Source organism: Capra hircus, chromosome 9, assembly GCF_001704415.2.
Source record: "Capra hircus breed San Clemente chromosome 9, ASM170441v1, whole genome shotgun sequence".
In the NCBI taxonomy this organism is placed as follows: Eukaryota; Metazoa; Chordata; class Mammalia; order Artiodactyla; family Bovidae; genus Capra; species Capra hircus.
Window position 1 is genome coordinate 77,798,840 of NC_030816.1, and position 72,089 is coordinate 77,870,928.

Sequence of the window (72,089 nt, forward strand, 5' to 3'; positions counted from 1 at the left end):
TTAGAAGCAGCTTCATTCATTCTTAAAAAAAAAAATAAGAAAGAAAGAAAATTAAAATACTAGCAGTGTCTGTTACTTGGTATTTAACTGCTATCTGGCTGAATTCTTCACCCTCCCCCCACTGTAAACAAGAAAAGTAATTTACACTGTTATGTGAGATCAGGGGATTAAAAGTAGATCTAATGCCCACACTAATTAAAGCTCATCCTCCCCCTGCTAAGGCAAGCATGCATATCTCTAGACTGATGAACCAGATTTTGGTTACTTTACACAACAAGATATAACATCATCTGAATTAAATTCATCCATTCCATTTCATTTTAGTTCACTGATTCCAAAAATGTCGACGTTCACTCTTGCCATCTCCTGCTTGACGATTTCTAATTTACCTTGATTCATGAATCAACAATTCATGTTCCAATGCAATACTGCATCAGACTTTACTTCCATCACTAGTCACATCCACTACTGGGCATTGTTTTTGCTTTCACTCTGTCTCTTCATTCTTTCTGGAGTTATTTCTCCACTCTTCTCCAATAGCGTATTGGGCACCTACTGACCTGTGGAGTTCATCTTTCAGTGTTTTAGAACTAACACCCAACAAAGATGTCCTTTTCATCATAGAGAACTGGAATGCAAAAGTAGGATGTCAAGAGATACCTGGAATAACAGGAAAGTTTGGCTTTGGAGTATTAAATGAAGCAGAGAAGGCTAAGAGAGTTTTGCCAAGAGAACACACTGGTCATAGCAAACACTCTCTTCCAACAACACAAGAGAAGACTCTACACATGGTCATCACCAGACGGTCAATACTGAAATCAAATTGACTATATTCTTTGCAGCCAAAGATGGAGAAGCTCTATACAGTTAGCAAAAACAAGACCAGGAGCTGACAGTGACTCAGATCGTGAACTCCTCATTGCCAAATTCAGAATTAAATTGAAGAAAGTGGGGAAAACCACTAGACCATTCAGGAATGACCTAAATCAAATCCCTTATGATTATACAGTGGAAGTGACAAATAGATTCAAGGGATTGAATCTGATAGAGTGCCTGAAGAACTATGGACAGAGGTTCGTGACATTATACAGGAGGCAGTGATCAAGAACACCCCCAAGAAAAAGAAATGCAAAAGGCAAAATTGTTATCTGAGGAGGCCTTACAAATAGCTGAGAAAAGAAGAGAAGCTAAAGACAAAGGAGAAAAGGAAAGATATACCCATTTGAATGCAGAGTTCCAAAGACTAGCAAGAAGCGATGAGAAAGCCTTCCTCAGTGATCAATGCAAAGAAATAGAGAGAAATAATAGAATGGGAAAGACTAGAGATCTCTTCAAGAAAATTAGAGATAACTAGGGAATATTTCATGCAAAGATGAGCACAATAAAGGACAGAAATAGTACGGACTTAACAGAAGCAAAGATAATTAAGAAGAGGTGGCAAGAATACACAGAACTATACAAAAAAGATCTTCATGACCCAGATAACAACGATGGTATGATCACTCACCTAGAGCCAGACATCCTGGAATGTGAAGTAAAGTGGGCCTTAGGATGCATCACTATAAGCAAAGCTAGTTGAGGTGATAGAATTCCAGTTCAGCTATTTCAAATCCTAAAAGATGATGCTGTGAAAGTGCTGCCAGGAAATTTGGAAAACTCAGCAGTGGCCACAGGACTGGAAAAGGTCAGTTTTCATTCCAATCCCAAAGAAAGGCAATGCCAAAGAATGCTCAAACTACCACACTGCTGCTACTGCTGCTGCTAAGTTGCTTCAGTCGTGTCCGACTCTGTGCGACCCCACAGATGGCAGCCCACCAGGTTCCCCCGTCCCTGGGATTCTCCAGGCAAGAACACTGGAGTGGGTTGCCATTTCCTTCTCCAATGCATGAAAGTGAAAAGGGAAAGTGAAGTCACTTAGTCATGTCCGACTCTCAGCAACCCCATGGACTGTAGCCCACCAGGCTCTTCTGTCCATGGGATTTTCCAGGCAAGAGTACTGGAGTGGGGTGCCATTGCCTTCTCCTCAAACTAGCGCACAATTGCACTCATCTCACGCGCTAGTCAAGTAATGCTCAAAATTCTCCAAGCCAGGCTTCAACAGTACATGAACCATGAACTTCCAGATGTTCAAGCTGGGCTTAGAAAAGGTAGAAGGACCAGAGATCAAATTACCAACATCCGCTGGATCATGGAAAAAGCAAGAGAGTTCCAGAAATACATCTACTTCTGCTTTGTTAACTATGCCAAAGCCTTTGACTGTGTGAAAACCTTTGACTTTGAAGTCACTTAGTCGTGTCTGACTCTTTGCGACCCTACGGAGTGTAGCCCTTCAGCCCACCAGGCTCCTCCATCCATGGGATTTTCCAGGCAAGAACACTAGAGTGGGTTGCTATTTTCCTCTCCAGGGGATCTTCCTGATTGACTGTGTAGTTCACAACAAACTGGAAAATTCTTAAAGAGTTGGGAAACTAGACTTCCTTACCTGCCTCCTGGGAAATCTGTATGCAAATCAAGAATAAACAGTTGGAACTGGACATGGAACAACAGACTGGTTCCAAATTGGGAAAGGAGTACATCAAGGCTCTTTGTTTTCTCCCTGCTTATTTAACTGCTATGCAAAATATATCATGAGAAATGCTGGGCTGGATGAAGCACAAGCTGGAATCAAGATTGCTGAGAGAAATTTCAATAACCTCAGATATGCAGATGACACCACCTTTATGGCAGAAAGAGTGAAGAACTAAAGAGCCTCTTGATGAAAGTGAAACAGGAGAGTGAAAAAGTTGGCTTAAAGCACAACATTCAGAACACTAAAATCATGACATCTGGTCCCATCACTTCATGGCATATAGATGGGGAAAGGATGGAAACAATGAGAGATTTTATTTTCTTCGGCTCCAAAATCACTGCAGATTGTGACTCCAGACATGAAATTAAAAGACACTTGCTCCTTGGAAGAAAGCTATGACCAAAATAGACAGCATATTACAAAGCAGAGACATTATTTTGTCCAACAAAAGTCCGTCTAGTCAAAGCTATGGTTTTTCCAGTCGTAATATTTGGATGTGAGAGTGGGACTATAAAGAATGCTGAGCGCTGAAGAATTGATGCTTTTGAACTGTGGTGTTGGAGAAGACTCTTGAGAGTCCCTTGGACTGCAAGGAGATCCAACCAGTCAATCCCAAAGGAAATGAGTCCTGAATATTCACTAGAAGGGCTGATGCTGAATTTGAAGTTCCAATACTTGGCCACATGATGCGAAGAACTGACTCATTGGAAAAGACCCTGATGCTGGGAAAGATTGAATGCAGGAGAAGGGGATGACAGAGGATGAGATGGTTGGGTGGCATCACTGTCTTGATGGACATGAATTTGAGCAAGCTCTGGGTGTTGGTGATGGACAGGGAAGCCTGGCATGCTGCCATTCATGCGGTTGCAAAGAGTAGGACACAAGTGAGCGACTGCACTGAACTTATCTGACATAACAAGACTAAATGCTTTCTGCATGTAACTTTTTGATTGTATTTCTAGAATCTAGACCACATCCAGTGTTTGATTGAAAAATGTGAACAAACAAGATAAACAATAATTTGTGTTCGCTTGTATTTTTCTGGTATATTAGATGATATTTTCATTTTACTTTTATTTTATTTCAGCTTTACTGAAACATAATTCACATATAATACAATTTAGCCATTTAAAGTAGTCAGTTTATTTGGTTTAGTATATTCACATGATATGTGCAGCCAACACCACCATTAATCTTAGGACATTTTCATTACCTAAAAAGAAACCCCGTAGATTTTAGCTATCACCACCCTACCTTGTTTGTCTACCACTAAGCCGTCACTAACGTATTTTCTGTCTCTATAGAATTCTTTCTTCTGTACTTTCATATAATGAAATCACATAATATGTGGAATTCTCTGACTGTTTCAAGGTTCATCCAAGTTGTAGCATGTATCACAACCATATATCTTTTTAAGGATAAATACTATTCCACTGAATGGATAGACCATTTTGTTAATTCATTCACCCACTGATTATATCCACTTTTTAACTGTTATGAATAATACTGCTGTAAATAATTGTATAGGAGTTTTGTGTGGAAATTGGGTCCTCTTGTCGTTTCTTTGTAATATTTTTAAAATGCAAAATAAAAACCATATAGTTAATGATACTGGAGAAGGCAATGGCAACCCACTCCAGTACTCTTGCCTGGAAAATCCCATGGGAGGAGCTTGGTAGGCTGTAGTCCATGGGGTCGCTAAGAGTGGGACACGACTGAGCGACTTCACTTTCACTTTTCTCTTTCATGCATTGGAGAAGGAAATGGCAACCCACTCCAGTGTTCTTGCCTGGAGAATCCCAGAGATGGGAGAGCCTGGTGGGCTGCTGTCTATGGGGTCGCACAGAGTCAGACATGACTGAAGCGACTTAGCAGCAGCAGCAGTTAATGATGCCCTTCCTCAATGGTATGCCGTTAGGAGCTCTCTGCTCTTATTTGTGACTGCCTCTGTCTTGTGTCACCCAATGACTTGTCCTTTTAATTCAGCATTCTCCTAGAAGAATTTTTGACATATTATTTATTAATAAATATTTACATAACACTTATTGTGTACCAGGGTATTTTAGTCTTTTAAGAAATATTAATTTCTTATAACAAGATTACAGTTTAATTATTATTACTATTCTCAAATTCCAGAGAATAGAAAATAGAAAAAGAAATCAGGAATATTCCTAGTACCATAGGTGTTAAGAAGTAGATTTTCTTCACTTAACCATTATGCTCAGCAGAAATTGTCTCTAGTAGGCTTTTTTTCTTTCTTTGGTAAATAATCTCTTCATTTTAGAACAGCTTTAGATTTATATAAAAATGAGTTACCACATATCCACCTCCAGTTTCCCCTTTCGTTAACATCTCAGATTAGTATGGTATTTTTGTTACTATTAGTGAACCAAAAGTATTATATTAAGTCCATACTTAGGCTTTCTTGATTTTTACCTAACATCCATTTATGTTCAAGGAGATCACCCAGGGATATCATGTTATATTTACTTTTCACCTCTTCTTTATTTTTTTCTCCTTATTTTTCGTTTCACCAAGAAACTGATTTCTTTTAATATGACAATACTATATTATTTTAGTTACTATAGTTTTGTAATAGGTTTGAAATCAAGATGTGATACGCTTTCTTTTAACATTAAAAAAAAAGCATTTTAGCAACTTACTATGCAATGTTACCCACTCTTTGTCATATAAAAACCCATATATACACTTGTCCTTCAGTTTATTTATAAGAAAAAGTTTGTCTCTGTCGAAGATCATGCATGCATTTATCCCATTCCTGTTGAAAACTATGCAACATAGCAGTTTATGTGTTTTTATCTTCCAAGAAATTCAGAGTCAGGAGAAGTTTCTAACTATGCTAATTATTTCAGCACAACTGCCCAGAAATTCCTAATCTCATTGGTTCTTTTCCATGATCATTTTCGGTATTTTCTGACTATTGTTATATACATAGTCTATCTTACATTTCATGTTGTATGATATCCAAAACATTTTCAAAGTGTGTGTGGGAAAATGCATGACTATAATGTTGTGACCACTATTTTGGGGCTGTTTGCTAGCATTCATTTATAATTCCTCTCAAATAAAAACTAACCACATTTAGTTCATCACAAGTTAAGCAAGTTTACTCTGATTAAAGTATGCAAACCTGGCTTCATAATGACTGTGACAGGACTAACTTTTCTAATGTCTATTTCTTAGATTTTATATTCAATATCAAAATGTGTTCCAGCACTAATTTTTTTTATCAAAAACTACTAAAAAAGGATGCCCTAGGTAGCATGAAGTATGTAGATAATGAGGTTGTTCTTTAAATTGATCTCCCCAAGATTTATCTTCCCGTTAGTTGCTTTCCTCCAACTAGAATGTGTAGTTAAGACATGGACAATGGGAGCTTCCTTGGCACTGTAATTTCCAAGGTATCATCAGTGGTAGAAAGAAATGAAATATCTCTTGCTGATCAATCATCCAAGTATTATTAAGGACATTACATTTTCGATAATGGCACTTAATTCTCCAGTACATTATGAGACAGAATAATGAAATAAAAAATAAATGTGTAAGTCTAAAATTATGACTTGCAGTAAATGTTCCCAACAAATGCAGTTGGACTGTAGAATGATTACTTTTTTATACTTTTGAGTTATAAAGTCCCCAGAGAATAAAAAAGTTAATGGAAATGAAAGGAAATTGCTCTTCAGACTGAAGAAAACGTCAGTGTGCTTTATGCTCTAGCTGTTATTCTGGTGATACATTCAAACAGGGAGCCCATGTAATGGAGTAGATATGATACTTATTCCTAAGCAAAAGAGCAGATATAATCTTGAGAATCTAATATTTTTAAATTAGTTCAATGCTTCCTTGTATAGAATAAGAATCATTTTCGGTATTATGCAAGTAATGATTTCACAGTATTTTTTGTACCATCAGCTACTCTAAATTTCTAACTCCCTTTCTTGTGAAACAAAATTTAAAATGCTTTAGAGCTTTCAGACAGACTGTTAGTCTACTTCAAGGTTCTTCAAGATGGTGTATGAAAATGTAGAAAGAGAAAAGTAGAAGTTCCTAATAAAAGTTTATTCTGAAGTTGTTAATATTTTAACTTGACTTTACTCCCCCTACCTGCCCCATGCAAAGTATGGCCACTTACTCTTAAATGGAATTCACATAGTAACTCAGATTGGAAACTAGCAACTTTGGGTAGGCAACCAAATTTCTTTGGGCGTGATTATTTTTCACATACAAAAGATGTGAAATTGGTGTGGTTATCAATCTCAACAAGTCAAGATGAAGATGATATATGGTTATAGATGCAAGATAACGATAACAAGTTACTATTATTTCTCTTACCTCAAAAAATCTAAAAGCATATGCCCTTCTCAGAATATATTAATAATAATTATTTTGAATAATTTTGAAATTCTGTAGTCTTTTCTTACATACTTCAATTTATGAAAAATCTTTAAGGTAAGTAAAATAAGCAATCTTTTTTCCAGGTAGAGAAAAAAACACATTTTAAAGATAAAAGTAGATGCCTAAGAGTTTAAGTTATTTGTCTTGGGCCAATGAATGACACACTTTAGCTTCTAATACTGGTCTTATAGTTCTAAATTAAGTGTTCTTTCTACTGTATTATTTTATCTAACTTTTATAGAGCTAGTGATACAGATATAGGACACACTGACACTTTTGATCACTTAGGAACTCTTGCTCTGTGCCTTATGACTCAAACTGGTTTTTTGGGGGGGTAGGGTAGGAAGGTAGGGGTAATAAAAGATAGAAAACCTGTCACTCTCAGTGTTCAAGCTATCAGAATCTAATTATGCAAGAATTTGAATAAAAACTGATAAATTTTGATCATCTGTTTCTTTTGTAATCTGTATTACAAATGAAATAATCAAAATCCTATGAATGAAAGCTTGATAGCCATATAGAAAAAAAGAAAAAGCATTTGGTATGGTCTGTCCAAAACCAGTGACTGGACAACTGGAGAAATGGCTATGAACTAAAAGATCAGAGACAATTATTCACAAAGTAAAGGACAGTTTGTTCATGGATGTTTGGCATAAGGAGAGGAAAGAGAAAGAGACAATACAATAGTTGAAGTTCATTTTCCCAGTTCTTTTTTTCTATCTCACTTCAATCCCATTTTGTGCCATTTCATGTGACCATTTTCTGAGAAGGCAAATGGATTTAAAATACTTCTGGAAAGTAGTTTTAAAAATAGGGATGCTTTGTGTTTTTGAATACTTGGGAATACTTTTGTTGTAACCAACCTATTAAATATATTTAGTACCTATCACATGCCTACACTGTCTTACCACCTCCCTCAGTGAGATGTGGATATATTGCCCTCATAAGCATAGGACATGTTTCTGTGAATGCAGATCACAAAGGGAGAATAAGCCAGTCTATCAAGTCATGGATGTTGTTGAAGTTTGAATGAAAAAAAATACATTTTGATTTGTCATTTGTTATTTATGCATTGGGGCTTCCCTGGTGGCTCAGATGGTGAAGGATCTGCCCACAATGTGGGAGACCTGGGTTCAATCCCTGGATTGCGAAGATTCCGTGGAGAAGGTAAATGGATACCCACTCCAGTATTCTTGCCTGGAGAATTCCATGGACAGAAGAGACTGATGGGCTACAGTTTATGGAATCACAGAGTCAGAGATGACTGAGTGACTAGCACTTTCTCTTTCATTTATGCAAAAGACATAATGTATCCTATGCAATTAATTTTAATTCTCATGCTAGATAGTAAAAAATTTGAGCCATTCCTACTAAAAATTACTATGGCTATTACTCATAGGGGAAATTAGCCACACATGAGCATGGGTGGGGAGAATTCAAGTCTAGTTAAAAACAACAACAACAAAAATCATTTTAGGATAAGCATTTATTGGGCACTTCTGCATTTCCATATACCGTTATTGCATGAACTATGTTTAACTGGGTTCCAGGTGCCCCATTTCCTTATGCTACATTCCACTCCCTGCAGCCCACATCACACTGCATTAACAAGCCTGCCCTCCGTTTCACCCACTGCTCTGAATTACTTCTTTTTATACATCATCTTGCCACAGACCCTCTCAGGTGGCACTTGTGGTAAAGAATCCACCTGCAATGCCAGCGGCACAAGAGACCCAGGTTCAATCCCTGGGTCGGGAAGATGCCCTGGAGGAGGAAATGGACACCCACTCCAATATTCTTGCCTGAAAAATTCCATGGACAGAGGACCCTGGCGGGCTGCAGTCCATGGGGTCGTAAAAGTATTGGACACAACTGAGCACGTGTGCACACGTATGCACATCTTCTTGCCACAAATCTCCCAACCATTAGTAAGAATCCATTTATCTAAAACCCTACTGGATTCTAACAATGGTTCTGAAAACATACTGCTATTAACAGAAAGAATTCTTAAAAAGATGCTGTCTTTAAACCATTGTTCCCTACAATTTAACAGATTTCTTTGCTATCCATTTCAATAATATTAACATCACCCTTAGTGAACTTGCATTTCTGTCCCTCCAAACTGCAAAGCACTCTGCCTCTTTACCCTTTTTTCTTTTGTTTCAATTTGGCATCAGAAGTTAAAGTATACTTGTCTTAGTTTGGGCTTTTCAGAATCAGACTCTAAGATGAATCATTTCTGCACAGGATTTCTTAAAGTGGTCTCAGGAGGGACCAATAAGGATCTGGAGGAAGGAGAAAAGAAAAGGGAAAGAAACTAAGCAAAGGAACAAAGTCAGGTGCAGTTGCAGCCTCAAATGGTCTTCTGGAGAATAAATTACACCTTGAAATGGGTCCTTTCTGGAGCAGTGGGAAATGAGTTCTTTTATTTTCAGCGGGCTACTTCCAGCTCCAATCACTAAAGATTATCCTCTGAAGATCACAGATGGGAATCATTAGCAGTAAAAGCAGCAAAGGATTCAGAGCATGAGGGATAGTTCTCAGAGCTGATCTGGGTGTGGTACCAACCATGTTTGCTATAGTACCTTATCCTTTCCCAGCATTAACACTTGGTCACGGTTATATATTATTTGCATTATCTCCTCCCCTTAATGGGCTCTTTTCCTCATGTCGAAGGACATGCTTATGTATTCTAAAAATAATTTCTTGTAGGCATTATCCTATCTTTTTAATGGCTTAACTTCACAGACATATTCTGACTTGACTTCTTTACTAATTCTTTAAATGAAAATAATTTGGTCTGCAGATTTCTGATAAGTGAGAATAGTAAGATATCGAAATATAAGGAAGGAAAAACTGAAGTTTTCATCTTGTCCTTCAGGTTCTTTAATCTGTACAGTAGAAGTAATGATTGATTCTGTCTGTGTTTAAGGCTGGCCCTGTTTTATAATAGAAGAGAAAATGGGTATTTTTCTATATAATCAAATGTATGTTGAATCCTGGTAAATTTCAAATATGTCTCAGTAGAATGTGGTTCTTCCAAACAACATTCGTGACCACTCTTTCACTTCAGTAGTAAAATGCTTGGGAAACTTGAGTACATTTCTTGAAGAGTCAATGTTTTAAAATCTTAGTAAAATGAGAACCAAATGATTTGATGACAGACAAAGCTATCATAAAAACATTATTACTTGAATGTTTTGCCTTATGTCTAAAGAAAGAGGTTCCTTTGACCCTTACAAATGTTTCCAGTGCTATAGTTCAGTGTTATGGTTATTACAGAGCAGATAATTTATCTGACAGGGCAGCCTGAATCACTAAATGGTATTTGCCAAAAAGTGAAAGGGACAAAGAACAAAATTCTCACAGTTTGGCTTTACTTAGCCTATAATAGAATATACTTACTCTATTTTAAAATCAGAAGATGTTGATTAAATTGAATATTATAATATCAAGGGGATATTCACCTTCATCACAAATGAAAGTAAGTACTGTGTGAGAACAGTGTTTGCTTACTTTGATCTTCTAATAATTACAATTGAATAGAAGAAAATGAGTTCTGCCAAGAGTTGCTTACAAAAATCAATGCCAACCAAAAAAAAAAGGAAAGAAAGAAAAATTATGTGTATTTTTGGCAAAATATAGGAAGGGAGGGATGACAATTTTAAGAATATTTTACATTAATTATCAACATTTTCCTCTAGTTTGTGTTGGCTTCTGTGGCTGAAGATTTGGCATGTGTTTAATAACAAATTGTTTAGCTTCTAAAGCCTGAAGGATGCTATTGAGCCTCCCTTTTTGTTTCTTTAAAGCGATATTTAGCAACCCTAAGCAAATATTTCTATAAGGGGATCGCAAACAAAATGCCTGAAGAGTGTCAAGGTGTTCTCAACACCAAATCTTGCTCTCACAAGGCACCAGTCACTGATAATAGGAATAGTATTAATTATAATTTGCTATAAGAGAAATAGAGTTAATCAATATGTCTAAAGATAAAGAGCTTACTATTTGTTCCTTTGCCAAGATAAATCAATGTCTTTTGGAAAATTTTCCCAGGTCAATATTTCCTCTATAACTATGAAAAGGTGGTGCTAGATAAAGTTTTCTAGAGTTTCTCTAATTCTGACTTTATGTGACTATAATATAAATAAAAGTCTTCCATCTTATCTTCCACATTTATCCACATAAGTAGAATTTACTGATGCAAGTTTTACACAGCTACTTCTTCTATAACTAGAGTAGAAAAGTTGGGTTTTATTTATGGAAATATTTTCTTTGTAAAAGTATATATGGCCGTGTGTGTGTGTGTGTGTGTGTGTGTGTGTGTCGGTGTGTGTGCATGGTCAGTCACTTAGTAGTGTCCGACTCTTTGTGACACCATGGACTGTAACCTATTAGGTTCCTCTGTCTATGGGATTCTCCAGGCAAGAATACGAAGTGGGTTAACAATTCCTCTTCCAGGGAATCTTCCTGACCTAGGGATTGAACCCATGTCTCTTGTGTCTCCTGCATTGGCAGGCAAATTCTTTATCACTATGCCACCTGGGAAGCCCATATATGGCCATATCAGCTGTATAAATATGTTGAAACTTTCCTAACAGTAGTTAATATCTATTTCCCAGGACATCCCCACTTCTGTCCCCCGAACAACCCATTAATTACTGCTGATGATTCTGTTTGCCCCTCTCAGTTCACTAGGCTCTCCCATCATTCACAAGGTTGCCTCCTAACAAAGCAAGATGCCCCTAGGACTTTCCTTATTCTCAGTAATATTTGATCTTTTCCAGTCTCTTTTATTTAAGGTACACTAGTGAGTATTACGGAGAAGGCAATGGCACCCCACTCCAGTACTCTTGGCTGGAAAATCCCATGGATGGAGGAGCCTGGTGGGCTGCAGTCCATGGGGTCACTAGCATTGGAGAAGGAAATGGCAACTCACTCCAGTATTCTTGCCTGGAGAATCCCAGGGACAAGGGAGCCTGGTGGGCTGCCATCTATGGGGTCGCACAGAGTCGGATTGGACTGCAGCGACTTAGCAGCAGCAGCAGTGAGTATCAAAGGTATCTCCATGCATTTTTTAACTTGCTTTTACTAAATCACGAATGCTGTTCAATACTTTTGGTGGAGCTTTGTTGTTGCTGTTGTTGTTTTTACTATTGATTTGTAGGTAAAAAAATTGTAGGAGTTCATATATTTTGGAAATAAAATCTGTGTAAGATACATGTTTTGTGATCATTAGTGTGAGGCTCGGTTCATTTCCATAATTATGTCTAATTATTAAAGACTTTTTAATTTTGATGAAGTTCAATCATCATTTATTTTGGGGTTTATTAGTTCTTTAATGAGAAATCTTGACCTATTCCAATTTTGCAATTGAAATTTGTATTGAAATGATTGTGCAGTTAACATGTTAGACATGCAAATATAAGAAACAACACAGAGATCTCTTGTACTCTTTGCACAGTTTCCTCAGTGGTAACATTCAGAAATGCCGTAATATAATAGCACATATGTATTTTTGACATTAATACAATTCACCAATCTTGTTCGGATTCCCCATTTCACTTGTACCCATTTATGTGTGTGTGTGTGCATGCATTAAGGACTACACCATTTTATCACATACCTAATCATGTATTCACCATCATAGTGAAGTTACCGAACAGTTTCACTAGTACAAGAGTCCTTTTTGTGTTTTTATAACCATGTCTACCTCCCATTTGCACTCCTCTCCTCTTAGTCCCTGGAAATTAGTAATTTGTCTTTTTCTAAAATGTCATTTCAAAAATATCAATGCAGTAATACACTATGTAACATTTTATGGGGCTTTTTCATTCCACATAATGCTCTAAAGATTTATCTTGAGTTTTTTCATGTATTGATAGTTTGTTCCTTTTAATTGCTGAGTAACATTGCACGGTGTGTATATATTGCAATTCTTTAACCATTCACTTGTTCAAGAACATGTGGACTGATCCCAGCTTCTGGCTCCAAAAAATAAGTTCACTATGAACATTTGTGTACAGGTTTTGGGGTGAACTTGAATTTTAATTTCTGATAGGGAAATGTCTAATAATGCAATCGCTGAGTTGTATGGTAATTGCATATTTAGTTTGATAAACCACCAAACCCTTTTCCAGAGTTGCTGTACAATTTTATATTCCCACCAATGATGTATCAATGATTCAGTTTCTCTACATCTTCACCAACATTTGTGTTATCATTATTTTCTATTTTGACCCTTTATGCAAGTGATTAGGAATCTATTCTGCTAATGATTTGCTATGTATGGATATGATTTTCTTATTTCTTTGCAAGTCTGGCTATTTTTTTAAAAAATTGGATCCCATTCTTTGGGATTTTTGTACTGTTGTTAGGCAGCAGAAATAATGAATAATATTCTTTGAACGAAAAAAAGACATTTGAGACTGATAAACAAAGCAGCAATACCATGTAGTGCAATTATGCAGTTTATTGTAGGTAACTTGGATGCAATCTCATAAACGACAGAATGATCTCTGTTCGTTTCCAAGGCAAACCATTCAATATCACGGTAATCCAAGTCTATGCCCCAACCAGTAACACTGAAGAAGCTGAAATTCAACAGTTCTATGAAGACCTACAAGACATTGTAGAACTAACACACACAAAAAAGATGTTCTTTTCATTATAGAGGACTGGAATGCAAAAGTAGGAAGTCAAAAAACACCTGGAGTAACAGGCAAATTTGGCCTTGGAATATGGAATGAAGCAGGGCAAAGGCTAATAGAATTTTGCCAAGAGAACGCACTGGTCATAGCAAACACCCTCTTCCAACAACACAAGAGAAGACTCTACACATGGACATCACCAGATGGTCAACACCAAAATCAGATTGATTATATTCTTAGTAGCCAAAGGAGCCAAAGCTAAAATAGAATCTGACTACCAAGTGAAAAGCATATCCATCCCAACTAGAACGAGGGTTTTTTCCTCTCCATGAGGGTTCTCATGACCGTTAACCATCGATGTCAGCCAAAGTCCTTCTTCCATTTATCAGAGCAGGTGAAGGCAAGGGTAAAAGTTGATAGGGAACTTACTTCACTTGGGTGCATTCCTAATGAGTATGCTAAAGCTTAGTCTTTCAGGAAGAGGTAGGGGTGAGACTTTGGGCCTAAGATGGAACTGACAAAATGGAGTCAGTGTGGTTCAGCCACAGAATTGTTGAATGCTGAATTTTGATGTGTTCATATAATAGTGTTAGAATTTGTTTTTGTTTTTGTTTTTTTCATTTTTTAAAATTTATTTACTTTTTTTTTTAATTTTAAAATCTTTAATTCTTACATGCGTTCCCAAACATGAACCCCCATCCCCCCTCCCTCCCCATAACATCTCTCTGGGTCATCCCCATGCGCCAGCCCCAAGCATGCTGTATCCTGCATCGGACATGGCGATTCGATTCTTACATGATAGTATACATGTTAGAATGCCATTCTCCCAAACCATTTGTCCTGGTATGTAACTAAGTTACTTGGAATCAGTTTGCTCTCTTTGAGACTTGCCTTAAAGCTCCCTCTTGATGGATCCAGAACAGCATTTAGTCTAAAAATGGCATGGTTGAATAATATCACCACCTCAAAGGACATGAGTTTGAGCAAACTCTGGGAGATAGTGGAGGACAGAGGAGCCAGAGCAGCCTGAGCCAGTCCCCGAGGTCACAAAGAGTTGGACACATCTTAGCAACTCAAAAATAACAACAACCCTTTTGATGTCTTTTCACTAATTCCTTCTATTGACAAAGTCTTTCTATTCAGGCAGGTGGGAACTTAAGCTATTTATCATCTTGAGGGAGTTCCAGGACATATTTGACCTGTTGCTTTCTGGCAGTTCTTTTACTAGCCTTTGGCATTTTCCTCTCACACTACAGCATCAGTTCAGTTCAGTTCAGTCGCTCAGTCGTGTCCGACTCTGCGACCCCGTGAATCGCAGCACGCCAGGCCTCCCTGTCCATCACCAGCTCCCGGAGTTCACTCAGACTCAACACTACAGCATATCTACCCTCAGTCAAAGACTCAGGACTCCTCTACTTATCTCCAGAACTCATTCTCCGTTCAGCTCCTTTTTATCTGATGTTGTTGTTCAGTCCCTCAGTTGTCTCTTTGCAACCCCATGGACTCCTCTGTCCTTCACCATCCCCCCCACCAAGTTTGCTCAAATTCATGTCCATTGCGTCAGTGATGCCATCCAGCCATATCATCCTCTGTCTCCCTCTTCTCCTCCTGCTCTCAATCTTTCCCAGCATCAGGGTCTTTTCCCATGAGTCAGCTGTTTGCATCAGGTACTGCAACTTCAGCTGTTCTAGTACACTAAATCAAATTACTACTTTCTCGAGCTCCTTGATCTCCTTTATCTCCTCAAGGCAGCCAGACTCTATTTGACTTTTCTCACTGTGCCTTACAACCAGGCAACTACCTCTAGGCATAAACCTGGGACAATTGTAAGGCCTATTGTATTTTTTCTTTGCTTTAGGGCCGTAGCCCTGTGAAGCCTTATTGTTCAATGCCTGAAAATTGTTGTTTTGGACATATTATCTGATTTCCTAACAATAAGCCATGAAGCAAATCTGATACTTTCTACTTTTTCATTACTCAAATTGGAATTTAATATTTTAATAATATTAGGTTAATATATAATATTTTATGATTACTTCTTTCTAGGTCCTAAAACTGCTTTGCTTACTGTTGAGAAATCATTTTCCTATGTTTTCCTCTAAAAGTTTTTTTCAATATGTATATTTAGATGAGTACCTCTTCAAATAATTTCTGTGTGTGGCGTGACACTGAACTAAATTCCTTATGTCATCTGTTGATATATATTTAGTCCCAACACCATATATTCAAAAGAAATTCATTTCCCTCCTTGTGTTTCTTTCATGTCTCTGTTGAAATTAAGTAATCCTGTAAGTGTGGGTCTATTCCTGTGCCCTGTCTTTGCTTTATTTATTAGTTTGTTGATATTTATGACAATGCGATATAGAAGGAAATGGCAACCCACTCCAGTATTCTTGCTGAAAAATTTCAAGGACAGAGGAGCCCGGCGGGCTACAGTCTATGGGTCACAAAACGTCGGACAGGATTTAGTGACTAAACAACAACAATGCCAATACAACCATTTTATAGGAAGTCTTAGATTTTGTATAGTGTATAACCTATAATCTTTTTATTCTTTTGTGATATTGCTTTGTACATTCAACATTATTTGCATATGAATATGAATTTTAGAACTTACATGTCAATTTTTCACACAGTGAAGTCTTACTTTGTTTATAATTGAAAGTCTTTAGTTAGGAGAGAATTGAAATTAGAATAATAGTCATTTAAAACATAAAAATGTCTTTCAAGCATATTTTGCAGTTTTCAGTGCAAAAGCTATGGACATAGTTTGTTACAGTTGTTCTTAATATTTTTATGTTTCTTGATGTTGTCTCAACAAAATTTTAAAATGTTGCTTTCCAGTTCCTTCTGCTGTTTAATTTCCAGGTGTATATATATATATATATATATATATATATATATATATTGATATACATTTAATTATTGGTTAAATATTCAAGATGTAACAGTCAGGTGTAAAATGCTAGTGGAACAAGTGACTGGAAAGTCCTTAGACACTGATGTCATGCTTTTATTAAACTTTTGTTCCCTCTTGTAACAACCATTCTAACTGGAAGGCAACTACATATGTAGGAACTCAAAGATGACCTGGAGATCTAATTCCCTGACCAGGGATCAAACCTGGGTCCCCTGAGTTGGTAGAATAGCATCTTAGCCACTGAACCACACAGTAAGTTGTTTAAAATTGATCTTATGCTCTTATTAACTTTTCTTCCATCCTGTAACAGCCATTCTAACTGGGAGGCAATTATGTATTTAGGAACTAAAAGATGACCTGGGGACGTTTTATAAACTACAGAATCTTGGGGCCTGCTCTTTAAGGGCCTGCTAAGTCACTTCAGTTGTGTCCGACTCTGTGTGACCCCATAGACGGCAGCCCACCAGGCTCCACCGTCCCTGGGATTCTCCAGGCAAGAACCTGGTTCAAAGCATTTGGGATCCAGGAACCCATTATTTTAAAGAAATTCTCCAAGCACACTAAAAAATTAATACAAGGGGAAAAAAGGCTTAGTAACTGGTGTCACAGACCCTGTAAAGAACCTGCTTAGAAGGGTCTCCTGTGTGCTGTTTCTCATGTGCCATGTATGCGAAGCTCTAGGCTGAGAAGATGGCTCAGAGGTTAAAGCGTTTGCCCGCAATGCGGGAGACTTGGGTTTTATCCCTGGGTTGGGAAGATCCTCTGGAGGAGGAAATGGCAACCCACTCCAGAATTCTTGCCTGGAGAATCCTATGGACAGAGGAGCCTGGTGGGCTACAGTCCACGGGGTCGCAAAGAGTCGGATAGGATTGAGTGACTTCACTTCTACTTCCTATATATAGTTTTATTAGCTATCTTATTTTCATAGATTAATGATTCAACACATAAACCCTAGGAAGAATTCATTAGTGAAGCCATCCATCTAGTCTGGTGATTTCTTGGGAGTTGTTTTTAACGAAAGTTTCAATGTATTTAATAGATAACTTTTCACGTAGCTAAGTTTTCTCTGTCAGTTTTGATTGTTTTTTTCTGTAAATATTTTCATATAGGATCTTTTGGATGTCCTTTCTTTTCATTTATGTTATCTTGTTGATTTTTCCCTTGACACATTTTATTTTACTACCTGAATCTCTTCTTGTTATTATTTTCTTCCATCTACTTCTTTGGATTTAATTTTCTGTTATTGTTCTAACTCTTAAGATAATGTTTAGATGGTTGATTTTATGTCATGCTTTTCTAATATATTCATTTAACCTATAAGTTTAAAAGTATAGCTTGAATTGAATAACAACTTATGTAAATTTTTCATTATTTTATATTACAAAGTATTTTACTATTTTTGTGACTTCTTTGATACATAGTATATTTAGAAGTATATTGTTCATATTTCCAAACATTTAAGCATTTTATAATTATTTTTGTTCACTTAATTTAATTATTAGTATATATTCTATCTTATTTCAGTTCTTTAATGTTTGTTTAAACATTTTATGAAGAAATATGATAAAATTTAATGAATATTTCATGTCCACTTGAAAATATTCTATATATTGAGTTCTGTGTTCTAAAGCAATTAATTCTATCTTATAATTTGCTTGTTGGAATTTTGCTTATACTTAGTGAGTCTTCGATTTTTATAAATGTGATTCATTAAAATTTGACAAGATATTTGTGTATTTACCTATTTTTCTGATGAAAATTTTACATTTATAATTATGTTATGAGTCTGCATTAGAAATCACAAAAATTTTCTGTAAAGGATGAGATAGTAAATATTTTAAACAGAACACATAGTGTCTGTTGCAGCTACTAAACTCTACCACCTAGCATAAAAACAGCTGTAGACAATACATAAAAATATAATGTTGTATCTGTTTTTCTTTTTTTTCTTTTTTTTAAGTTTTTTATTTTTTTAATTTTAAAATCTTTAATTCTTACATGCGTTCCCAAACATGAACCACCCTCCCACCTCCCTCCCCACAACATCTCTGTGGGTCATCCCCATGCACCAGCCCCAAGCATGCTGTATCCTGCATCAGACATAGCCTGGCGATTCAATTCTTACATGATAGTATACATGTTAGAATGCCATTCTCCCAAATCATCCCACCCTCTCCCTCTCCCTCTGAGTCCAAAAGTCCATTATACACATCTGTGTCTTTTTTCCTGTCTTGCATACAGGGTCGTCATTGCCATCTTTCTAAATTCCATATATATGTGTTAGTATACTGTATTGGTGTTTTTCTTTCTGGCTTACTTCACTCTGTATAATCAGCTCCAGTTTCATCCATCTCATCAGAACTGATTCAAATGAATTCTTTTTAATGGCTGAGTAATACTCCATTGTGTATATGTACAACAGCTTTCTTATCCATTCACCTGCTGATGGACATCTAGGTTGTTTCCATGTCCTGGCTATTATAAACAGTGCTGCAATGAACATTGGGGTACATGTGTCTCTTTCAATTCTGGTTTCCTCGGTGTGTATGCCCAGAAGTGGGATTGCTGGGTCATAAGGTAGTTCTATTTGCAACTTTTTAAGGAATCTCCACACTGTTTTCCATAGTGGTTGTACTAGTTTGCATTCCCACCAACAGTGTAGGAGGGTTCCCTTTTCTCCACACCCTCTCCAGCATTTATTGCTTGCAGATTTTTGGATCGCAGCCATTCTGACTGGTGTGAAGTGGTACCTCATTGTGGTTTTGATTTGCATTTCTCTAATAATGAGTGATGTTGAGCATCTTTTCATGTGTTTGTTAGCCATCCGTATGTCTTCTTTGGAGAAATGTCTATTTAGTTCTTTGGCCCATTTTTTGATTGGGTCATTTATTTTTCTGGAATTGAGCTGCAGAAGTTGCTTGTATATTTTTGAGATGAGTTGTTTGTCAGTTGCTTCATTTGCTATTATTTTCTCCCATTCAGAAGGCTGTCTTTTCACCTTGCTTATATTTTCCTTTGTTGTGCAGAAGCTTTTAATTTTAACTAGATCCCATTTGTTTATTTTTGCTTTTATTTACAGAATTCTGGGAGGTGGATCATAGAGGATCCTGCTATGATTTATGTCTGAGAGTGTTTTGCCTATGTTCTCCTCTAGGAGTTTTATAGTTTCTGATCTTACATTTAGATCTTTAATCCATTTTGAGTTTATTTTTGTGTGCGGTGTTAGAAAGTGATCTAGTTTCATTCTTTTACAAGTGGTTGACCAGTTTTCCCAGCACCACTTGTTAAAGAGATTGTCTTTACTCCATTGTATATTCTTGCCTCCTTTGTCAAAGATAAGGTGTCCATATGTGTGTGGATTTATCTCTGGGCTTTCTATTTTGTTCCATTAAGAGGAAAGTTCATAGCAATACAGGCATACCTCAAGAAACAAGAAAAAAGTCAAATAAATAACCTAACTCTACAACTAAAGCAACTAGAAAAGGAAGAATTGGAGAACCCCAGAGTTAGTAGAAGGAAAGAAATCTTAAAAATTAGGGCAGAAATAAATGCAAAAGAAACAAAAGAGACCATAGCAAAAATCAACAAAGCCAAAAGCTGGTTCTTTGAAAGGATAAATAAAATTGACAAACCATTAGCCAGACTCATCAAGAAGCAAACAGAGAAAAATCAAATCAATAAAATTAGAAATGAAAATGGAGAGATCACAACAGACAACACAGAAATACAAAGGATCATAAGAGACTACTATCAGCAGTTGTATGCCAATAAAATGGACAACGTGGAAGAAATGGACAAATTCTTAGAAAAGTACAACTTTCCAAAACTGAACCAGGAAGAAATAGAAAATCTTAACAGACCCATCACAAGCACGGAAATTGAAACTGTAATCAGAAATCTTCCAGCAAACAAAAGCCCAGGTCCAGACGGCTTCACAGCTGAATTCTACCAAAAATTTCGAGAAGAGCTAACACCTATTCTCCTCAAACTCTTCCAGAAAATTGCAGAGGAAGGTAAACTTCCAAACTCATTTTATGAGGGCACCATCACCCTAATACCAAAACCTGACAAAGATGTCACAAAAAAAGAAAACTACAGGCCAATATCACTGATGAACATAGATGCAAAAATCCTCAACAAAATTCTAGCAATCAGAATCCAACAACACATTAAAAAGATCATACACCATGTATCTGTTTTTCAATAAAACTTTATTTAAAAATGCAGGAGAAAGTCCATAGCTTACAGACTGCTGGCCTATATTTTTAGGCCATATATATTTTGGCCTCAAAAGTACATTTTATCTGAGATTATATAGATGTATTTTTTTAGGGGAGGAGGGATAGGTATGATATAGTGTTTGTTTGTTTACACGTTAATCTTTTTAACTCTATTTTTTTTCTTCTCTTTCTTAACAATCTGGTTCTTATAACTGACTTTGTATTTATCAAGAGTCTGTATTTATCAAGAGTCTGTGAATCTTTGCCTTTACTTGGAGTCTATTATATTTAATCAAACTGCTGATATATTTGAATTTAAACTACCTTGTTAAAGTTTGTTTCATATTTTCCCAAAATATTCCATTTCTTCTCTCTTGGCTAGATTCCATTTGGAACCTTCAAAATAAAATTTTTATTACTCAGTTTTCTTTGTTAACTTGTCAGTTGTACATTTTTTATACTATTCTTTAGTGGCTTCCCTAAGGAGTAAAAAATGAAATCTTGACTTATTCACTCTCAATATAAGTTATTAATTTTATTATTTTTCAGACACACAAAGATTTTGAAATACTACCCTATTCCCATGTTTGCACTATTTTTGAAGTTTTGTTAAATTTAATTTTAAATAATAAACTTTTTACTTTTGCAGTCAGCATTCATTTAGATTTACCTACATATTCACCACTTATTTTGCTCTTTATTTATTTCTGTATTTCTCTCTTAATGTCTAGGATCATTTTCCTTTTTCTCAAAAAGTCCCTTAAGCATTTCTTTTAATTCCAGTGTACTCATTGCCAATTTTCTTTACTACTTTGCCTAAAAACAGTTCAGTTTCACCTTTATCTAGATGAATATTAGGTCAACAGCTATTTTCTTTTATCATTTTTTAGAGTACAACTCATTTTTATTCTGTATTACATTCTAGTTTTCATTCCATTATGTTTCACTACATTAACAGCTTAAGCTTATTAAGAGTTAGAGTACTTTCACCTTCAAGTAATTCAAACCCATACAAATGAGATTTAAAAACAGAATGTTTTGGCCCACATGTTTGTGATTGGATCTAAGAAACATTTGATATCTTAGGGTCTTATCTTCTCTCGACATCTCAGTTTTGATTCTTTCTGGTGTTTTGCCAATTTTTTTTTCTTAATATGACAAAAGGGAAGTAAGTTCAGAAATGTCCAGATTACATCTTCATTGAGTCAGTAATAGATAAATTCTCCTTCCTTTTGCTAACACCCTGGAGGAGCCATTCATAAGCCAATTATTATGGCCAGGGTTATGGTGTAATATTATAGTTGAATACACCTGAATTATGTGATTATTTAATATTTGTGTTTGAGAGGGAGGTTCTGTAAGGGATTAAGAAAAAGAAAGGAAAATGGATTGGTAGACCTCCAAAAATAATAATATATCATGTTATTAAATATATTTCTTTATTTTTTAAAAAAGTCATCGATTTTAGGAAAAAAACTAATAGAATACATATCAATACAAGTCTGATACCTTCTGTGTCTTTTCAGTAAATCACTTGTATTAGGATCTTTACCTTTAGGTCCATTTCAGGGCTTAAGAGAAATAATAACAAAAGTTGTTCCAGGAAATTAACTCTGTGAATGGTAATATGACATCGGATCATTCTCTCTCCAAATAGCAATAAATAGCCCCATCACTTGAAACAGAAAAAAATGATAGCCCCTGACATAATACAGCATTGCAATTGCTAACACGTCTGCCTATAATGAATTGAATATGATACAGGTAGAATAGGCTACCTTGGTTTGCGTGTTGCAACTTTGGCATTTGAAAGATACTAGGGGAAAAAATAAATATTGGGACTGTGGAATTAATTGGTTGTTGTGAGTTACAATTCATGCATTGTAAAGGAAAATGATAAAGCCATTGCAATCAATTTCCAAATTGAGAAGTGGTGAAAATAAGAATGCTGTATGGCAAGATTAAAAAGACTGCCCCACCTCCTGCACTGGAGGGCCAACAGACTTGGGTCCTAATTGCAAGAATAGCAAAGTTTGAGAGAAGAATAGATTTTTAGCCTCAACAAATGTCCCACAGAAAAATTTGTCCTTGATAGGAGAGGAGTGAGGTGTGGAGATTTAAGATAGGTAGGCCTGGGTAGATAAATTCAAGAACATGGAACCTCCAAATTCTTTTTTACCCTGTGTGCCTGAAGAGGTGCTCCCACTCCCATGGCAGAGGCTAGTATTCCTTCATTCGGAAGATTATGCAAGAAGGAAGTGAGGGATGAAAGTCAGTGATTGACTTTCTCAATGCTTGACCTACAAAAAAATCATTTTCCCATTAACCATTAATGTCACTAGGAAATTAAATAGCATTAAGGCACTTCATGTCACAATTTGACAAATAATGTCCTTGATAATGAACAAAAGGGACTCCTTACTGAATGCTCTGATTAATGACTACAGACAGAAAGTAGGAGCAGATGTGAAGATGTTGAACTAGGATGTTGGAATACAAAGGTGAAAAAATTCAATTTTGTTATTTGGGGACATGTTTCCATTATCCAGGAATGGAATAATGCCCTTAGTGCCCTCACCAAGGACCCTCAAGGCTTACATTATTAATATCCATTGGGATTGCTCTTAGAAAAAAAATTTTTTTTAAAAATGGTGTGTGTGTGTGAATGCTCAGTCATGATCAACTTTTTAGGACCCCATGGATAGCCCACCAGGCTCCTCTGTCATGGAATTTTCCAGGCAAGAATACTGGAAAGGAAAGTGAAGTCGCTCAGTTGTGTCCAACTCTTTGCGACCCCGTGGACTGTAGCCTACCAGGCTCCTCTGTCCATGGGATTTTCCAGGCAATAGTACTGGAGTGGATTGCCATTTCCTTCTCCAGCGGATCTTCCCAACCCAGGGATGGAATCCAGGTCTCCCACATTGTAGACAGAAGCTTTACCATCTGAGCCACCAGGGAAGTCTGTATAATTACAGGGGATCTACCTGACCCAGGGAATGAACTTATGTCTCCTGTGTCTCCTGCATCGACAGGAGGGTTCTTTACCAGCTGAGCCTCAGGGAAGTCCTCATGTCAAATAAAGTGGAGATATGGTTCAGAAGGTAAAGGATTTGCCTGCAATGCAGAGACCCATGATCGATCCCTGGGTTGGGAAGATCCCCTGGAGAAGGGAATGGCTACTTAGTCCAGTATTCTTGCCCGAAGAATTCCATGGACAGAGCCTGGCAGGCTATAGTCCATAGGATTGCAAAGAGTTGGACATGACTGAGCAACTAATACACACACACACACACACACACACACACACACACACATACACACACAATGTTAAAATACATGAAGAAAAATCTAATGGATAAATAGAAGAAATAGATATATCCACAATTATAACTGGGATATCAGCACTCATCTCTCAATAATGGATAGAACAAATTAAAAGAAAATCAATAATAATACAGAATTGTCAACTAAATTAACCTAACAAGCATTCATGCACACTCCCATTTAAAGAAGTAGACTCTTTCTTTTCAAGTACACATAAAACATTCATCTAAATTGATCACATTGTAAACTATATAAGTAATTCTCAGTAAACATTTTGAAATCCTTGAGAAGATGTTATCTAACAACAAAGGAAGTACATTAGAAATCAACAACCAAAAGGAAAATTCACAATTATCTGAAAATCAAGCACCTTTCTGCTCTCTGTCAGATAAGGAACAAGGATAATTTGAAAATATTTTGAACTCAGTGAAAATGAAAACAGCATATTTAAATTTGTGTATATGCTATGTAGCCAAATTAGTGCTTAAAATATATATTGTTAAATTCCTATATTAGAAAAGGATAAAAGTCTAATATCAATGATACATTTTCTTACTGCACATGCACTGTCCACATGACCTCCAAACACTTGTATTGTTCTGTGCACTAATCAGCTTCTGTGTTTTATTGTTTAAATGCTTCACACTTGCAGACTTCAGAAGACTGCCCTTAAGCCCTGGATAGTCATTCACCCTCTGTATAGAATTAGAATTTTCCAGGAGTCCAGGCTTCCCTTGATGTGAAAATAAGAAAATCTAACTCCCTTTCACTGAGTTCTGATTTGTGCTCTCTGGCTCTCTTTTGCATTAAGATGATGCTAGGATTCTTCTATTATTGTGCCTTTGTCCAGCTAATTCTCCCTCCTTGTCCTGCTCCTCCTTTATTGATTTCTCCTGTAAGTAAATCTATAAATACTTGCTTGCAAAGGAATGCTTGCTTCAGGATCTGCTTTTGGAAAGCTCACATAACACCTGTAGTAATACATTTTTTAAAATGAAAGCTCCCGATTACACATTATCTACTATTCCTGTTTTCATGTTAATGGAGAGTGAAAACTGGGTCATAAAAATGCATGCCTCATTCAAGATTTATTACATTGTGGCAAAAAATAGCATCTTTTTCCTTCATAATCCCTCAAGTTTGAAAATTGTTGCATTAAGAGACTGAGTTAATTTTACATGCTATTGCTGTGCTGTGTCTGATTCTTTATGACACCATGAACTGTAATCCTCCAGGCAAGAATACTGGAGTGGGTAGCCATTCCCTTCTCCAGCGGATCTTCCCAACCCAGGGATGGAACATGGGTCTCCTGCATTGCAGGCAGATTCTTTACTGTCTGAGCCACCAGGGAAGCCCATTCTTCTTTAGTCATCCTGAGGAGGGGTACCTACATGGGGTAATTGTCTTGCTTTGAAAAAATCTGTAGGACACTGGGGGAACAAAAATTTACATCCTTTCTTTCTTTTTGAAGACTGCATACAAATAAGTGAGTAACTTTTTTTTTTTCCTTTTTAGGAATGTATTTAATTCATTCAGTCTATACCAGTAAGGTAGGGGCAAATTGTGATAAACTATTTAATCCATATCTCTATCCCTCTGATAAATAGAAGGTCTAGAGCATCCTAGCATATTCATGACCTGAAAAGCATCAGCAGCATAGAATTCAGCCTACTCCTGATGACAATTATCCAAGACCTGATTATCTAACAATGATTTTATGTCTTAGTCAGGATACTGACAGGCAGAGCACCCACCGTTTCTCATCTTCCCATGCAGAGCTACTGTGCTTTGACAAAGATTCCATCCCTGATTAAGTCATGCCCTGGAGTGTATATTCAGGCATAGGTTAGTTTTCTGGTACTTTAAGCTGAAAGCCTGATTTTTACTTAATAAAGATAAGAAAATTTTAAAACTGCTAATCACAGAAAAGAAATAATGTAGGAACTTTAAAATATTTATTTCAGATTTTTCTTTTTTTAATTTCCTGGTTCTGTCTATTTTTAAACAAGGTAGTTTTAAACTTTACTTTGACATGCATGACATCCATGCAAGTTTTCAAAAACGGAATCAACTTAGCTTAACATTACTGTACTTTGCTCTATTTTATTTAATATCTGTATCAGTTTTTTGCAAAGAATAATGTATATCAGAATTAGGAGTGTATGAGATTTCTTTGATTTTTGTAGCAGCTTCCCTAAGCTGTGCATGAGTTTTTACTACCAGGACAAGGTGACATGCTATGCTAAAAGTATTTTTTATGCCTTAGATTGGCTAACTCTTAAAATCAATGTTGTTCAATTAATGCAGCTACTTAGAAGCAGGCTGAATGAAAATCATGCAGGAAAAAACTAATAACTTCATTGATACTCATTTAAGACCTTTTCTATTAAGTATCTTTTTAATAGTCATCTTATTTTTTTTTTTACTCTTAATTATAACGGCATCATTTTCATACTTACTTGGCGAGGATTTCTCTCCCAGTTCTCACTTTTGTGTTATTGTTCAGCTGCTCACTGGTGTCTGACTTTGCAACCTCACTGACTACAGCACACCAGGCCTGTCCTCCACCGTCTCCCAGAGTTTGCTCAAACTCATGTCTATTGAGTCAATTATGTTATCGAACCATCTCATTCTCTGTTGCCCCCTTCTCCTCCAGCTCTCAATCTTTCCCAGCTGCAGGGTCTTTTCCAATGAGTTGGCCTTTCACATAAGATGGCCAAAGTATTGTAGCTTTAGCTTCAACATGTCTTTTCCATGAAGATTCAGGCTTGGTTTCCTTTAGGATTGACTGGTTTCATCTCCCTGCTGTCCAAGGGACTCTCAAGCCTTCTCCAGCACAATTAGAAAGTGTCGATTCTTCAGTGCTCAGTCTTCTTTATGGCCCAACTCTCACATCTGTACATGACTACTGGAAAAACCATAGTTTTGACTAGATGGACCTTTGTCAGCAAAGTGATGTCTTTGCTTTTCAATACTGCCTAGGTTTGCCATAGGTTTTCTTCCAAGGAACAAGCATCTGTTAATTTTGTGGCTGCAGTCACTGTCCACAGTGATTTTGGAGCCCCCCAAAATAAAATATGTCAGTTTCCACTTTACCCCCATCTATTTCCCATGAAGTTATTGGACTGAATGCCATGATCTTAATTTTTTGAATGCTGAGTTTTAAGCCAGATTTTTCACTCTCCTCTTTCACCTTCATCAAAAGGCTCTTCAGTTCCTCTTTGCTTTCTGCCATTAGGGTGCTGTCATCTGCATATCTGGGGCTGTTGATATTCCTCCCAGCAATCTTCATTACAGCTTGTGCTTCATTCAGCCCAGCATAAAAGTTAAATAAGCAGGGTGATAATATGCAGCCTTGACATACTCCTTTCCCAATTTTGAACCAGCCCATTGTTCCACGTCCAGTTCTAACTGTTGCTTCTTGACCTGCATACAGATTTCTCAAGAGGCAGGTCAGGTGGTCTGGTATTCCCATCTCTTGAAGAATTTTCCATAGTTTGTTGTGATCCGCACAGTCAAAAGCCTTAGCGTAGTCGATGAAGCAGATGTTTTCCTTTGCTTTTTCTATCATCCAACAGATGTTGGCAATTTGATCTCTGGTTCTTCTGCCCTTTACTAAATTCAGCTTGTACATCTGGAAGTTCTTGGTTCGTATACTGTTGAAGCCTATTTTGAAGGATTTTGAACATTATCTTGCTAACATCATCTTTTAGAATTTGAAATAACAGCTGGAATTCCATCACCTCCACTAGCTTTGTTTGTAGTGATGCTTCCAAAGGCCCACTTGACTTTGTTCTCCAGGATGTCTGGCTCTAGGTGAGTGATCACACCCATTGTGGTTATCCGGGTCATTAAGACCTTTTCAGTAGAGTTCATTTGTGCATTCTTGCCACCTCTTCTTAATCTCTTCTGCTTCTCTAGGGTCCTTGCTATTTCTGCCCCCACCATTTTAGGTTACAGTATAAGTTCTGAGTGGTTCCAATACCTAAATCATTATTAAAACATGTCTTTTCATTCAGTACACATTTACATTTTGCCAAGACTCCATGCATGTTTGAGAAGTATGTTTACTCTAATTACACATGTATGTAAAATTGAATATAGTCATGAGATAAAGTTTATTAATTTTGTTTTGCAAAGTTGCTGTACCTTGATTGAATTTGTTTAATATAGCAGAAAGTTTTGTTATAATTCATCAATAACTCATAAAATTGACAATTTTTAAGTAATTAAGGCAATGATATGAGGTATGTATATGTTTATGATTATATCTTTTTGGTGAACTATTCTTTTCCTATTATTTACCAAACATATTTCTACCAAGATTTTCATTTCTTTCAAAGTCTAATTTGTTACTAATGTGGCTCTCCAAGCTTTCTGTTGAAGATAATGTGCCTGGTATATCTTGTGTCATTTTATTTTCAAATACTCAGTGTCTGTATTTTCAAGATTACCTAGCTTGATTTACATAATTAGACTATCACTTCATGTGAAGAGTTGACTCATTAGAAAAGACTTTGATGCTGGGAGGGATTGGGGGCAGGAGAAGAAGGGGACGACAGAGGATAAAATGGCTGGATGGCATCACTGACTCGATGGACGTGAATCTGGGTGAACTCCGGGAGTTGGTGATGGACAGGGAGGCCTGGTGTGCTGTGATTCATAAGGTCACAAAGAGTCGGACACGACTGAGTGACTGAACTGAACAACTGAACTATTTAATAAGCCAATTTGATTTAATTGCATTTATCTTATTATCATATACAGAAATGTATTTACAATCTCTCCATTGCCCTCTACATGTCCTCTTTTTTATATTACTCTTTCCTCCTCTTTGAATCCTATTGACTATTAACTTTTCTTTGTTCCTTTTATTTTTTATGAGCATGTGGATACTACTCTTTTATAGGTTACTCTATTAGTATTAATATACCATGAGAAATTCACTTTACAAATTATATGTCTTTTACTTCCTTTGTTAATCAGTATCTCCCCACTAGTCTTGAACAGTTCTTAATTTAATATCAAACAGATATCATTCTATTTGTAATTAACATCATTTTTGAAGTATTTTTCCCTACATTTTTTAAACATATCTCAAAATATGTATTATAGCTTTGACCTAGAAAAATAAATATTCTTTACATTGTTTTGGCATTTTGTAGTATTAAGGAACAAAAGGCCAGAGAGTCTCTGGGGAAGAAACCCACATTTAAATTAATGAATATAAAAAACATAGGCAAAAATGTACATTTTCATCATCTCTTTTATCATCAAACATGTTCTTAAAAAACAACTAGTCAGGGACTCCTTGAATGTTATCCCACTTAAGCATGAACAGATCAGCATTTCATTTCAGTTATTTAGCACTTACTATATCTCTATGACTATCTGCAGAACTGATATATGCAGAAAAACTCAATGAAACCTCTTGAAATAGAAAGCTCCATTGTTAAAATTTAAAGGACAAATGAATGCAGCTTTCTCCTATCCAAAGCAAAATTTGTCTAGGTAAAAAGAGAGACATAAATGATAAAGAATGTCTTTCTTAAAGATTAATAACATACCCCACAGACAGAGCTAAAAATTGAAAACTATGAAAAGAAGCACTGCCATTGTTGCTTCTTCCTTTTAGACATCAAGTGACATGAAGCTGATCTATTCATCTACGCTACTCTGCAGCACTGTTTCTGCACATATACTCTGAATCGAATTAATTCTGTTCAAACAAGCATGCGTGTATGTTAAGTCACTTCAATCACATCTGACTGTTTGTGATCCTATGGATCATAGCCTAAGAGGCTTCCCCGTCCATGGGATTTTCCAGGCAAGAATACTGGAGTGGGTTGCCATACCCTCCTCCAGGGGATCTTCCTGATCTAGGGATCAGACCAGCATCTCTTTTGGCTTCTGCATTGGCAGGCAGGTTCTTTACACTAGAGACACCTGGAAAGCCCCTTTACAAACATATCTACCCTCTAAAAACTTACTCATTTCATCAGTTCCATTTCTGCTATTTGCCCTATGTAGTGGCAGTAAAATATTATAATTTTCACAAAATATTGTACCTTACTACTTAGCAGTCCCTTCATGTTTCTGAACCCTAAATTATTCATCACAACTTAAATATGATGACCACTGGATAAATTAATTGCTATAAGTTGTATTAAGTTGTTGGGAAAGAAGAGATTTTAATCATATTTTAATAATTTGAGATAGCGTGGTAGACTGTTCAGGGGTACAGGCTTCTTTACGGATACTGTTTTTCTCCGGTTATATGCCCAGGAGTGGGACTGCAGGGTCATATCATAAACTCTTTTTAGTTTTTTAAGGCACCTCCATACTGTTCTCCAGAGTGGCTAGACCAATTTACACTCTCCATACCCTCTCCAGCATTTATTGTTTGTGGATTTTTTGATGATAGCCATTCTGGCTGGTGTGAGGTAATATCTCACCTCTCATTGTTGTTTTGATTTGCATTTCCCTTGGACAAAGGGAAATTGCATTTCCACTTAGACAAAGATGTCCAAGTGATGTTGGACATCTTTTCATGTGCCTATTGGCAATCTGTATGTTTTCTTTGGAGACATGTTTATTTAGGTCTTCTGCCCATGTTTTTGAGTGGGTGGTCTGTTTTGATGCTGTTAAGCATCATTAGCTGTTTGTAAATTTTGGAGACTAATCCCTTATTGGTCACATCTTTTGCAAATATTTTCTCCCAATCTGTGTGCTATCTTTTTGGTTTGTTCATTGTTTCCTTTGCTGTGCAAAAGTTTTAAAATAAGTCCCACTTGTTTATTTTTGTTTTTATTTCCATTATTCTGGGAGATTGATTGAAAAACATATCTCTGTGATTCATGTTAGAGAGCATTCTGCCTATGCTTTCCTCTAGGAATTTCATAATATCTTGTCAGAGAGGACATTTTTAACATGACAACATTTTAATTGAAATAAAACATGGAAGTCATTCATTACTCTTCTCGTTTAAAATGGGTTTGAACTGTGTTGCCTGGAGAATCCTAGGGACAGGGGAGCCTGGTGGGCTGCCGTCTATGGGGTCGCACAGAGTCGGACAAAACTGAAGCGACTTAGCAGCAGCAGCAGCATTGTCTTATTAAGGACCAAAACCCAAATGTAATGGATTAACAATAGGATATCTGACATCTGTCTTTATGCAGGACATTCTGAGCACACCCAGCACTCCAGAAAAATTATCTGTGCTTCCTTTCACCCTTAGCATTTGAATGATAGGTCATATGACCACTCCAGTTAGTAAATATTTGTGATTAATAATTCATAGGATTTATATGTGTCATGAATAAGGTAATTTAATTTAAATTTACTGTCCCAAATATGATGAAGAATGTACCGAAAAAAAATTCTCACATCTAAAGTTCTCATATCTAAAAATTTGGCTGAGTGCACAGCATATGATATTTGCCTCATTTATGGCTGAAGCTTGTGAAATCACAGTTTCACTCATATTTAACAAAATAAAACTTATTTTCTAGTCCAAGTCAAAGAGTAGAGTAAAATTATATTTCACTCTAAGCATATTTTCTTAAAATATTTGGGATATTTATTACCACCGTTTATGAGTGAGACTGTTACTGGATGGCAAGTCACAGACAGGAACATGGAAAAGGTGACTGAAGTTTGCATGAGACAATATGGCTTTCAGGATTGCTGTTACTCTACCCAGGCCCAAGCCACGGGGACGTTAAGAAAAGTCTCTGCAGTCCATCTCTTTATAGATTTGGTCAGCAAAGCTTTCCAAATTCCATTTCCATTTTCTTTTTATCCTCTGACATTAGTTTTCATACAATATGCTTGAATTTGCTTTTAGCTTCCAAATTTTATTTCATTTCACTCCATTTCATCCCCATACTCTATATTCTGGTAGCCTATCCTGCTACTATCTTGATAGCATCCCTCCATAGTCCTCAGAAAATGAGTCCAGGTTAATTCTCTAGGCTATAGCTCGCCGGTGACAGTACAGACAAAGGGCTCAGAGAGTAGTTCAGCTAGTCCACTCTGTCCAACCATTTTGAACTGAATCATATTTTTATATCAATGTGCAGAAAATGCTGAAAGCCAAGGACTGTGTATTTGCCATGATGGGTAATAGGTGTACAAAGCTAGAATGTTAATAAAAATTATCTTCCCATTAGAACTGGTTCAGCAGAATCTGTAGACACCTTGCAATGGGTAGCATACTTACCAGTTTAAAGCATATCGTCAGTAGTTATTCTTGTCATAGTCAAAATTAAACTGGGAAAAGTTAAACAAGTAAGAAATAAAACTCATTTAAGACTACTGCCAGAAGAGACAAAGACAAGAATGCAGTCTGAACTCAACTCAGCCCAAACAAAATGCAAGAGTGTTTTACAATGTTGGCTTGAACCAAGGACGATGGGCCATCTGTGTTTGTTGACCCTTGAAGGCCAGAAGAGTGGCTCGCTTATTTCTGTGTGACAAATAAAAGTATTGTTATCTGAAGGGCCTGAAAGCATTCCCAAATTAGGAATATGGTATATGTTCAGAGTTGGATTAAAAGGAATTGCAGTATAAGCCAGACAAATATACAGTTATACAAAACTCTATAATCCCAATGCCTTAACATTAAAAATGTCTCACTCAACACCAATCAGGTAACACCATTATCCTGTACAGGAATATACAAACAGTGACTCTGCAGTCCAGATTCTTATCACCCCAGGATGCCACTAGCCTCAGCACAGCCTCCAAGGTCACAGTAATGGGGAGGGGGGGAACATGGGCGAGGCAAGATTTTCAATGGACACAAATATGTCATGTTCACTTACCTTCTTTTGACCAGAGCCGAGGTGGTCCCACCTGAAATGCAAAAGTGTCTCAAAATTGTGGTCTGGTCCAGGAGAAGAAATTGAATATTAAGAATATTAAGGTGGAATTTTCTATTTTCACCTGCAGTACTCATAGGCTGTCAAGTATATAGCTTTTGCTGTTGTTCAGTCTCTCAGTCGTGTCCAGCTCTTTGTGACCCCATGGATGACAGCACACTAGGTTTCTCTGTCCTTCACCATCTCCTGGAGCTTACTCAAACTCATGTCCATCAAGTCGGTGATGCCATCCAACCATCTCATCCTCTGTTACCCCTCTTCTCCTCCTGCCCTCAATCTTTCCCAGCATCAGGGTCTCTTCCAATGAGTCAACTACTCATCAAATGGTCTAAGTATCGCAGCTTCAACTTCAGCATCAGTTGTTTCAATGACTGTTCAGGATTGATGTCCTTTATGATTGACTGGTTTAATTTCCTTGCAGTCCAGGGGACTCTCAAGAGTCTTCTCCAATACCAGTTTTCAAAAGCATAACTTTAGTGCCAAGAAAATATTTCCCATCCATGAAGTTAACTGATAACAATTGCTCATTCTTTGCAGTGAGCGCTAGAGATTTCTGAGAGAAAACAAACTAAAGCCATTTAAATTAAAAATGCAAGTTTTGTCATAGCTAATCTTACTTGTTCAAATTATTAGCTCAAGTTCATGTGCCTAACCCAGGGAGATGCCAAGTTATCCTAAGGAAGTTGGACATCTAGTTGTCGAAGGACAGGGAAACCTGGCATGCTACAATTCATGGGTCACAAAGAGTCAGACACGACTGAGCAACTGAACAACAACCATTTTATTTGTTCAAATTATTAGCTTAAGTTCATGTGCCTGACCCAGAGATGCCAAGCAAACTGAAATGTCTGAGTTTGGAGCAGAGGAAGGTTTATTGCAGGGCCATGACATGGTTCATGCTCTAAAAAACCAAGTTCTGAGACAGATTTTGGCAAAGCATGGTTAAAGGTCAGATAACAGAAGGGGGACACAGAGTATGTGATTAGCTCACACACAATTCTCTGACTGGCTGATGGTGAGTGAAAAAAGCGGTGTCACAAGGGTTAAGTCTTTAGGCTCCAGAAGGCCTGGGACTAAGTGCTTAAGGGCATCAGGAAGTTAACGTTTTCCATTTCATGGGTTTTTTTCACATATGCAAAACAATAAAGGAATGTGCACCAATTAGTGTTATCTAGGTACTTCATCGGAGAAGGCAATGGCACCCCACTCCAGTACTCTTGCCTGGAAAATCCCATGGATGGAGGAGCCTGGTGGGCTGCAGTCCATGGGATCGCTAAGAGTCGGACACGAGTGAAGCACTTCGTTTTCACTTTTCACTTTTATGCACTGGAGAAGAAATGGCAACCCACTCCAGCGTTCTTGTCTGGAGAATCCCAGGGATGGGGGAGCCTGGTGGGCTGCCGTCTATGGGGTCGCACAGAGTCGGACACGACTGAAGCGACTTAGTAGCAGCAGCAGCAGCAGGTACTTCAGAGAGGACCTAAACCTATGGGGGAAGCCTGTCCTGGGAAAGCCCCATAGAGTCCTGCTGCTGCTGCTAAGTCGCTTCAGTCGTGTCCGACTCTGTGCAACCCCATAGACGGCAGCCCACCAGGCTCCCCTGTCCCTGGGATTCTCAAGGCAAGAACAGTGGAGTGGGTTGCCATTTTCTTCTCCAATGCATGAAAGTGAAGAGTGAAAGTGAAACCGCTCAGTCGTGTCCAACTGTCAGCGACTCCATGGTCTGCAGCCTACCAGGCTCCTCCGTCCATGGGATTTTCCAGGCAAGGGTACTGGAGTGGGGTGCCACTGCCTTCTCTTACATGGGTGCAAAATATCTTCCTTTAAAAAAAAATGCTTTTTCTGATTGACTCCTAGTAATAGAGTAGCGATATGCCTCTATAATTTTGGCATTTAGGTTTGTTTCTTCTTGAGAAACTTGAGTTTCCCCATACCTGACAAAAATTGTACTTCCCTTGGAAAACTATTTCTGCCAAAAAAAAAAAAAAACGCTTTTTTTTAAACCACAGCATATTTAAACAATTTTCTTAATACTAGATTTTACTGATTCACATAGCATTTTTAGTTTCTTACAAAATAAGCTTTGCTGACAGACAGTTTTCATGCCACAAAATTTATTTAAGTGTAATATTCAATAACACTAAATGTATAGCTTTGTGCAACCACGACATTCCCATTATTCCCAAAAAGAAATTTCTTGCACACTCTTAGTCATTCCTCCTCTCCATGCCTACTGCCAGGCAGCCATTAATCTATTATCTCTAAAAATTTGCCTTTTCTGAATATTTCATACAAATTTAATGAAACAATATGTGGTCCTTTTTGTCCAGGCTCTTTACTGAACGTGATGTTTTTGTGCTTCACCTATGCCTTAACATGTATGAGTGCTGTGCTTAATTGCCCAGTTGCGTCCGACTTTTTGCAACCCCAAGGATAGTAGCCCACCAGGCTCCTCTGTACATGTGGATACTCCAGGAAAGAATACTGGAGTGGGTTGTCATGCCCTCCTCCAGGGAATCTTCCCAACCCAGGGATCGAACCCAGGTCTCCCTCATTGCTGGTGGATTCTTTCACTGTCTGAGTCACCAGGGAAGCCCAGCATGTGTGAATATTTCATTTCTTTCTGTTGATGGTAGAATTCCATCGTATAACTGTGCTGCATTTTGTTCTACTACCAAATGATGGACATTTGGATTGTTTCCATTTTAAAAAACATTAGCTTTATTGAGGTATATTTGAGTAATAATATTGTAAGACTTTTAAAGTATAGTGCCTGGTGATTTTTATGCCTATACATTATAAAATGCTCTCCCAGCTATTTAGTATATTCTTAAGCTCAGATATTTATATTTGTGTGTGTGTTTGTTTGAAACCAAGTATTATATACAATATATTATTAGCAAATACAATCACCGTGTTTACATTAGATTCTAAGATCTTATTCTGAGAAAAAACTGAGAATTTGTACCCTTTTATCAGCCTCTCCTTATTTCCCCTATCCTAAGTCCCTTGCAACCAATTTTCCACTCTCTATTTCTGTGAGTTTGACTTTCTTTTTTTAAGATTTCCATATTAGCGGTAATATGCACAGTATTTATCTTTCTCTCAATACCCTGGTTTCGTTTTCTATTTTGAATACATATTTAGAAGTGATATTGTTGATAATAAGGTCATTCTATTTTCAGTTTTCTAAAAATCTTCCTCAAAACATTTTTTGCTCCTAAAAGTATTTTTAAGAATAAAAATAATAATTAGTTAGTGACTACTGTGAATAAAACACTGTGATAAGAATATTGAGTGCATTGCCACATAAAGATCTTTCGTTTATTATGGACATATTTCTTTCTAAGTTGAGACTCTGAGGACTGAACCAAATAAATGTGAAACATCCTTACCTGTTCAGGTTTTGTTTTCTTTTGATATTCAGCTATTTTCATGAGTTCATCCACCCAAGACTGTGAAGAGTATCCATAAAATTTATATGTAGATTCCAAATAAACAATTCCAGTCAACATCTTCCAATTTTTCCTTCAAACTCTGGAACCACATGACCAACTGATAACTGGCTGCAGTCCACGGGGTCTCAAAGATTTGGACACCGCTTGGCCACTGAACAGCAATAACACTACTCGATATATCCAAAACTGAATCTCTCTGAGTTTTGCCCCCAAGTCTACAACTTCTGCAATCTTATCTATCTCAGTAAATGACAAACTCCTGCTGTTTGCTCAGGCCCAGATCTTTGGTGTCCTCCCAGGTTACTTATCCTGTTGGCTCTTAGAGTACAACCATTTTTCACCATTTTCACTGCCACTACCTTGGCCCAAGACAGCATCATCTCTAAGTGAGATTATTACAACTGCCTCCTCGCCTTCCTCTCTTATCTCACTGTCCTCAGAGCTATCATTCAAGGCATGATCTATATCAGCAACTTCACACTTACTATTTCAACTTATTACATCATCATTCTGTCCTCTTCTCTAGAGACTAGAGGAGCTTACACCCTCATCTCTTTCAGTCCTATAGTCAGATGCCATCTTTTTACTGCAGACTTCCACAACCATCCAAACTAAAATTACAATTGCTCTTCCTCAATCCACTCTCCTTTCTTCCCTTCTTTGCTATATTTTCTTCCACTGTATTTATCACTATCTAATATATGCAGGTCAGGAAGCAACAGTTACAACTGGACATGGAACAACAGACTGCTTCCAAATAGGAAAAGGAGTACGTCAAGGCTGTATATTGTCACCCTGCTTATTTAACTTATATACAGAGTACATCATGAGAAACACTGGGCTGGAAGAAGCACAAGCTGGAATCAAGATTGCCAGGAGAAATATCAATAACCTCAGATATGCAGATGACACCACCCTTATGGCAGAAAGTGAAGAGAAACTAAAAAGCCTCTTGATGAAAGTGAAAGAGAAAAATCAAAAAGTTGGCTTAAAGCTCAACATTCAGAAAACAAAGATCATGGCATCTGGTCCCATCACTTCATGGGAAATAGATGGGGAAACAGTGGAAACAGTGTCAGACTTTATTTTGGGGGGCTCCCACTGACTTTATTTTGCAGTGGCAGATGGTGACTGCAGCCATGAAATTAAAAGACACTTACTCCTTGGAAGAAAAGTTATGACCAACCTAGATAGCATATTCAAAAGCAGAGACATTACTTTGCCAACAAAGGTCCATCTAGTCAAGGCTATGGTTTTTCCAGTGGTCATGTGTGGATGTGAGTGCTGGACTGTGAAGATAGCTGAGTGCCAAAGAATTGATGCTGTTGAACTCTGGTGTTGGAGAAGACTCTTGAGAATCCCTTGAACTGAAAGGAGATCCAACCAGTCCATTCTAAGGGAGATCAGTCCTGGGTGTTCATTGGAAGCACTGATGCTGAAGCTGAAACTCCAATATTTTGGCCACCTTATGCGAAGAGTTGACTCATTGGAAAAGACGCTGATGCTGGGAGGGATTGCAGGCAGGAGGAGAAGGGGACGACAGAGGATGTGATGGTTGGATGGCATCACCGACTCGATGGACATGAGTTTGAGTGAACTCCAGGAGTTGGTGATGGACAGGGAGACCTGGCGTGCTGCAATTCATAGGGTCACAAAGAGTCGGACACGACTGAGTGACTGAACTGAACTGAACTGAATACACAATGTGGGCTTCCCTGCTGGCTCAGTGGTAAGTATCCATCTGGCAATGTGGGAGACATGGGTTCGACCCCTGGGTCAGGTAGATCCCCTGGAGAATGAAATGGCAACCCACTCCAATATTGTTGCCTGGGAAATCCCATGGATAGAGGAACCTGGCGGGCTACAGTCTATGGTGTCACAAAAGAGTTGGACATGATTAAACTGCTAAACAACAACAATACACAATGTATTTGGATTGTTTACCCTAATGATTGCATCCCCACTAGAATATAAGCTCCAGGATGGAAGGAATTCTGTCAGCTTTATCTTTGCTCTGTCTTGATAGCCATTTGTTTGGTAAACGAATGAATGAACCATTGGGTATCCTTGTGATCTTTCTTCCCAGGGTGAATTCCCAAGTTGTGATTCTTAACCAACTAAGATATTGTTTGGAGTTTTAACAGGTGATTTATGCATCTTGATGGTTTGGCACTAGAGGATGACCTTCCTCCCAGTATATCTAACTTTTTTTTTTTCTTGAGAATCTCAGGTTTCTTATGCATACAGAATCCCTATATCACTCACATGATTGCACATTAACTTGCATACACACACCACATCACATGCACGGGCACATTCATGCATAGGCACATATACACACTCCTGATAGGCTTTCTAAGAACTTTTCACATATGCCAGAACTTTGCAAATTTTCACTGAATGCAAAATTTAAGCTGTAGTCCTGGAGTGCCTGAAACAACCCAAATTTTTCCTTTTATTTCCTCTACTTTTTGTCCATGTCATTCTCTTACTGAATCTATTAAGAAAGTTCACCTGATATTTAATGCTTCCCCAGAAACTAAATCAAGCCTGGAAGTGACAAGTCATATATCAATAACCTAAGCTAAATTTTTGGAAGTTAATTTATAACCATCCAGGGTCTGGGTGCATTGACCTTAGGAAGAATCATAAATCATTCTATAGGTAGTGCCATTTTTTATGGACTTTCAAACTGGAGGTAACAGAAAAGCCACATAATGCTAAAATAAATGTTACCTCTAATTAAAGCTTTATAAGAAAATCCTCTTATATGTAATATGCATGCATGCATGCTCAGTCGCTTCAGTCATGTCTGATGCTGTGACCCCATGGACTATAGCCAGCCAGTCTTCCCTGTCTATGGGACTCTCCAGGCAAGAATACTGGAGTGGGTTGCCGTGCCCTCCTCCAAGGGATTTTCCTGACCCAGGGATCCAACCAGCATATTCTGTGTCTCCTGAATTGCAGGTGGATTCTTTATCACAGAGCCATCAGAGAAACCCTTATATCTAATAAAGACTTCCAATACTTGGGGTACAAAAAATTATTCAGTTCAGTTCAGTCACTCAGTCGTGTTCGACTCTTTGCGACCCCGTGAATTGCAGCACGCCAGGCCTCCCTGTCCATCACCAACTCCCAGATTTCACTCAAAAATTATTAGTCATCAGTAAAAAAGAGATCTTAATAAAATACAGGTTACTCTATAAATTCAATAATCCTTTCAAATAGTGATTACTTTAATTGAATACTATTATTATGTTCACATTTATTTATTAGGTATCACTAAAGCTTAAGAAATTCATATTTCATTCTATGCCTCTTCAAACTGTATTAACTTCTTTATCAGTAATGCACATCTATGAACATTAGTATAGAAAATTATGCATATTTCAAAACTATCTCCAAAAATTAATAAATTTCCTACGAAATTAGGTAAAGAAGAGCTCAACTTCTCTCCCTGGTGCTAATAGCAAAACAAATCCACAGAGACTTTAAAATAAAAACACTGGCTTAAAATATAGATTAGTACAGAACCTCAAGTCCTTCCCAAAAGAAAGATAAGTGGCTTACAAGAATAGGGCAAATAGAGAGATAAGAAACAAACTAAGAAAATAAAATTATTATCCTTCTACAGTCATTTTTGACTAGATGACATATGAAAGGAAAGAAAAACTGAGATGACAAAGCTAGGTATGTTGACATAGAGAATGACAGAAAAACAATGAAAGCAAGTTAGAGTTTACCACGACCAGTTAAACTAGATAGAATATTATCTCTATATATTCGAGATACAGGGCACTGAGCAGCTATACAGCTAAAAGATAATCATCATTCAGGAGGAATCAATAGACCTCAAGACGATGATATCATGATGCAATGTGAAGATGCCTGACCATAGTTTCCCCATATTTTTCTTAAATACTTTGTTTTTGTGGATTCTAAAACTAAAGAGCTGCAACTGTACTCAGTGTAATTTCACTGATTATCACTAAACAAGTTTAAGATCCTACTTTGTAATAGTAAACAAATGTTTAGAAAGTTGTTTCCATTTTGTGCTCATCATTTGGGCCATTAGAAGTGTCTTTCTTGCTATTTTGCAATGCAAATTTTTAAATCTGTCTATAAACACAATAACTTTAGGCAAAATTATTCAAACTTTAATATAACTGTTCATGTAAAGAACAATTGTACATGCACATGCATGCTTAGTCATATCTGACTCTGCAACCCTGTGGACTGTAGGCTCCCAGGTTCCTCTGTTCATGGGATTTCTCAGGCAAGAATGCTGGAGTGGGTTGCCATTTCCTTCTCCAGGGGATCTTCCTGACGCAGGGTTCAAACTCCCATCTCCTGCATTATAGGCAGATTCTTTACCACTCAGCCCCAGGGAAGCCTATATGTTCTTCTACTATCTAGGTAGAAAACCTGGAAGACTCACTTATCCAGATGGTGTTGCTGCTAAGAGTGGTCACGTGGTCCACCTCTGGTCAGTGAAATATAAGAGGAAGCTGCACAGTGGTGAGTGGTAGCTGTTAGGAGAACTTTTCTCATGTGTTAAGATTTCGCTAGACTGCCTCTGTGTTTTTGTCCTTTGTAACTTTTACTTTCTCTTTTTTCATAACTTATATATGAATGGGATTACGGAAGAAGAACCAGCTATTTTAGTCACAATGAAAAAAAAAAATGACTCAGGTATCTTGCAGCAGGCATATAAAAAGAGGATGACTCTTTTTAGCACTGCTATACAAACTGCAACTTGGTCCAAAGTTAGACCAAATGCATGAAACAACATTTAATCAGTTAAGTTGAGTTTAAACAGGTTTTTAGCTGCTTGCTGTGAACTAATTTCTGATCAATAGCTTACAATTTTTTCCATTTTTGATTCAAGTTTATAAAATTATATGCTTCTGGATAAATTATTTTCCAAATATATTTTGAAATAAAACATTAATCATTTTATTTAATGACATCTGATTGTAACAAACATAACTTTTCCCATTTTGAGTTTCCTCTTATGAACATTTTCTCTAAATAGTTCATTTTCCTAGATCCAAGTTTAAACTGAGTGCAGTTTTAATTATAGTCTGTTTTATTTTCCCCTCATTTTGATCAGTTCTAAATGTTTACAACTCATTTTACCCATGAAAGCACTTCTTAAATATGACTCATGGAAACAATCTTTTTTTAAAATATAGTTTCTCATAAAAGTGAAAACTATAACTTTAGTCACGGGATGGTAAGACCCTCATGCTGGGAAGGATTGAAAGCAGGAGGAGAAGAGGACGACAGAGGATGAGATGGTTGGATGGCATCACTGACTTGATGGACATGAGTTTGAGCAAGCTTTGGGAGTTGGTGATGGACAGGGAAGCCTGGTGTCCATGGGGTCACAGAGTCAGACATGATTGAGTGACTGAACTGAACTGAACTAATGGGATAATAAGTAAAGCAAGAAGCACTTTATTACTGTAAGTAAAAAGAAAATTATAAAATAACAGAAAATGGAACACAGAAAATATATTGTTTTTGAAACCTTTAAAAAATTTATTCCAATTCTGATTATGACAAACTGTTTGAAAATAGTAGCACATATTATGTTTCTCACATTTTGGTAAAAATAAAGTAAATGTTGAATCTTGACTTCTGGTTTGAAAATATTACTGTAAGAATGCACTGGGCACAACTATATGAAACAATATGAATGACACTCACATGTAAAATATTGAGGAACAAATCTGATACAATAGAACATATCCATTAGAATGCAATTTTTATGAAGCTCAATAATATGCAAAACTGATCCATGGCTACAGAAGTCAAAATAATAGTTACTATCGATGAAAGATATTGAAGAGAAAGGAGCATTGAAGGCCTTTTGGGGCTAGTATGGTCTACATCTTAACCTGGATTGTTGATACATGAATCATCACCCTACACGACTATGTTTAGTGCACTTCACATTCTTTATGCAAGTTATACTTCTATTTATATAATAAGAGAAAGAAATGTTGGATTCAGTTCAGTCACTCAGTCGTGCCCGACTCTTTGCAACCCCATGAATCGCAGCACGCCAGGCCTCCCTGTCCATCACCAACTCCCAGAGTTCACTCAGACTCATGTCCATTGAGTCCGTGATGCCATCCAGCCATCTCATCCTCTGTCGTCCCCTTCTTCTCCTGCCCTCAATCCTTCCCAGCATCAGAGTCTTTTAAATTGAGTCAACTCTTCGCATGAGGTGGCCAAAGTACTGGAGCTTCAGCTTTAGCATCATTCCTTCCAAAGAAATCCCAGGGCTGATCTCCTTCAGAATGGACTGGTTGGATCTCCTTACAGTCGAAGGGACTCTCAAGAGTCTTCTCCAACACCACAGTTCAAAGCATCAATTCTTCGGCGCTCAGCCTTCTTCAAAGTCCAACTCTCACATCCATACATGACCACTGGAAAAACCATAGCCTTGACTAGACAGACATTAGTCAGCAAAGTAATGTCTCTTGTTTGAATATGCTATCTAGGTTGGTCAGTACTTTCCTTCCAAGGAGTAAGTGTCTTTTAATTTCATGGCTGCAATCACTGTCTGCAGTGATTTTGGAGCCCCAAAAACATAAAGTCTGACACTGTTTCCACTGTTTGCCCATCTATTTCCCACGAAGTGATGGGACCAGATGCCATGATCTTCGTTTTCTGAATGTTGAGCTTTGAGCCAACTTTTCACTCTCCTCTTTCACTTTCATCAAGAGGCTTTTTAGTTTCTCTTCACTTTCTGCCATAAGGGTGGTGTCATCTGCATATCTGAGGTTATTGATATTTCTCCTGGCAATCTTGATTCCAGCCTGTGTTTCTTCCAGTCTACCGTTTCTCATGATGTACTCTACATAGAATTTAATAAGCACGGTGACAATATACAGCCTTGACATACTCCTTTTCCTATTTGGAACCAGTCTGTTGTTCCACGTCCAGTTCTAACTGTTGCTTCCTGACGTGCATACAGGTTTCTCAAGAGGCAGGTCAGGTGGTCTGGTATTCCCACCTCTTTCAGAATTTTCCACAGTTTATTGTGATCAACACTGTCAAAGGCTTTGGCATAGTCAATAAAGCAGAAATAGATTTTTTCTGGAACTCTCTTGCTCTTTCCATGATCCAGCAGATGTTGGCAATTTGATCTCTGGTTCCTCTGCCTTTTCTAAAACCAACTTGAACATCAGGAAGTTCACGGTTCACATATTGCTGAAGCCTGGCTTGGAGAATTTTGAGCATTACTTTACTAGCATGTGAGATGACTGCAATTGTGTGGTAGTTTGAGTATTCTTTGGCATTGCCTTTCTCTGGGATTGGAATGAAAACTGACCTTTTCCAGTCCTGTGGCCACTGCTGAGTTTTCCAAATTTGCTGGCATAATGAGTGCAGCACTTTCACAGCATCATTTTGCAGGATTTGAAATAGCTCTACTGTAATTCCATCACTTTGTTCATAGTTATGCTTTCTAAGGCCCACTTGACTTCACATTCCAGGATGTCTGGCTCTAGATGAGTGATCACACCATCGTGATTATCTGGGTCTTGCAGATCTTTTTTGTACAGTTCTTCTGTGTATTTTTGCCACTTCTTAATATCTTCCACTTCTGTTAGGTCCATACCATTTCTGTCCTTTATCGAGCCCATCTTTGCATGAAATATTCCCTTGGTATCTCTAATTTTCTTAAAGAGATCTCTGGTGTTTCCCATTCTGTTGTTTTCCTCTATTTCTTTGCATTGGTCACTGAAGAAGGCTTTCTTATCTCTTCTTGCTATTCTTTGGAACTCTGCATTCAGATGCTTATATCTTTCCTTTTCTACCTTGTTTTTCACTTCTCTTCTTTTCACAGCTATTTGTAAGGCCTCCCCAGACAGCCAGTTTGCTTTTTTGCATTTCTTTTCCATGGGGATGGTCTTGATCCCTGTCTCCTGTACAATGTCACGAACCTCAGTCCATAGTTCATCAGGCACTCTATCTATCAGATCTAGGCCCTTAAATCTATTTCTCACTTCCACTGTATAATCATAAGGGATTTGATTTAGGTCATACCTGAATGGTCTAGTGGTTTTCCCTACTTTCTTCAATTTGAGTCTGAATTTGGAAATAAGGAGTTCACGATCTGAACCACAGTCAGCTCCTGGTCTTGTTTTTGTTGACTGTATAGAGCTTCTCCATCTTTGGCTGCAAAGAATATAATCAATATGATTTCAGTGTTGACTATCTTGTGATGTCCATGTGTAGAGTCTTCTCTTGTGTTGTTGGAAGATTGTGTTTGCTATGACCAGTGCATTTTCTTAGCAAAACTCTAGTAGTCTTTGCCCTGTTTCATTCCTCATTCCAAGGCCGAATTTTCCTGTTACTCCAGCTGTTCCTTGACTTCCTACTTTTGCATTCCATTCCCCTATAATGAAAAGAACATCTTTTTTGGGTGTTAGTTCTAAAAGGTCTTGTTGGTCTTCGTAGAACTGTTCAACTTCAGCTTCTTCAGCATTACTGGTTGGGGCATAGACTTGGATTACGGTGATATTGAATGGTTTGCCTTGGAAACGAACAGAGATCATTCTGTTGCTTTTGAGATTGCATCCAAGTACTGCATTTCGGACTCTTCTGTTGACCATGATGTCTCCTCCATTTCTTCTGAGGGATTCCTACCCACAGTAGTAGATATAATGGTCATCTGAGTTAAATTCACCCATTCCAATCCATTTTAGTTCGCTGATTCCTAGAATGTTGACATTCACTCTTGCCATCTCTTGTTTGACCACTTCCAATTTGCCTTGATTCATGGACCTGACATTTCAGGTTCCTATGCAATACTGCTCTTTACAGCATTGGACCTTGTTTCTATCATCAGTCACATCCACAGCTGGGTATTGTTTTTGCTTTGGTTCCATCCCTTCATTCTTTCTGGAGTTATTTCTCCACTGATCTCCAGTACCATATTCGGCACCTGCTGACCCGGGGAGTTCCTCTTTTGGTACCCTATTATTTTGCCTTTTCATACTGTTCATGGGGTTCTCAAGGCAAGAATACTGAAGTGGTTTGCCATTCCCTTCTCCATTGGACCACATTCTGTCAGTATTTATTTATATATATAATAAAAGAAAGAAATGTTGGAGTACCATTTTAAAACCTATTTTGCTCATACACCTGTCCTCTGCAGAACTTTATTCAAGCTTAACCTTTCCGTTTTATTTCAGAATTAAGATTTTCTCATAGTCATGTCAATATCTAAACATTCTAATGACTTACATGGAAAATAAAAGTTGCTGATTTTGATTAGCTAATCCAGATCAAGTGATAAAACTTTCATTTAGAATTTTATTCGATGTTCTTTAACACTCATGCTTTTATGATATAAAAATGAGAATTTTACACCAAAAAGAGCCATCTGTTTGAAGAATTCAGAGTTATGAATCAATTCAAGATTTTATATATATATATATATATATATATATGTGAATATGAAATAGTCATATATGGTTTTTCTAAAAGGCAATTCAGAGAAATCCCTTGCCAATCCAGCAGTTAAGATTCTGTACTTTCACTGCCTAGGACCTGGATTCAGTTCCTTGTCAGGGAACTAAATTCTCACTATTCTTGTGGCATGATAAAAAATAAATAAATAAAAAGGACATCAGGATAAATTTCAGGAGAGAACAGATAAATGGCACAGACTGTAGATACTTCAACAAGTAGGGAAAGAAGTTTTAATTTGAAAAGATGCAAAGAACTGACTCATTAGAAAAGACCCTGATGCTGAGTAAGATAGAAGGCAGGAGAAGAAGGGGATGACAGAGGATGAGATGGTTGGATGGCATCACCAACTAGATGGACTTGAGTTTGTGCAAGCTCCAGGAGTTGGTGATGGACAGGGAAGCCTGGCATGCTGCACTACATGGGGTCACAAAGAGTCAGACACGACTGAGCGATTGAACTGAACTGAACTGAGGAAGTTGTTTAAAACTTACGGAGCAGAGATTTTGAAAATGGACCAGGCAAACACATACTTAGAAGAAAGAAAAAGTAAAAGTAAACATTTAGTGAATATATTTAATAGTAACCTAATCATTGTTTCTATTAGTTCTCAGTTTAATTGTGATATTTTACATTTTGAAAGCAAGAATTGGAAGCATAGTGTCTTTTCTCTCAAACATTTCTTTAAAGACAAAAATGGAAAATATATATATTTTTGTTCTGTTTACCTCTAGATGGCACCTCTGAACTCATAAAATATGGACTGAGAGGGTGACTGGAGACCCCCAAGTGTCAGTTCAAAGGATGCGTGTGTGTGCTTAGTCACACAATCATGTCTGACTCATGTCCACCCCATGGACTGCAGCATGCCAGACTCCTCTGTCCTTGGGGATTCTCCAGGCAAAAATGCTGGAGGGGGTTGCCATGCGCTCATCCAGGGGTTCTTCCCAACCCAGGTATTGAACCTAGGTCTCCCACATTGCAAGTTGATTCTTTACTGTCTGAGCCACCAGATAAGCCCAATTCAAAGGATGCTTACTCACTTTACGTCCTCCATCTCCAAGACCAGAGCTTACAGCTCAAAGTAATGGAATGAAAGACAAGGTTCTAGTAAGAAGACCCAGAATAATGCTCATACCCCATCATTACTATGTGAACTTGATCAAGCCATTTCAACCTGAGTCTCATATTCAAGATCTGTGAAATGGAGAGAATGACAGTGGGGTTTATTAGATGACGTATGATAATGATTTTAGCACTTTCCAAGAGTTAGATTTCTCTCCAAATGTAAAATATTACCAGAGAGAGATAGCATCATAGGGAATAAAATAGGAATTGATTTTAAGATTAGTGGTATGAGAATAAATAAAACATAAATGAGCATTTAGGGGAATGAAATAATAAAATAAAGCACTAAATTTTAAAAAATAAATAAAAAGTTTGTGGTATTCATGCTTCTCCCAGCATTCTATTCCCAGATGAAGATCAACTTCTTTGCAACCTAAATCAATCAGCGCCATTCACCAACTGACACTAGAATAATCAGTTCAGTTCAGTTGCTCAGTCGTGTCCAACTCTTTGTGACCCCATGAATCGCAGCATGCCAGGCCTCCCTGTCCATCACCATCTCCCGGAGTTCACTCAGACTCACGTCCATCGAGTCCGTGATGCCATCCAGCCATCTCATCCTCGATCGTCTCCTTCTCCTCCTGCCCCCAATCCCTCCCAGCATCAGAGTCTTTTCCAATGAGTCAACTCTTCGCATGAGGTGGCCAAAGTACTGGAGCTTCAGCTTTAGCATCATTCCTTCCAAAGAAATCCCAGGATTGATCTCCTTCAGAATGGACTGGTTGGATCTCCTTGCAGTTATTTGTGCAGTTAAAAATCTAGTCTGCAATTTTTCAATTATGCCATGATTTAAATCTTTTTATGAAAAGAATGAATTACAAAGATACACCCTACTCCTTAAAAATTCTTCCCACTATAATCAGTAATTTATACCAATCTCCTGTTGGCATTAGTGGCAAAGAGCCCGCCTGCCAGTGCAGGTAGACATAGCAGACCCAGGTTCGATCCCTGGGTGGGGAAGATCCCCTGGAGGAGGGCATGGCAGCCCACTCCAGTATTCTTGCCTGGAGAATCCCATGGACAGAGGAGCTGGGTGGGTCCATAGGGGTCACAAAGAGTTGGACATGTCTGAAGCGACTTAGCATGCACTGAAATGACGTTTTAAAGAACTCTTTAATCTTTGTCCAATATTGTATGCCATTAAAAGATACTGACATCATTTTGTGTATGCATTTTGTGTGAATTTTGATGATTTGTACACGTGTAAAATACATTAGAAAGCTCATGTAATATGAGTGTGATCCTGTTTGATTTGACATTTTCCTATAATTACCTTAATATACTTTAATGATGTGCTATTAAAATAATATTTCCTTATGCCAACTCCTCCCTGTTTATAAAGTAAATTATTTAGACAGAGAAAATTAGAATTGCTTGAGAGGAATTGTTTCTGACAATTCTATATGCACTGGTACTTTATGTGTGGGGCTCCAGATGCTTCCAAATTGAGTTTTTATTAAAACAAATTTTCTTCAGAAGCATGAAAGATGGCCAACTGGTTTGTAATTTTCAAGGTCTGCTTCATTCATGTTTATGAAAAGAGACTCAGCTGGCTTTTCTTCCATTAGCACCAAGGTACCATTCATTGATCTATCATTAGTGTTTACACATAATGAGTATCTGAGATTTCATCATTTCATTTACTAAATAGTCTCAGAAGTATTTTGCTAGAATATTCTAATAAAAAATTCCTGCATTTACTGAAATATTTTTATTCTGGTTGGCATTTATTTTACTTATGATTTCTGTCCATCATATTTTACTCCTCAGATGAAAAAAATATGAACATTTATATCATGTGTACAAAACAAAAAGCAAAGTACTGTTATCTAGGAAAAATTTCTCAGCTGGTCCAAATGCTGATTCATGGATGAATTCTAACCACAATAAAATATCCATTTTATGATGATTTCATTACTACTGTACAGCTTTCTGTTTTAATGGACTTGTCAAAATAAATCATAGGAAAGTACCTATGTCATTACCTTCTAATATTTTTTGTTTTTTATTTTCTTCCTGATCCTTGAAATGTAAATGTTTTGGCAATGCTAACTTGGATTTTAGATTGTTATTTAGGCCAATGTATTAATCCCTCCACTGGGATGTACTAGGGAAACCATAGTTCTAATTGTGAAAGTAAAGACTTTAGTGTGCTCAAAGGCATACTGAAGATTCACTTAGCAGGGACGACGGTTTGGGGAAGACAGACAACCCTTTCTATTTCTTCTTCAATCACCCAGCACACTCAGTGTGTGTTTACCTTTAAGGCTGATTATTTGCTACATTTTCGGTCAGGGACCTTCAAAGAGTTCGATTTACTGATGGTTCCCTAGGTGCATCACTTCTATTTTCACCTTTTTGCTCACCTTATTTCTTTCCACTTAGTAAGCTCATTCTTTTTCTTTCTTAGGAAGAAAGGCATATTTTCTCCCTATGCCTTAGCTTAGCCTCAGTACATGGACAGAAGATATCTCAGGTGGCATTTTACTAGTATGTTGCATTACTAGCTTTTAAAGGTCAACAATCCTGAAGAATACCCTCTATTTTTGCTTTCTATGTCTATTGTTGGTGGTGTTCTTCTTCAGTCGCTAAGTCGTGTCTGACTCTTTTTGACTCTAGACTGCAGCACGCCCAGTTTCCATCTGCTTCAGTATCTCCCAGGGTTGGCTCAAATTCATGTTCATTGAGTCAGTGATGTCGTCTAACCATCTGATCATTCTCTGCCACCCTCTTCTCCTTTTGCCTTCAATCTTTCCTAGCATGAGGGTCTTTTTCAATGAATTGGCTCTTTCCATAAGGTAGAATATTCAGGACTGATTTCTTTTAGGATTGACTGGTTTGGTCTCCTTGCTGTCCAAAGGACTCTCAAGAGTCTCCTCCAGCATCACAGTTCAAAAGCATCAATTCTTCAGTGCCCAGCCTTCTTTATGGTCCAACTCTCACATCCATATGTGACTACTGATGAAAACATAACTTTGACTAATTGGACCTTTGCTGGCAAAGTGATGTCTCTGCTTTTTAATATGCTGTCTAGGTTTGTCACAGCTTTCCTTCCAAGGAGCAAGCGTCTTTTAATTTTGTGACTGCAGTCACTGTCCACCATGGCATTAGAGCGCAAGGAAATAAAGTCTATTACTGCTTCTACTTTTCCCCCTGCCTGCTATTTGCCTTGAACCAGACACTATGATCTTAATTTTTTGAATTTTGAGTTTTAAACTAGCTTTTTCACTCTCCTCTTTTACCCTCATCAAAAGGCTCTTTAGCTCCTCTTCACTTTCTGCCGTTAGAATGGTATTATCTATATATCAGACATTTTGGATATTTCTCTTGGTAATCTTGATTCCAGCTTATGAGTTATCCAGCCTGGCATTTTGCATTTTGTATTTTGCATATAAGTTAGATAAGCAGGGTGATGATATACAGTCTAGACGTACTCCTTTCCCAATTTTGAACCAGTTTTTCCATGTCCAGTTTTAACTGTTGATTCTTGACCTGCATACAGATGTCTCAGGAGACAAGTAACATGTTCTTGTATTACCATCTCTTTAAGTATTTTCCACAGTTTGTTGTGACCCATAAAAAGGCTTTAGCATAGTCATTGAAGCAGAAGTAGATTTTTTTTTTTTTGAATTCCCTTGCTTACTCTATGATCCAACAAATGTTGGCAGTTGATCTCTGCTTCCTCCGCCATTTCTAAATTCAGCTTGTACATCAGGAAGTTCTTGGTTCATGTACTATCGAAGCCTAGCTTGAAGGCTTCTGAGCATAACCTTACTAGCATGTGAAATGAGTGCAATTATATGGTAGTTCGAACATTCCTTGGCATTGCTTTTCTTTGGGGTTGGAATGAAAACTGAACTTTTCCAATATTGGGGCCACTCCTGAGTTTCTGAAATTTGCTGACATTTCAGTGCAGCAGTTAAATAGCATCATCTTTGGGATTTTAAATAACTCAGCTGGAATTCCATTACCTCTGCTAGCTTTGTTTGTAGTAATGCTTCCTAAGGAAGGCCAATTTGTCTACACAATCCACCCAGGTTGTCTGCTCTAGCTGGGTGAACACACCATCATGATTATCTGGGTCATTAGGACATTTTTTGTAGAGTTCTTCTGTGTATGCTTGCGACCTCCTCTTAATCTCTTCTGCTTCTATTAAGTCCTTATTGTTTCTGTCCTCTATCGTGCCCATAATTGAATGAAATGTTCCCTTCTTTACCTGTAAGTAAGGCAAATGATACTTCCAGGTGTTTTTTGATTAAGAAAATTGATTGGGTGGATCATTGGTATTTTTAAAACACAGGAAATTGGACTTTAATATTTTCAGAGACTTCTTAGAGAGATGAGTCCACCCCCACACATCAGATTGCCAGAAACACACATATGCTGGAGGAGTATCCATAATCACATGCCACCAACCAATGGAAACATAGATAATCAGAGGTAGACAGAATGTTAGAGCTTCCCTGGAAGTTCAGGTAGTAAAGAATCCACCTTTGATGCAGGAGATCACAGTTCAATTCCTGGGTCAGGAAGATTCCCTGGAGAAGGGATAGGCTACCCACTCCAGTATCCTTGGGCTTCCCTGGTAGCTGAGATGGTAAAGAGGTAAAGACTCTGCCTACAATGTTGGCGACTTGGGTTCCATCCCTGGGTTGGGAAGATCCCCTGGAGGAGGGCATGGCAACCCACTCCAGTATTCTTGCTTGGAGAGTCCCACGGACAGAGGAGCCTTGGTGGGCTAAAGTCCATGGGGTGGCAAAGAGTCGGACATGACTGAAGTGACTAAGCACAGCACAGACAGGATCTTAGAACTGGAAAATCCCAGGACGCTTATCTTGCAAATAAATAATATGAGCCATATTCCTGTAGAAAAAAATCTCAAAATATTTGAATGTTAAGTCAGTAAGAATATCGCATTAGAGAAAATGCAGGTTAATGTAGGGAATTCCTGAGGCCCAACAGAGACTACTGATGCAGAGCAAATTGAGGATACCTTTTCCCTTTCGTCTTTCCCCAAATTCATTGTCCTACAACACAGCAACTCCTACCATGAAAAAAGCGAAAGTGAAAGTATTAGTCGCTCAATCGTGTCCGACTCTTTGCAACCCCATGACTACAGCCTGCCAGGCTCCTCTGTCCATGGGATTCTCCAAGCAGAAATCCTGGAGTGAGTTGCCATTACCTTCTCCAGGGCATCTTCCTGGCCCAGAGATCCAACCAGGGTCTTCTGCATTGCAAGCAGATTCTTTACTATCTGAGCCACCAAGGAAGCTCAATTCCCCCCATATCATGGCTTATAAGTACAAAGTAAATGACAAAGTCTGAAATTTGAGGTTTCTTCGTTTTCTCCTCTAATAATGCAGTTCCACTGCTTGCCCCTAAACCTCTGAACCAATTTATTTCCCATCTGGCTCCTGCCAGCCAGCAGCACTAATGCATCCCAGAAGATTTTCCTTCTAATGGTCACAGGCTGAGATGGCCAAATGCCTTATGATACTTATCAGCCTCCTTGTAGATGGAAAGGAAATGGACTCTTGAGATTGGAATCTGGAATTAATTAGAAGTAGGAGGCAGGCCTGCAAGACAGATGATTTTAACACACCAAAACTCGAATAGGCTAAAAGAACAAAAGGGATAAACAGCATTGTGAATGCTTATTATACCATCTTTAAATTCTCCACTGTTTACATCAGAATTGACAACTCTGACCCTCCTTTAACAAATGCTTCCTGTGGCAGTTATTCTTAAAACTCATCCTCAGTTTTCAAACATCGCTCACCTATTCTAGAATTATCTCTCTGATGCTCATGCCACTTCTTTAGTGACAGCCTTCTGGGAGGAGATGTTTCCTTTGCTTTTCTTCAAAAATGCTAAAAACCTACTACCCATTCCTTTCTTTCTTGTAGAAGTGTTGGCTGAGGGATAGTAAAATCTCTGGGTGGGAAACAATAAGAAAGCTGATTTATGAGTTTTGCATTGAATATGCATTAGTACCTTGGATGTTAAACTTGGAATCAGTCTGCAACAATTTCTCCTAAGTTTTATACAGTTCAGTTTCAGTTCAGTTCAGTCGCTCAGTCGTGTCCGACTCTTTGCGACCCCATGCATCACAGCACACCAGGCCTCCCTGTCCATCACCAACTCCTGGAGTTCACTCAAACTCACGTCCATCAAGTCAGTGATGCCATCCAGCCATCTCATCCTCTGTCTTCCCCTTCTCCTCCTGCCCTCAATCCCTCCCAGCATCAGAGTCTTTTCCAATGAGTCAGCTCTTCGCATGAGGTGGCCAAAGTACTGAAGTTTCAGCTTTAGCATCAGTCCTTCCAATGAACACCCAGGACGGATCTCCTTTAGAATGGACTGGTTGGATCTCCTTGCAGTCCATGGGACTCTCAAGAGTCTTCTCCAACACCACAGCTCAAAAGCATCAATTCTTCGGCATTCAGCTTTCTTCACAGTCCAACTCTCACATCCATACATGACCACAGGAAAAACCATAGCCTTGATTAGATGGACCTTTGTTGCCAAAGTAATGTCTCTGCTTTTTAATATGCTATCTAGGTTGGTCATAGCTTTCCTTCCAAGGAGCAAACGTACTTTAATTTCATGGCTGCAGTCACCATCTGCAGTGACTTTGGAGCTCAAAAAAATAAAGTCTGACACTGTTTCCACTGTTTCCCCATCTATTCGCCATGAAGTGATGGGACCAGATGCCATGATCTTCGTTTTCTGAATGTTGAGCTTTAAGCCAACTTTTTCACTCTCCTCTTTCACTTTCAAGAGGCTTTTTAGTTCCTCTTCACTTTCTGCCATAAGGGTGGTGTCATCTGCATATCTGAGGTTATACAAAAGGAAACCAAATCTAAGATCATGGAGAGATATATAAAAACAAACAGCTGCCTATAGGAATTTCATAAGCCATAAGCATTTTTTTTTTTTTACCAAGGATAGAAAACGTGACAGAAAGAAATTGATTTTTAAAAAATAGTAAACAAAACCATTCAGGAAAAGGGAAATTTTAAAGTCACAAATCATTTTTCTCAGTTAACCAGAATTCAAAACAAAATTATGCCTTATCTCTACCACTCTCACCAACACGCACACACGCACAACACCACACCACACCACACCACACAACACAACACAAAAATCCAGTCTTTCCATACCCCGCATGAATCCTGAAATATACAGACGTTCACTTGTATAATTTCATGTCTTCTGTGCAAGCTGTTTCTTGACTTGGAATGCCCTTCCTACATTTTTATTCCTGTTAAATTCTCATTTATATTCCAAAGCTCAGCTCAGATGCTTCCTTCCTGTTTGATTCTTTACCAGATCTCCATTAAGAAGGTGAATACTTTTTTCCCCTAGCACTTTCCTCTAATCATTATTATAGCCCATACATTATTAGAAAATATTCATTTAGTAATAAGACTATATTCACAACTTTCATGAGAGCTCATTAAAGACATGGATGATGTTTTATCCGACTTTGAAACTTTGCAGAATTTATCAAGAGAAAGCAATACATACTTTCCTCAAATGAATGAACAAAGAAAGGGAGAAAATCTGTGACAAAGGTGTGCATCTTTTCTTCATTGCTCTTCACTTCTCCTACCTTTTGTTCCCTCTTCTGTGAGGAAGTTGTCTGAGGGTGAGAAGACAAGAGAACAAACATAGATTATTAGGAGCACGGGTCACCTGAGCTGGAAGGTGATTCATTCAACCTCTTCATTTTACAGGCAAGAGAAAAAAAAAAAAAACACAAAATTAATAAATATAAATAAGAATCGTCCACGTGGTTTACCCAGCTGTAGAACGGCTAGTTCTTTATTTGTATTTATTTACTTATATTTGGGCTTCCTTCACAGCTCAGTCAGTAAAGAATCTGCATGCAATGCAGGAGACCCGGGTTCGATTCCTGGGTTGGGAAGAACCTCTGGAGAAGGAAATGGCAACCCACTCCAGTATTCTTGCCTGGAGAATCTCATGGACAGAGGAGCTTGGCAGGCTACAGTCCATGGGATCGCAAGAGTTGGACACAACTTAGCAACTAAACCACCACCACTTATATTTTCTTTCTTTGTTTGTTCTTGGCCACACAACGCAGCTTGCAGGATCTTTGTTCACCAACCAGGGATTGAATCAGTGACTCCCGAAGTGGAAGTGGTGTCTTAACCATTCATTGGACTACCAAAGGATTTCCTATAATGGCTAGTTCTTTAACTCAAGATGAGTTATTTATCTCACAAATATTAATTAGGTACTTACATGATGGGTTCACTGGCTTGGAACTGAAGATGTGAAGATAAGTAAGATTAAGCTTTTCTAATTAAGAAATTTACACTCCGAAGACCATGGGAGCTTAAAAGACCACGTTGTCCCAGAACTTAGCACAGCACAGGCAAGAATACTGAATAATCCATTATGTAGAATGTCACGGAGGAAGAAAACTTTCCTCTGTCCTTCTAGGTTCTTTTGGCTGATCTAAGAATTAAGCTGACATGAGACAGATTAACAGGAGAAATCGAATTTAATTTAATATGTGCAGAAGCCTCACATAGATAAGAGAGTTAGAAAGTAAAAGTATTAATCACTCAGTTGTGTCCAACTCTTTGAGGCCTCATGGATTTAGCCCACCAAACTCCTCTGTTCATGGAGTTCTCCAGGTAAGAATACTTCAGTACCTTACCTTCAGTACCCAAGAATACTTCAGTGGGTAGCCATTCCCTTCTCCAGGGGATCTTCCCAACTCAGGAATCAAACCTGGTTCTCCTACATTGCAGGCAGATTCATTACCATCTGAGCCACCAGGGAAGCCCAAGAGGTTTAGGGACCTCTCCAAATGAGATGGAGAAGGCAATGGCAACCCACTTCAGTACTCTTGCCTGGAAAATCCCATGGACTGAGGAGCCTGGTAGGCTACAGTCCCTGAGTTCGGTGCAAGTCGGAGATGACTGAGCAGCTTTGCTTTCACTTTTCACTTTCATGCATTGGAGAAGGAAATGGCAACCCACTCCAGCATTCTTGCCTAGAGAATCCCAGGGACGGGGGAGCCTGGTGGGCTGCCGTCTATGGGGTCGCACAGAGTCGGACACGACTGAAGCAACTTAGCAGCAGCAGCAGCATATATGAGAAGTTCAAAGAAAGAAAGTTAAGATGAGTTTTATATGCCATCTTGAGCTTCTAAAATCAGTGTTCCTAATGATTATGCTGTGGTCTTTCTACAAGGGAATACCTCAACCCAATGTGAAAATATACAAATCACAACAAGCACGAACTGGTAACCTTGAGCAGAAGGCATCTGGAGAAAATCAATCTGCCAAACCTCAAAAGAATGTGGAAGTAATGGAAAATGTCCTTGAGCACTATGCAATAGCTTTCTTGGGGGACGTTCTGGGCAATTGGCATGCCTTGAATAAACCTTCCAAGCTATCATAAAAGAAGGCTTCTAAAAATGTTTACCCCACGATACCATCTTATCTGGATTCCCATGAGTTAACTCATGAATATATTGTAAAATAGGATATTGAGCCCCTCCTTAGAAGGATAGGCTTTACTGGAGATGAGTCTTCATCCTTTTTATTTCTGTGTGTCCTTTCCTCTCCCTGGCACAGTTCCCTGAAATTTTAACAAGGTGTCAGTGAGGTTACTGGGAAGCTGAAAAGAAAAATCATCTGTTCATTGGTTGTTTTCATTTTGCAGAGCTGCTGCCTTGGGAGTGTGATCAACAAAAGAGTTCCCTTTTGATTCTGCAGTGTCAACCCTTTGAATGACCTCATACCTTAATAATGGCTAATGCACTTGGCATCAGAACTTCATCCAATAATTCTGCTACTGGTTTCCCATTTTTAATAGGCTCATCTCCAAAGCATACCAAAATCATGGACGACCTGAAATATGTACTGATTGTCTCTTTAAATGTAACTGGCAGGCTCTTACTTAATGTACCAATTGCAATGCAGGAGACCTGATCCCTGGATTAGGAAGATCCCTTGGAGAAGGAAACAACAACTCACTCCGGTAGTCTTGCCTGAGAGTGCTATTAATTCAGCCGCTTGGGAATGAACCATTAGGTAAGGGACCATTTCCAAGGGTTAACATTGGAGAAATGACAGTATAACCAGCCTGATACTTTCCATGATGTCCTTGAAGAGATGAACCACCAGTGAATTAAAAAAAGAAAAAAAAATCAGGGTTATCCATAGAGTTTCTCAAAGATCAATTCTGGGAGATAAAAAATTGTCAGTTAAAACAGTGGAGTCATATTTATCATCATTGATGTCTGATTTCTCTGGTAGCAAGGTCACTGGCTGAAGCTTGCTGCATCAGTGAAAAGTTGTATTTGGTGAGAGCAAGATAATTTCACAGGAAGTCAATCAACTTGCTGAATAATGTTGTGTATGATGAAAGCTTAGTAAGTGAGGAACAAAGATAGGTGAGGAACAAAGTGAGGAACAAAGATAGAGGGTGACTCATGACTGCCTTTTCTGTGGTCTGACATAACACAACCATTGCTGTGACAGCCCAGACACAAAGGGTGAGCTCCTAGTTACGGAATCTACCTATTGGCTATCACAGCCTATTGGTTGGTATGTGTGTGCTGCCGCTTCAGTAGTGTCTGACTCTGTGAGCCCATAGACTGTAGTCCACCAGCCTCCTCTGTCCATGGGATTTTCCAGGCAAGAATATGGAAATGGGTTGCCATGTCCTATACCAGGGGATCTTCTCAACCCAGGGATCAAACCCATGTCTCTTGTGTCTCCTGAATTGGCAAGTGGGTTCTTTACCACTAGTGCCACCTGGGAAGCAGCCTTCATTTTGGTGGGTTAATACTCTTATAGTGTGGCACCTTTGTTTTCTTAAACAAAAAGGAAGAGCGTAAACCATGATTTGGATGTCCCACGGCTGGGGTCTTGGTCAGAAATTTTAAAAGGTACCCCTAGCTTCAGAATCGGAGAAGGCAATGGCACCCCACTCCAGTACTCTTGCCTGGAAAATCCCATGGATGGAGGAGCCTGGTAGGCTGCAGTCCATGGGGTCACTAAGAGTCAGACATGACTGAGTGACTTCACTTTCACTTTTAACTTTCATGCATTGGAGAAGGAAATGGCAACCCACTCCAGTGTTCTTGCTTGGGAATCCCAGGGATGGGGGAGCCTGGTGTGCTGCCATCTATGGGGTCGCAGAGAGTTGGACATGACTGAAGTGACTTAGCAGCAGCAGTAGCTAGCTTCAGAATATTCTATTTCTCAGCAGAAAGGTTCAGACTGAACTTTTTAAAGTGAATTATATAATGCCTTTAACTCTATTCAGGTCAATTTAAAGTGCTTATTTGGATAGCCTATGTCCTAAATATTTTACACTAGTCTTGCCTAATTGTAATTTCTCTTTTGACACTATGTCTTTTTAAATAGCTGGCTTCTGACTGACTGAAGTAAGTACAGCAGGTGTCTTGATGGCTATTGATCAAAGAATTTGAACACAGCAACAAGTCATCTATATTTTGTGTCAAACCTGACTTATGGGGAAAATATAGATTACCTAGATCTTCCTTTAATATCTGGGAAGGTAAGTGGTGCTATCAGAATAGCCCTGTGGTGCTGCAGTCTGTGTATATTGCCATTCATTCCAAGGGGAGAAAAAAAGAAATTGATCATCAATATGTACAGAGATGCTAAAGAATGGACTGTGGAGATCTACCACAAAAAAAGTCACTTTTTAGGAATACAGGACAGTAAGTTATGGGAGTTTAACACTGGAGAGTGGCAAGGAATAATCATAGCACTAATAGAAATCAAGTCCTGTACAAATCTACAACCTTTGCCATTAGTTTTTTTAACCAGCAAAATGGTAGTTACAAGACCTGGTGCAGGGCACAACAAGCCCTTTCTTAATGTAAGCTGATACTGAAGGTATTTTTTTTCTTCTTCTTCAATGGCTTCCCTGGTGGCTCAGATGGTAAAAGACTCTGCCTGCAATGAGGGAGACCAGGGTTTAATCCCTGGGACAGGAAGATTCCCTGGGGAAGGAAAAGGCTACCCACTCCAGTATTCCTGTCTGGAGAATTCCACAAAGAGAGGAGCCTGGCAGGCTACAGTCCTTGGGGTCGCAAAGAGTCGGACACAACTGAGCAACTAACATCAGTTCAGTTCAGTTCAGTTCAGTCGCTCAGTCGTGTCTGACTCTTTGCGACCCCATGAACCGCAGCATGCCAGGCCTCCCTGTCCATCACCAACTCCCGGATATCACTCAGACTCACATCCATCGAGTCAGTGATGCCATCCAGCAATCTCATCCTCGATCGTCCCCTTCTCCTCCAGCCCCCAATCCTTACCAGCATCAGAGTCTTTTCCAGTGAATCAACTCTTCACATCAGGTGGCTAAAGTACTGGAGATTCAGCTTTAGCATTATTCCTTTCAAAGAAATCCCAGGGCTGATCTCCTTCAGAATGGACTGGTTGGATCTCCTTGCAGGCCAAGGGACTCTCAAGAGTCTTCTCCAAAACCACAGTTCAAAAGCATCAATTCTTCAGCACTCAGCCTTCTTCACAGTCCAACTCTCACATCCATACATGACCACAGGAAAAACCATAGCCTTACTAGATGGACCTTAGTCGGCAAAGTAATGTCTCTGCTTTTGAATATGCTATCTAGGTTGATCATAGCTTTCCTTCCAAGGAGTAAGCGTCTTTTAATTTCATGGCTGCGGTCACCATCTGCAGTGATTTTGGAGCCCAAAAACATAAAGTCTGACACTGTTTCCACTGTTTCCCCATCTATTTCCCATGAAGTGATGGGACCGGATGCTATGATCTTCGTTTTCTGAATGTTGAGCTTTAAGCCAACTTTTTCACTCTCCTCTTTCACTTTCATCAAGAAGCATTTTAGTTCCTCTTCACTTTCTGCCATAAGGGTGGTGTCATTTACATATCTGAGGTTATTGATATTTCTCCTGGCAATCTTGGTTCCAGCTTGTGTTTCTTCCAGTCCAACGTTTTTCATGATATACTCTGCATAGAAGTTAAATAAGCAGGGTGACAAAATACAGCCTTGATGTACTCCTTTTCCTATTTGGAACCAGCCTGTTGTTCCATGTCGAGTTCTAACTGCTGCTTCCTGACCTGCATACAGATTTCTCAAGAGGCAGGTAAGGTGGTCTGGTATTCCCATCTCTCTCAGAATCTTCCACAGTTTATTATGATCCACAGAGTCAAAGGCTTTGGCATAGTCAATAAAGCAGAAATAGATGTTTTTCTGGAACTCTCTTGCTTTTTCCATGATCCAGCAGATGCTGGCAATTTGATCTCTGCTTCCTCTGCCTTTTCTAAAACCAGCTTGAACATCAGGAAGTTCACAGTTCACGTATTGTTGAAGCCTGGCTTAGAGCGTGTGAGATGAGTGCAAGTGTGCAGTAGTTTGAGCATTGTTTGGCATTGTCTTTCTTTGTGATTGGAACAAAACCTGACCTTTTCCAGTCCTGTGGCCACTGCTGAGTTTTCCAAATTTGCTGGCATATTGAGTGCAGCATTTTCACAGCATCATCTTTCAGGATTTGAAACAGCTCAACTGGAATTTCATCACCTCCACTAGCTTTGTTCATAGTGATGCTTTCTAAGGCCCACTTGACTTCACTTTCCAGAATGTCTGGCTCTAGATGAGTGTTCACACCATTGTGATTATCCAGGTCGTGAAGATCTTTTTTGTACATTTCTTCTGTGTATTCTTGCCACCTCATCTTAATATCTTCTGCTTCTGTTAGGTCCATACCATTTCTGTCCTTTATCGAGCCCATCTTTGCATGAAGTGTTCCCTTGGTATCTCTAATTTTCTTGAAGAGATCTCTAGTCTTTCCCATTCTGTTGTTTTCCTCTATTTCTTTGTGTTCATCACTGAAGAAGGCTTTCTTATCTCTTCTTGCTATTCTTTGGAACTCAGCATTCAGATGCTTGTATCTTTCCTTTTCTCCTTTGCTTTTCCCCTCTCTTCTTTTCACAGCTATTTATAAGGCCTCCCCAGACAGCCAGTTTGCTTTTTTGCATTTCTTTTCCATGGGGATGGTCTTGATCCCTGTCTCCTGTACAATGTTACGAACCTCAGTCCATAGTTCATCAGGCACTCTATCTATCAGATCTAGGCCCTTAAATCTATTTCTCACTTCGACTGTATAATCATAAGGGATTTGATTTAGGTCATACCTGAATGGTCTAGCAGTTTTCCCTATTTTCTTCAATTTCAGTCTGAATTTGGCAATAAGAAGTTCATAATCTGAGCCACAGTCAGCTCCCAGTCTTGTTTTTGCTGACTATATAGAGCTTCTCCATCTTTGGCTGCAAAGAATATAATCAGTCTGATTTCGGTGTTGACCATCTGGTGATGTCCATGTGTAGAGTCTTCTCTTGTGTTGTTGGAAGAGGGTGTTTGCTATGACCAGTGCATTCTCTTGGCAAAACTCTAGTAGTCTTTGCCCTGCTTCATTCCTCATTCCAAGGCCAAATTTGCCTGTTACTCCAGGTGTTTCTTGACTTCCTATTTTTGCATTCCAGTCCCCTATAATGGAAAGAACATCTTTTTTGGGGTGTTAGTTCTACACGGTCTTGTTGGTCTTCATAGAACTGTTCAACTTCAGCTTCTTCAGCATTACTGGTTGGGGCATAGGCTTGGATTATGGTGATATTGAATGGTTTGCCTTGGAAACGAACAGAGATCATTCTGTTGCTTTTGAGATTGCATCCAAGTACTGCATTTCAGACTCTCGTTGACCATGATGTCTCCTCCATTTCTTCTGAGGGATTCCTACCCACAGTAGTAGATAAAATGGTCATCTGAGTTAAATTCACCCATTCCAGTCCATTTTAGTTCGCTGATTCCTAGAATGTTGACATTCACTCTTGCCATCTCTTGTTTGACCACTTCCAATTTGCCTTGATTCATGGACCTGACATTCCAAGTTCCTATGCAATACTGCTCTTTACAGCATTGGACCTTGTTTTTTATCACCAGTCACATCCACAGCTGGGTATTGTTTTTGCTTTGGTTCCATCTCTTCATTCTTTCTGGAGTTACTTCTCCACTGATCTCCAGTACCATATTGGGCACCTACTGACCTGAGGAGTTCCTCTTTTGGTATCCTATTATTTTGCCTTTTCATACTGTTCATGGGGTTCTCAAGGCAAGAATACTAAAGTGGTTTGCCACTCCCTTCTCCAGTGGACCACATTCTGTCAGACCTCTCCACCATGACCTGCCCGTCTTGGGTTGCCCCGTGGGCATGGCTTAGTTTCATTGAGTTCGACAAGGCTGTGGTCCTAGTGTGATTAGATTGACTAGTTTTCTGTCAGTATGGTTTCAGTGTGTTTGCCCTCTGATGCCCTCTTGCAACACCTACCATCTTACTTGGTTTTCTCAGCAACCCACGTTCAAGGAGCAGTGGATGCACTGGCGCAGGAGGGCCTAGAGGAGCTATCCCACATTGAAGGTCAGGAAGGGCAGCGGTGAGGAGATACCCTTTGTCCAAGGTAAGGAGCAGCAGCTGTGCTTTGCTGGAGCAGCCATGAAGAGATACCCCATGCCCAAGGTAAGAGAAACCCAAGTAAGATGGTAAGTAAGAGCAACTAACATACATGACCTCAGTAGTTATTGATGAGTGTTGGGCAGGAGTTTATTTTGATCTACAGTCATTTTAACAGGTGATGTTGGTAGAATCAAATGCCCAAATTCTCTAGGTACTAACTGGTGACTTGTCTTGTTCAACATCACCCTCCAAATGATAAACATTATATGATGAAGGAAGTCTGATTGACTTTTTAGATCTGGAAACATTTATCCCTTATGAGTAAAGGAAATTTGGACTTCATAAGCTTCCAAGAAACCTCTACCTATCAAGTGAACAAGAGCAGTTTCTACTAGGGGGAGAAAAAAAAAACTTTCCTTGAAGTTTCCCTAAGTAGTATTTTAAAAGTAATGATTTAATAACCTGAATATGTGCCCTAGACACTCCTACCATCTGCACTGATGTTTTACTTTGAGGCAGGGGATCTCTAATTTTGGCAGAGCACAACTGAAAAGGTGGCCTTTGCATTTATAGGGCTTTACTTGTGTCTCTTTATATAATCATCTCTACTTCTTTCAGGATTTATAGAGGGAAAAGGGGGAAACACTCCTAGTGTTCCCTTGGAGGAGCCCTATTTCTGTTTAACTTGAAATTCTGGTCTAAAATGCAATTTCTCTTTAAGATTCCTCTTATTCTACAATCATGTTTTTTGATGCCAGGGCTTTCTACAGTAAAAGCAAAATCCAGATTTTTTTTTTTTTTCCATCAGTTGGAAATCGAATGGAAGTTGGTAAACTCTCAACTGACATTGATTACTCAATCGGCAAAACTGAAGTTTCAAAACTGTTACTGATGTATTATTTTCTTTTCTTTCTTTTTTTTTTTTTTTTTTTAGTGATTTTTGAAAGGCTGGTTGGCTAGCATGGTAAAGGCATTTGTATGTAATTTGGACTAACCAAAATTGTGTCTTTTGATTGGAGTAGTCAGTTCCTCATCTAAGCATTATGCAAAGGCAAAGTTAGGTACAGAATCATCTTGGTGATTAGAGAACAATTTACGAGTAATGCTAGAATACTGATGAAAAGTTTTTCAAACCTTTCTTGATAATCTAGAATTGATTCATATGGCCTTTCCTTGCACTACTAAATCTTTGTCCAGACTAAAATTTTTGAGAATAAGTTCTGGGGTAAATACAAACATATATTTGTTAATCTCTGCACTAGTTCCAGGATATAATACATATATGTATATACATATATTCTTTTTCAGATTCTTTTCCATTATAGGTTTTTATAAAACATTGAATATAGTTCCTTGTGTCAAACAATATGTCCTTTATATTTATCTGTTTTAGATACAGTAGTGTATCTGTTAATCCCAAACTTCAAATTTACTGAATTTACCACAGAGGTGTCCCTTGTGCTGAAAGGCTTGTGGGCAGGGCCAGGCGCTGGCTCTAAAAAACGAGTCAAAGTCATCCAGTTGTGTCTGACTCTTTGCGACCTCACGGGCTGTACAGTCCATGGATTTCTCCAGGCCAAAATGCTGGAGTGGGTAGCCTTTTCCTTCTCCACGGGATCCTCCCAACCCAGGGATTGAACCCAGCTCTCCTACATTACAGGCAGATTCTTTACCATCTGAGCCACAAGGGAAGCCCAGGAATACTGGAGTGGGTAGCCTATCCCTTTTCCAGGGGATCTTCCCAACCCAAGAATTGAACCGGGGCCTCCTGCATTGCAGGCGGATTCTTTACCAAAGCTGGAGGGAGGATCCCAAAATAGCACTTACCAGCAGTGTCCACATGGTAGAATGAGTTCCTAAAAATGGTTACCACCTGCATCCAAGTCTCCATGGTTAGCTCCAGCTGCCCTCTGCCTCTCAGGAAGGCTCTCCAAGATCAGCAGGTGGGTTGGAACCAGGCTTCTTTCAAATTACGGATTCCACCCTGGGCTTCAGAGCATCTGAGATTTTTTTGGTCACTTTTTAAGAGTGAAGTCCCCTTCCCACAGCCAGTAGCTCTCCTGAAAGTAAGCCCAACTGGTGTTCAAAGTCAGACACTCCTGGGGGCACATCTTCCCAGCGCACAACCAGGAAGCCCACTGTGGAGCTTGACTCACTCACTCTTGGGTAGAAGCCCTACAGCTATAATTATCCTCCCATTAGTGAGTTGCCTACCTGGGGGTATGAGTCTTGGAGATACCACATCCCCACCCTCCTACCCATTCCCCTTTGGTTCCTTTTCACTGTAGATCTTTTATGCTAGTCTTCTGATTCTTCTCCTTAATAGTCGTCCTGTAAATAGTTGTAATTTTGCTATGTCTGGAGGAAGTGAGCTGAGAATCTTCCTGTTCCACCATCTTCTCTACATATTCTTGATAGTGACTATCATATATCTACAAGTGGTATTGAAAAATATATTACATATATTTAAAATTCTTTAGGATTAGCCAATAGACTATCTGAAGTGGTAATCAATTTGAATGAAGTTATTTTAAGGAAATGATGTTTTGTTTATTTAATGATCACTATTGTTTAAAATGTCTGTTCTCAGGCATTCATTTATTTTCTCATTCATTCCATTTATATTTACTAGATACTTATGACCTATCTCATGTTGTAATAGACACTTTAAAGAATACAAAGATTAATTGTACAAGTTTCTTCTCCCAAGCAATTTAAAATAAAATATATGATATGTATTTTATACAAAAATTATAAATAACTCTAAGGTGGAAAATAAGAACTGTTATGAAATAAATATATTATAAGAAAACAAAATATTATAGGAATTTAGAGGAAGCACATACATCATAGGGCAGGGGAGACATTAGCAACTGTTTTACATGACATAATTCAGATTTGAGATATACTGAAGGATTGATTGAAATTTGTAGGACAATCAGAAGTATGGGATACTGTCCTCCATTTTCAAAGGGAAAATTCTGTTTTTTTACATTTTAACTTAAATAGATGTAACTAGGTGTTTTTCTTTTTTCTTTCTTTTTCTTTTCTGCATCTCAACAACACAAATTCAAGGAGAATAAAATTCTGGGTAGATAACATTTTAAACCAAGAAAGGCTGACATTCAATTTCGCATTTCTAAGGGCATCTAAGATATGAAATGTGAGTCATTGACTTATCATTGTGAAGTGGTATAGCTCAACATTTTAGCAAGAAATATAACTTCAGGCAAAAGGAAACAGTGTAGCAAATCTGTAGAATCACATTCACTGCTGGTAAAAATGCTATACCTGTTTGAAATTTATAAATACCTAATAATTTGAAATAGGCCTGACATACATGCTTCTCTGTTAGGCCAGCCTGAGGATATGGCAAAGCTCCATTCCAGGAGTTCCCTCCATTAGAGCACAGTGGGAGAAAGAACCAAATGTTTTCTTTAGCAGCTGGCTTTTCAAATACACCTCAAGTCAGCATTTTTATAATGATTAGCATTCTTACGGAACATTACATCTGCGTTCTGTCCATCTTGGCTTTGTCATTGAGTCTCACTTCATATTACTGTCTTTTTATAATTCTTGCCTGCAGCAAATCTACCTGCTTATTGTTATTTTCAGCACTGATATTGCAGAGCCCATTCAGTAACACAACTATGCTTGTTTTAAAGAGATATTGCTAGCTATAAAATGTTTGGGGTATTATATAGGTGGTAAAAACAAAATGTTGCAAGAAAAAGAACATTATAGAATGATACATATAATTTACACAATTTTAAAAATAAGAACAAATATACCTTATTAATAGTTGCCTGTAGTTATATGAGGGCTTCCCAGGTGGCTCAGTGATAAAGAATCCACCTGCCAATGAGACGATGAGAGTTCAATCCCTGGGTCCAGAAGATCCCTTGGAGAAGGAAATGGTGACCCATTCCAGTATTCTTGTTGGGAATACTGGGCTTCTCTCATGGACAGAGGAGCCTGGTGGGCTATAGTCCATGGGGTTGCAAAGAGTGAGACATGACTTCGTGGCTGAGCACACACGCACAGAGATACATGAAAAAGTATGAAAACAGGCCAAGAAAGAAGCCCTTCATATTTTTGACAGTGTTTGTCAGGGGGTTGGGAATGTGGAGACAAAGAGAAACTTTGGAAATAGGGGATGAATGAAAGTTCAACTTTATATAAAGATGTATGTGAAATTAAATTTCTGTTTAAGGATACATGAGTTCAGTTCAGTTCAGTCACTCAGTCGTGTCCAACTCTTTGTGACCCCATGAATCGCAGCACACCAGGCCTCCCTGTCCATCACCAACTCCTGGAGTTCACTGAGACTCATGTCCATTGAGTCCGTGATGCCATCCAGCCATCTCATCCTGGGTCGTCCCCTACTCCTTCTGCCCCCAATCCCTCCCAGCATCAGAGTCTTTTCCAGTGAGTCAACTCTTCACATGAGGTGGCCAAAGTACTGGAGCTTCAGCTTTAGCATCATTCCTTTCAAAGAAGTCCCAGGGTTGATCTCCTTCAGAATGGACTGGTTGGATCTCCTTGCAGTCCAAGAGATCCTCAAGAGTCTTCTCCAACACCACAATTCAAATGCATCAATTCTTCAGTGCTCAGCCTTCTTCACAGTCCAACTCTCACATCCATACATGACTACTGGAAAAACCATAGCCTTGACTAGATGGACCTTAGTCGGCAAAGTAATGTCTCTGCTTTTGAATATACTATCTAGGTTGGTCATAACTTTTCTTCCAAGGAGTAAGCGTCTTTTAATTTCATGGCTGCAGGCACCATCTGCAGTGATTTTGGAGCCCCCCAAAATAAAGTCTGACACTTTATCCACTGTTTCCCCATCTATTTCCCATGAAGTGATGGGACCGGATGCCTTGATCTTCATTTTCTGAATGTTGAGCTTTAAGCCAACTTTTTCACTCTCCTCTTTCACTTTCATCAAGAGGCTTTTTAGATCCTCTTCGCTTTCTGCCATAAGGGTGGTGACATCTGCATAGCTGAGGTTATTGATATTTCTCCCAGCAATCTTGATTCCAGCTTGTGTTTCTTCCAGTCCAGCGTTTCTCATGATGTACTCTGCATATAAGTTAAATAAGCAGGGTGACAATAAACAGCCTTGATGTACTCCTTTTCCTATTTGGAACCAGTCTGTTGTTCCATGTCGAGTTCTAACTGTTGCTTCCTGACCTGCATACAGATTTCTCAAGAGGCAGGTTACCTGGTCTGGTATTCCTATCTCTTTCAGAATTTTCTACAGTTTATTATGATCCACACAGTCAAAGGCTTTGGCATAGTCAAGAAAGCAGAAATAGATATTTTTCTGGAACTCTCTTGCTTTTTTGATGATCCAGCAGATGTTGACAATTTGATCTCTGGTTCCTCTGCCTTTTCTAAAACCAGCTTGAACATCAGGGAGTTCACGGTTCACGTAATGCTGAAGTCTGGCTTGGGGAATTTTGAGCATTACTTTACTAGCATGTGAGATGAGTGCAACTGTGCGGTAGTTTGAGCATTCTTTTGCATTGCCTTTCTTTGGGATTGGAATGAAAACTGACCTTTTCCAGTCCTGTGGCCACTGCTGAGTTTTCCAAACTTGCTGGCATATTACAATACTAATAATGGTTAACTCTTTTAGAGTAGCTAGGTTTGTCAGTTCAGTTCAGTCGCTCAGTCGTGTCCGACTCTCTGTGACCCCATGAATCACAGCACACCAGGCCTCCCTGTCCATCACCAACTCCTGGAGTTCACTCAGACTCACGTCCATCAAGTTGGTGATGCCATCCAGCCATCTCATCTTCTGTCGTCCCCTTCTCCTCCTGCCCCCAATCCCTCCCAGCATCAGACCCTTTTCCAATGAGTCAACTCTTCGCATGAGGTGGCCAAAGTACTGGAGTATAGCCAAAGCTATGGTTTTTCCTGTAGTCATGTACAGATATGAAAGATGGACCCTAAAGAAGGCTGATGAAGAACTGATGCTTTCCAATTGTGGGCTGGAGAAGATTCTTTGGACTACAACGAGGAAAAGTCAGTCAATCCTAAAAGAAATCAACTCCAATTATTCACTGAAAGGACTGGTGCTGAAATTGAAACTCCAATACTTTGGCCACCTGATGTGAAGAACTGACTCGTTGGAAAAGCCCCTGATGGTGGGAACAATTGAGGGCAGGAGGATAAGGGAGCTACAGAGGATAAGATGGCTGGATGGCATCACTGACTCAATGGACATGAATTTGAGCAAACTCTGGGAGATGGTGAAAGAGAGGGAGGCCTGGCACACTGCAGACTATGAGGTCACAAAGAGTTGGACACAAGTTAGCTACTATAACAACAACAAAATGTGTTCTACCTCCTTTCATATATTCCTATAATTTTGCTTTGTCAAATAATATTAGTTTTAGAAACGATTGAGGTACTAGTAGTTGAGGAGCGTCCTTGTGCAGCAGCAGTGTAATTTTGCTTGATGTTGCATTTTTTTTTAACTACCCAAAGCAAAATGCTTCTAAAGGCATAGATGTTTAGCAAGCTCTGTGAGAGTGATAAAGTCACATTAAAAAAAAAAAAGATAGTAAAGCACTTTGGGGCCACATATGAGGGCCAGGACACTTGTTCAAACTATAAAACAAAGAGCATATGTAGCACAAGCATAATCTTCCGATGATTATGCACTTTGTGTCCACTCTGTGGATGAAAGCACATTTTTATATTGATTTTACCACTAACCATCCAATTTTGCTGAGGTCTAAATACAAAGTCGGTGTAGGAGCAAAAAAGATTAAAGCAATCTTGGTAGGAAAGAGGGCTACCATAATTATTAAATGAAGGAAATCTTAAAGTCTGAGACAGAATCCTTCTTCTCACTCCCTCCCCCAATCAAAGTTGCTATGAAATAAAAGTAGATGCATAGTATCTTTATGGATGATTTTAGGCATTCTAGAAGAGAGAGTCTTACCAAAGGAAAACATGATTGATGAGTCAGTAGCTCGTCATCTGACTGACGGTGTTGCATTTCATTACAATTCCTGAGGGACAAAGTGTTTAAAAACTTAAGTTCCATAAAAATCCAAGGAGAAAACAGTTTTATCTGCAGACACAAAGTACTCTTCCAGATTTTTAAAAAGATGGAGATTTGCTGAAACCGAATGCAGTTAAGATATATCAGCACAGATTTACGATTCAGGAGACTCCGTGACAATCAGATACAGGACCATCCATCCCGCCCCTGTTATCAGAAGCAGCTGCAGCACATGGTGAACTGACTTTAAATTCAAGTTTTAGATTGAACCCAACATAAACTGCACTGGATAAAGGAAAAAAAAAAAAAGATTTCCTCTTCTACTGCATTCCTCTCTTCCCAGTCCCTCCTGTCCTCCATATAAGGATTTTCAAGGTTTTCCTTCATCTTTTAAGTGCCAGAAAAGAGCTGAAAAATGAGTGTTGAACACCCGACCATATCTAGAATCATTTACATTTAGAAAGAGGAACTAATGTCTTCTCTCCTCTGTGCTAATAAATATGCCTAAGACACAGATGTCTAGAAGGAGCCCCAAGGGCACTGTGAACTTGATCTTCAGACTAGATTACATTCCTACAAGCCCCAACATAAATCCTTTTGCCCCTCTGACTTTGGTCATGATGGTGACTAGATGCCAACTGTTAACTTAGAATGGTGCTTAAGAGTTCAGACTCAGGAGCAAGATTGCCTGAATTTATAAACCAAGCCCCATTATTAATTACCTAGTGATGCTGGGGAGATAATTACATTTCTCTTTCCCCACTCTCTTAGCCTCTCAATACATGAAAATAAGGACAGTACCTTACTCGAAAGGTTGTTAGGAGGATTAAATTAGTTAATACCTGTAAACCATCCTAAAGGAGATCAGTCTTGGGTTTTCACTGGAAGGACTGATCTTGAAGCTGAAACTCCAATATTTTGGCCACCTGATGTGAAGAACTGACTCATTTGAAAAGACCCTGATGCTGGGAAAGATTGAGGGCCGGAGGAGAAGGGGATGACAGAGGATGAGATGGCTGGATGGCATCACCGATTTGATGGACATAGGTTTGGGTGGACTCTGGGAGTTGGTGATGGACAGGGAGGCCTGGCGTACTGCAGTTCATGGCGTCACAAAGAGTCAGACATGACTGAGCGACTGAACTGAACTGAACTGAAACCATTCAGCACAGTGCATAATCATTGTTATTGATGGCAAAGTGCTGCCTCAAATCCTGACTTACATCTGAGTAAAGCAAGAATCGTTTAGGAGATGGAGTCCTAACAATAGGACAAGGGTCTTGGAATAAATCCATTATCTCCAGGCCTGGAATCTTCTTGCTCTTTCTTCCAACTGTCTTCTTATCCAGATTCAGGAGCTAATATGCCACAGAATCCAAACTCTGTGACTTTTTTCTCTCGCTGCAAGTGCCTGGGTTGTGTACGTTTATCCTCTTTCTGCCTAACACTATTGTATTTGAATTTCAGCCCTGGTGCCCCAGAAATCCATCTGCCTTCAGTATTAGAGTTGGAGTCTTGCCATTGACTAGACCTTCCAAATAAACACCAACCACCCTCTGGTTCCTAAATGCAGCTTCAACTGTAAGAACAAACAAAAAAATTAAAAGCTATTTGGGCAAGTCTATGAATCCCTAGAAGACCAATTTTTGACTCTTTCAGGCAGGCAGTTTATAAAGTCATTTACTCTGCCTGGAAATGATACTTTTCTTGCCTTTTAATTCACTGCTATCTCTGCCTTTTAAACTGCTACTAATTCTCAAAAATCAGAGCTTAGATTCACTTCCTCGCCGATCCATTTTTGTGTTCTCATAGGTCACTGCAAATCTACCATCATAAATTTTGTCATGGACAATGTAAGATGATCTGTACAACTTTACCTGAGCCCTTTACTCCTGGAAAACACAGTTTAAACCCTGTTATTCTGGAAAACTACTTAGAGCAAAGTACTGCCCTTCTCTGTATGACTTCATTGAAAATCATGGGTAACCATGCTTGCTTACCTAAAACAAGCCCAGGCAGAGTCCCTCCAGACTCCCATGCTTTGTCTCATAAATGATGAGTTCAATCATTTCTCTACACTGAACAATCAAAATAAAATTTCCGTTAACTTGACGACTAAATTTCAGTCAGACTTCTCTCCATCTCCTAATCTCCTGAAATTTGGCTCATTCTGGACTGCAAGGAAATCAAACCAGTCAGTCCTAAAGGAAATCCGTCCTGAGTATTCATTGGAAGGACTGAAACTGAAGTTGAAACTCCAATACTTTGGCCACCTGATGTGAAGAACTGACTCATTTGAAAAGCCCCTGATTCTGGGAAAGATTGAAAGATTGGAGAAGAAGGGGATGCAGAGGATGAGATGGTTGGATGGCATCACCAATGTGATGGACAAGAGTTTGAGCAGGTTCCAGGAGTTAGTGACAGGCAGGCAAGTCTGGCATGCTGCAATCCATGGGGTTGCAAGGAGATGGACATGACTGAGCAATTGAACTGAACTG